Consider the following 72,089-nt stretch of genomic DNA (forward strand, 5'->3'; position numbering starts at 1 on the left):
TGGGTTTATGCGGGTTTTGCCGCCTTTCCCACGTAACGACTTTCACACTTATGTATGCGGTGAAAACCGGCATCAGTGTTGATAGTTCATAAATATAAATGTAAAATCATCAGCGTCGATGTTCTAAGGAGAATCATTTCCATTAGAAGTGGCTCTGGGCCTTTTCTTTACAAATTTGGAATTGATCTACATGCAAACTGTGTAATTGAGCTCCCTTCCATGTTGTTGGGATGGGAGTGCCATCGAGCCGATATGCACCTGGTTCGGGATCTCGTTCTTTACGCAGCATAGTCTCCACGTTGAAGCTGTAATTTTATTCGTGTTTTCCCCAGCTGGGGTTCTACACGCATCAGCCTGCTCAGCGTTCATTGCGCCACGAGGTGCGCGAGCGTCCCATCTCTGACAAATGCTTCGACCATGTCCTTTACGTCTATGCATTCTTCAGTGTTGTGGCCTTTTGTCCTGTGAAAGTCACAATATTTGCTCCGATCAGCATTGTGACGATGTCGGATTATTGGAGCCTTTGGCCATGGGAGCTCCTCAGTGGCGAATATTTCGGTGACGCTTTTGGTGAGCGGCGTCCATCTGTTCTGTTTTGACTGTACGTTATCTCTTCCGCCTAACCGATGTTGCAAGCCGGATGAGGTGTCAAAGTTTACCCTTGACTGCCAAATGCCTAGCTTCCGCTTTTTGTTTAATCGGGCGGTAAGGACGTTGTCTTCTCTTGTTTTCTGGGTGTAGAGGTTTGTGCTCTGTGGGAGATCTCTACCCAGTTGCTTCTCCGTTTCCGCAAAGCGTTTTGCTGCTGTCATGATGGCATCCCATGTGGATGGCATGTCATCTTTACCCGTTAAGGTGCGGATGAGCTCTGGGTCGTTCGCGCCCTGGATGAAAGCAGCGCGAACAAGATCTTCGCTGATATTACCCAGACTTAGCTTCTTTGAGTTGAAGCGAGTGATGAAGTCTAGCAAAGATTCATCTTCCTCTCGAATGCATTTGAGGATTGTCCATTGCTCCTCGGTATACTTTCGCTGTTGGCTGAAGTGTTGGCTAAACTTCTGTTGGAAGTCTGCCCAGTCGTAGATGTGGTTGACCGGTAGACGATCGAACCACGCTCTAGCTGGCCCAACAAGCGTCATTTGGAACATGTAACACCACGTAGGTTCCGTCCAATTGCTGACGGTTGCCCCCGCTATGAATCTGTTCAAATGATCATCTGGGTCAGATATACCATCATATGTGCCTATGTTGGACATCTGTTTGGCACTTTTTGGGGCGATTGCTTCCGCAATGTCCCTTGCAAATTTGGACCTTCCCGCATTTGCAACAGTTGGTCTGAAGGTTTTAGAGAAGTCACGTGGGCTTCCACCTGTGTTTTTTGGTTTGAAGGCTTCTCCAAAACGCCTTCTCGGTTGGGAGTCCGTTTCCTTACGCTTCTCTTTTGCCCTATGGCGAGGGTTCGCGTCGTTGTCGGATTCCTCCGAGTCATCGTCCAAGTATTCTTCGAATTCGTCAGCCTGTTGGACGGAACGCAAGCGTTCGTCCAACTCAGCTTGGAATTCCCTCTGACGTGCCTCCGCCCATGCCTTAACTTCATCGAGTGTTTGGCGGGGGAGTCTTGTTCGTTTCTCTAACTGGGTATCGGTGAGTCCCAGTGAGCGATTATTTACTGCACTTGCCCCAGCTTGGGTAACTGGGGTAGTGTTCGTAAAATTTACTTCACTTGCCCAGGCTTGGGTAACCGGGGTAGTGTTTGTAAAGACTGTGTAGCCGGTATTCCCCCCAGTAGCTGGGGTTGTGGTTACCGGAGTTTCTTTAACCATCTTTCCAGAAGTTTGAAAAAACTGAAAAGAAATAAAGTGCTAGCTTTTATGCACGGATGGCGCCAATGAAGAAACACTAACCGGACCCCAAGCAGATTACGGATAACCTGGGGTTTAGATAGATGTTTCCCACGAGGGGTTAGACCCGGTAAAGATGGTTCTTCTGATAACCTGCAAAACAGACACCGTGAGCTTGTCACTGAGAAGGGGGGGGGTTCCTCCTTGTGACCACCCTCCGGCGTGAGAATCAGACTAGATTGCTCTTTAAATATAAATGTATATTAAGAGATTGCTAGAGCAGATATCAGGTATAATATGATGATAATATGATAAGATGAGATGATCATACCATTTGGGTTATTTATAGCCGAAGGTAGGTTTCCAAGGAGGTGTGGCCGGCTGAATAGTGTTCCTGTTCCACCAACTGTGGCCTACGCACGTGCCCTGCTGGTAGTTGGTGGGTAGGCAGCGGCTGACAGTGACCAGGCCTGCTGTGTACTATTCCTTTTCCACCAACTGCCGGCTATGCACGTGGTATGACAGGAGTTGGTGAGTAGGCAGCGGCTAATAGTGACATACAATACAAGAGCATGCTGCTCGTCATACTGTCGTCAATAAGCTGTCGTATCTTTAGTCAGATCTTTTGCCCATACCTCGTCAGGTACAGTACAGAAGATCTTCCCGTATCGTACGGACTGGCTTAGTTGGGCGGGAGTATTCCCCCTCCCGCCTTTGTGCGGGATTGTTCCCGGCTTTGCTCATTCCTTCAGGTGACACTGAATGATTGAGAGCTAGGTGCCTTGTGCGTGTAGCCTTGCTGCGCGGGTGGCCTTCCCTGATAGCTTGTATCCGCAGCTGCGGGAACAGGCAGAGTACTTCACCATTGGGAGGCATTTCCTGCGGGAACAGCTTGCGTACTGCGCGTAAGGACGTCACGTCTCTGAGCATGGTGGGTCCTGCGGATCCAGTTGGTTTCTGCGCAGACGTCCCTCTTCAAGGTGAGTCTTGCGGGTCCAACTGGGCTCTGCTGGGACCTACCTCTTCAAATATGGAACCCATATGGTGGAATGATGGCTAGAATACCAGAATCATCAATCCCATTTCCTCATAGAGATGGTATACTTTTCAAGATTCAATATGTGAATACTTGGATGAACCCTACAAAAGAAGTGATGAACAAACATGTTGATTGGATGAGGAAGTTTCATAACTACATGACACAATATGTTTCAATGTTTCCAAGACAAGCTTATGTGAACTATAGAGATCTTGATCTTGGAATGAATGATAAAAATGGTGATGATACAAGTTTTGTAATGGCAAGTGCTTGGGGAACAAAGTATTTCAAAGATAATTTTAATAGGTTAGTGAAGATCAAGACTGAGTTTGATCCTGATAACTTCTTCAAGCATGAACAAAGTATTCCGGTTTTACCCTTGAAGAAAGGTCAAAGATTCAAACATGTGACAAAGAGAAAGGGTAAAAATTGTAGTAAGGGTAAAAAAGGTGGAAAGGGTGGAAAGGTAATTCACCATTAATAGGTTTTGTGTTTGTTTATTTTTCTTTAGTGGAGTATGGGAAGCATAAGTTATAATGGACAATATGTATGTCATGTTACTTTTAATGTGTAAGAGTGTTATTTGTTTAATCAACTTATAGGCATAGGGATACCATATATGGGGTGTGATCACCATTGATGCTTGTAATAACTTACTATCTTATTAATACAAGTTTAATTATTGTAATTTAGGATGTTGAGAGGCCTAACCTAATCAAAGTCAAGTCATACTAGGTTTGGTTGCTAAACGAGTCAAAAAAAAAAAGTTGACTCATTTGTAAATGAATAGAAACGAGATCAGCTTAATTCATAAACAATCTATACCAAGTTGGCTCGGTTTAAAAAAAAGTCGATTCCAAGATCATGCTTATAGCAAGTTTTGAGTCACGAGTTATTTAAACCTCTTTAGACTTAGTGTTGACTAATTATAGACATCATTTAGTAGGACTAAAACTAGAAAATAATTTAAATATATTAATATATTATTAATACAAGTGTCAGGTAGACTAGCCAAAAGAACCCAACACAAACAAACAAATATATATATATATATATGTGGAAATATTATTTTGATAACCATTGTGAGTTTTAAGAACTTTAAAAACTCAATTTTGAACCACATATTTAATTAAATGATATGAAATATGTGGCTGAGATTAAATTCAATTAAAAACTGAAGCAGGAGAGAGAATAAGTATTTTTGATAATTACACAAGTTTAAACGTTAGTTACACATGTGTAAAAAGTCGATTCGGTGTGTAAAAAAATACTGTAATTTTTTGTACATCACTTACACTTACGTATTACACATGTGTAAAAAAAATTCGAAAAAAAAAAATTGTTACGTTGAGTTCTTTCGAGTTCTTAAAACTCAAAGTGGTTCTCAAAAGAAATCAATTCTATAAATATGTGTGTGTGTACACACACAGAGAGAGACGTGCCGTAAATTAAATTTTAAAATAAACCATTTGATCCAAGTCGAGTTAGCATGGTGTGTAAACAAGCTTAGCCTAGCTAACTCGGTTAGTAAATGAGATGGCCACACGTTATTTGGTTTGTAAACGAGTCGACTTCAAACAAATTTTTATCTAGCAAGCCTCAAGTTACAAACTATATGAACAACCATATTGAATTGAAATCACATCCAAATATTATCTGTTATAACAAGTTTAATTATATTGAAATTTAGTTGGCAAAATGATTGAAAGTTGATATCCAATTATAACTTTAACTACGGGGTATTTTTGTTTCCCAAAGAAGTAAAACCTTACATAATTGTGATGTAGGAATGAGCATGGCAAATATTATGGATAACCATCTTGTGATTAAAATATTAACTCAATCATGCGTTGTTGAGTAAAATATGAGACTGAGGGGTCACACACCATTTGAAAAATATATCTTTTCTTTAAGTTTTGTTTATCACAATTACATTTTGATATATTTATCTATAAGAGCATTCATGATTTATGAAAAGAATATTAATTGATAAAGACTTATATCTTGTGATGTTTATGAAAGCTTTTCTGTCGATATTGATGTGCCATAAAGCTATTAGATGGCAATAAATAATACATCTAACAAAATTATTTAAATGAATGACCCGTCAAAATTTCACAGCGGTCCAAAGTTCGCAAAATCATTTTAAGGGGTAAACCCATCGAACGTGGATATAAACCAGGGAGACAAATTGCAGATTTCTCTTTAAATAAAGTTATATTTATACAAGAAGTATTATAGTAAACATTTTTAAGTTCACAAATTAAATTAAGACCGGTGTATGAAACTCGGTCTTGAGCTCAGTTAAACTTAGTTGGAGCGTCTATGAAACATGTATGGATTATGTACCTTAAATATTTTTTTTAAAAGATCGACAATAAGGGCCCAATCTGTCACTAATCTATTAGAATTTAGAACAACCCAAATCCATTATTTTGTTTATATATGCACTTTTGGATATATTTTCCCCCTTTATATAAACTCAGACCCTTAAATAAACATATATTTTTTATATATAATTTTTGTTTAAAATTTTGGACCCTCACTGGAAACGGGCCTAACACTGTCGTCAGGCCTCATATGGAGTTAGAGCTTGGCCTGAGGCTTAGCATACCATTCTCGAGCAGATCATGATGGGCTCGTCTTGTTTACACCTCTAGTAAGTAATAACTACACCAATGTCTAATCGACTCTTTATGATAACAAAAGAACAACTTGTGATAACTATATAGCTTTTGTAATATCATCAACCTTTATGCAAATAAATTATTGTGACAAAGTTACTTTAGTACTGTCGGTTAATTTGGGTATACTATCTTTGATAAAAAAAAAGTGTAACAGCCTCTTTAGGTATGATTGCTATCGATTAACATGAGCAAACGTGGCCAGAGTTGTTAAATTTAATGTATGATGATTTCAAAGATCTTTGACTTGAATAGTTGAATCTCAATTATTGTTTCTTAATGATTTAAAGGGACACAATCAGATAAAATTAAACAAAAGTATCAATCATATGATGGTTTTTTTTTTTAATTTTTGATATACGTGAAGAAACATATATTATAAGAAGGTTAAGATTAAATAGTTTTGGTAACATCACATATACATAATATAGGTAGGTCAATATGTTGTGACCCGTGTCGGCAAAATCCTGATTAAGCGCTAGTCTCTACCCCACCAACTTGTTGTCGATTAATTCCGATGTGTCCAAAATCGGTCAAAATTGAAACATATATGTATATTTGGAAATTTACATATAAATTCCAATTCGATTAATCGGTAGTCTCTAACCCATCGTCCGACTAGCGCTGCCGATTTCTACAACACTGGTTGTGACCCTCAGTTAATTAGTGGGTTGCTCACTCGTTTATATTATGTTTCGTTTAGACCTGTTAGGTTGTTTTATGCGAATGGGCTAGATGTTTGTTTGTGTCATAGGCCAACAAACGAACCGATTCAACTGGTTACTCGGAATGAGGATGCCAAGATTTGGCATCCATTCCATAACAAATTAATAAGATTTTGAAGATTATTAGTATTAGACACACATATATATATATACACACACGTACACACATACATGCACCCATGTTTTCACAATAAAAAGGAATATAAGTGTGTTCAAATTTCAACTAAAATTCGAAAAGTCAACAGCCAATATGCATGGAAAGTCAAAATCCCTAGCATGAAGAAAAAAGAGAAGCTGAGAAAATGACTTATACCAGTCCCATAATCAACACCTTTTAATTGTATGTTTTTACTCATATGTAAAGTAATAGGCTACATTTCTAAAAACCATAAACCATAAAACAAATTTAATAATCTAATTTATATTTAATAACAAAGAACTTATTTTTCAAGCCCTCCAACCCGCCCTGTTTGGACCTGAACTAAAAATTCATTGTCAGTCCTAAGCCCGTTTTGACCCATTACCCAAACTACGCTACCCATATGATAATTTTGCTTAAAGAGAGAAAGTTTGACTTGTCAACATTGTTAGGCAATTTCGAGAAGGTCGGTTATTAAAACAATAATTGTATAAAATATTGACTTTTACTTATATTAATCGGCAGGTTTGACAGTTGATAAAACAAAAGTGTGAAACAGACATCAAAATATGGAGTAACATACAAAGCATTTAAGAAATGGAGAATATAGTGGCGTCCAAACTTAATGGTGCGTATATGAATATTGTCATTTTCACCTACCACATAATCTAAATTTAAAGATGGTAATACAACACTTGGATGATTATGGCACATAATTTTACTTCAAGGGTTTCAATCAACAAGCACTTATTTTTATAATCTTTAAAACTCCATCAAGGATTTATTTTATTTCAGGATTTTATGCTTTAAAGATCATTGACTTGTAATATCGTATGACTAGTAATTATTTGATGGACTTAATTACCGTTACTATCACCTACACAATTTCGTGGCCTTCTCTCTCTCAAAAGTTCATGAGTCTGATACTTAAACCTATCATAATCACACACGCTAAACGGAAACTCGATCAGATCAAAAGTTGTGTCTTCTTCCATCCCTACGTTCACAGGATTAACATGTACGCAAATTTAATTATTGTTTTAAGTATCATGTTTAAGGATTGATCAATGTTAATATATATATACACACACACATACATAAATACAAGAACATAAGTAGAGTATAAATGATCATAAATATTTATTACCTTGATTAATAGGGGTGATTTCGTGTTTTTTCATATATAATCCGTAAAATTGCAGCAACATATAGCTAATCGTTTACCATCAATCCATCATTGCCACTGTATGAAGGTAAAAAATTCAACTCGAAAGGACGTAAGCGTTATGACATATAAACGAAGAAAGAGACTGCAATAAATATAAAACATGTTCTATGTTTAAGCATATAAGTATAGATTTAGTCAGTTAAATGTGACACATCATTGTTACCTAAAAAGAATTTTAATGAATATAGATGTATACATGTAACATGATATGATTACCAACCTTAAATCATCACATTTAAATCATCCTTCAATTAGGGGCCCAACATTATATAGACAAAATTATTTTGCGTGAAATAAACATACAAGCTAATTGTAAAAGCTCATGCATTCTTTTTTTAAGGGAATATCTCGTAGAATAGTAACCAACTTTCAAAAGTGTTCCAATTAAGTCACTCATGCATATTTTTCTCAAATCGGGTCACTAAATCTTCAAATCGAGTCTCACCGATTTTTTTGTTTGTTAAGAAAGAAATGGAGGATAAGATGTGGGGGTCGGAATTTGCAGTATATGTAGTTATATTTTTAAAAAATTAAAAAACGTTAATTATATTAAAATTCAAAAATAAAAAATAAAATTTACGTCACCACTCAACGTCAACATCAAAAAAAAAAAGATAAAAAGATTTCCTATGTGAAACAAAAAATAAAAACGTTAAAACCTTTAATTTAATAAAATATGAAAGTTGAGTGACCTAATTAAAACACTTTTTAAAATTGAGTGATCTAACTGGCACACTTTTGAAACTTGGTTACTATTCTATGAAATTGCCCCTTTTCTTAAATAACTTAATTATTATTATTATTATTATTATTATTATTATTATTATTATTATTATTATTAAAATAAAAGAATGTGCAATGTTCCACTGCCAAAGTGGTCTGCAAGAATCAAGACTTCCACAATTGGACATAAAAGATGTCATGACTAATGAGCCATATTGCCGGCCCGCTAAAAAATCACTCGGCCCAAACAAGTTTACGGTCTATAACTGCCTACACTTCACCGAATAGACTTTTAATCTAAGAACTTGGGCCTTGGAAGATTACCGTCAGTTGGTCTAGAACCCACACCCAAATGGCCCAAATCAGAAATCACACGACCAATATTAGGCCTTCAAAATATGATGCTTATAAAAATTTACTGTCTTAAAAGACTTTCTATATCTAAATTTGGAAAACAATCTTGTACATAATCCTAGGGGCAAACGAGCCAAGCCAAACCGATTGTGACTCTAATACTCGAGATTGGATTGTTAAAAGCTTGAATTAAACCGAGCGTGGGGTTCATTTTACGTCTATACACGCGACTTATCAAAGTGTTAATTGGTTTATTTAATCCATGTTTACCAATGATTATTTTGATAATTTTTTTATTAACATATGTCTATTCCATTATTTCCAGTTCAACCAAATCTAATTATCATTTGAAAATAACAAATAATCACAGCAAGAAATATGACGTCAAAATCATATATCCTATTACACCTCATAGCATCTCATTTTGGTGACGTCAGGATAAATGATGTTACGTGGAAAGTCCGATCTTAATTGACATGTGATTAACAATAAAGCAGTTTTAAAAAAATAAATTTCGCATGTGACAAACAATAAAGAAGCTTTAAATATGTAGGGTCAACTGCATTAATCAATTACTCACTTTTGTTGAGAACAAAATAAAGAAGAAGTAGAATCTCTTTCCAGAATATCATCGAACAGGATGACGATATTTTATTATAATATTTAACTTTAAGTTGTTTTTATTACAAATAATGAAAGAACCGAGAAGTAGCTACGAATATTTTATTAACATAAGACCATTTAAATAAAATATGTTGATGGTAACATAGTTGATGTTTTATAAAAACATACAACTTACGCCTTTGCTACACTAATATTATAATTGAATTAAGCAGTATATGACAAAAAAAAATCATTTGTTCTTTTTCAAAAGTTATTATATTTTAAGGGGTTTTTTTAATCTCCAAAGAACACATATAATAGAAGAAATAAAAGCGTTAAAGAGGTTTTTTGGACTTGTGGCCGGTCGAAGGAGTCAGGTGTTCCATGAGAGAAGTGGTGTAGATGCAAGTTTGATTTAACGTATAAGACAAGATATCAACTTGTTATGACGTTGTCTTTATGTTTTAACAAAATTTGATTAGCCGTTAAATAATAGAAAAGGAAAAAACATATATAATTCTTTTTTAGTCACAATCACTTTAAAGTGGTTTTATCGGTATGTAATTATAGCATAATAAATTATGCTTACTTTCACTTTTTAAAGGCAATCCTAAAGTTCTTGATTATCATACCCAATATTCTATACGTGTAATATAAATATATAATATAAATTTTTATGTTGGTAATCTGATAAATTGACAAACTTTTCACTTTCTAGAGAACATTGATTCATAGTCATACACAAAAAAATATATATTTTAAAACTGACGTGACAATGATAATATGAAAGAAATTAATATTAATGCAGGATCAAAATTAATATTAATGTTTATTGCTTTGTTAAAATAAACACAATATATGTCTTTGTATGATTGTAGATTAAAACAGAAAAATACATTAATCTTGCGATTATTATTACAGAACGCCTCAAAAAAAATTTGTTACATACATGAAAAATATATAAGAATATTACTATTTGAACCCGGTACTTCCATGGCTACGATGCAATAAATTATGAGCAATACTGTCTCTAACTTGCACCGCATTTACCGATTTACCCCAAGCATTTTCCCCGACAACAATCTCGTCATCAAACAAATCAAACTTCAACTCGTCGTCCATGGTCTCATTGTACATCTCACAAATGTTGTGCAAAACACAACATGCCCCTAACACCACGGGTAAATCTTGAAGCTTGACTTCGGTTCTTTTTTGTAAGCACGCCCACCTCCCTTTCAATCTCATAAATGCTTCTTTTGCTATTTGTTGTACCTCGTCGATTTTCTCATTAAATGAATGTTGACTCCATGTCTGGTTTTGGTGCGTGTATGGCACCAAAAGCCAGTCTAGTAATGGGTAGCTGGAGCTGCCCACTATTGATATGTTCTTTATGTGACCCATGTTGAACCTTTGTGAAAGAGCCGACTTTTCCAATATTTTATCGTCGGACATTGAGCCAGGGTAGCCAATGCAGACGTCAGTGAATACGCCACGCGAGTCAACCACGCCCTGAATTGTGGTTGAGTATGATGGTTTCTGATTCCGCTCAGTGTGCTTTTTATTAAAGTATGCGGCCGGGGTGGTTTTCGGTGCGATTATCGAGACATGTGTGGTGTAGATCGATCCGGAAACATTGGGTATGCCCGAGATTGACCCAAATTCGGTTTTAATTTGTTCAAGACGATTGTTATCGGGCCATTGTAGGAACTTAGGCATTAAGACAGTCCTGATCGCGGCACTAACTTCAAGGACTAGTTTATGACAAGTGGAAATACCAAGCCCAAACAAATTCGACACGGTTCTCAAGGGTTCCCCAGTAGCTAACCGGTACAAGCAGACAGCGACACGTTGACGAACAGGGATCGCCTGACGAAGCATAGTATCTTTTTTAGTAACCGCCGAATCCAACTCGTCACAAATCATATTAAAAGTCGCTTTACTCATTCGAAACACTTTCTTAAACTCGTCATCCGAACACTCGTTACTAATGTAATACTCCCAAAACGCCTTTGATCTTTCCTTCACCCACAACCGCCTCGGCCCTCCACCGACATGACTAGAACTCGCCTCCTCAACCATAACCGCCTTCCCAGCGGGTGTTTTCCTAACTCTCTCTTCCGAATCCGCCATTTCTGAGACAAAACTCGATCCGGGTACTTTGAATTCGAAATCGAGATTGAGAATTTCCTTCAAAAGACCCTCTTCTTCAACAATCCCATCGAATTTTCGACGTTTGTTATTCGTGTTGTCTCCGGTGTCAATATTATTATTATTATTATTGTTATTATTGTCTAGTTCTTGAAAGAAGGAGTAGAAGTAAGAGTAATCTTCTTGGTTTGGGAATGGAATTGAAGTGATTTCCATGGAATGATTATTATTAATATAAGAAGAATTGGATTAATGTGAAAAGAGTGTTTGAAATTGAGAGTGTGAAAGAGGAAGTAGATGTTTTGTTTCTTGAAGACTAATGTAATGGTGGAAGTGAAGGTGTTGAAGATAGGTTGAATGGTATATATAGTTATATACATATGACATATATATAGATCAACATGGGTTATAAGCATGTGATGATTAATAATTGATTTAAAAACGTGTGAACGCGTAAAAGGAAGTGAGAGGAAGATTCGTTGTCGAGTACTTTGTTTTATTGGAAGAATCTAGTGGAAAAGTACAATTTTAACCTTGGAGAATTAGTACATAAAACTCTTAGTCCTTGATATTTGTTTTTATGTGGAAATTGATAAAATATTAAGATTCGTATTTGGGGGTGGTTTAACATTTGAATATAGCTCGAGAGAAACTCGTTCAAAAGAAGCTCATTTACAATCCGAGCCAACTTGGCTGGAATCATTTATAACGTAGGCCGAGTTTGGCCCTACTCGTTCACAAACTAGTTCGACTCGATTTATTTTGCTTTAAAATTATTTATAACATAAGTCGAGTTTGGTCCTACTCATTCATAAAGTTGCTCAACTCGATGTATTTTGTTTTAAAATTATACTCCCTCCGTCCCAATTTAAATGTCCTAGTTTGACTTTTCAAGTCTTTTTTTTACAACTTTGACCGTAAATATTTTTGTTCGTGTCATATAATTCTTGATGAAAATTATATGAATGGATTGAGTTTTAAATGTATTTTACATTGATATAATTTTCATCAAGTATTATATGACACGAACAAAAATATTTACGGTCAAAGTTGCAAAAAAAATACTTGAAAAGTCAAAATAGGACATTTAAATTGGAACGGAAGGAGTATATAACATAAGTCAAGTTTGTTCCCACTGGACTCGATTTATCCTAAACTTATTTAAATACCCATGAGTAATCGTTTTCCATTTGTCAATACAAAGCAAGGCGTAAATAAATTTAAATTGTTTGTGGCTCGAAACTCGCTGGAAAATCTTGCTCAAAATCGGTTCGTGGGTAGGGTGGTAAACCTAGAGTCCACCGGCCTCCTCTCAAGCATGTCCTTGACAACATGGTGGTTCTTCGGTCTCTGCCTTTGGGGACGGGAGTGCTCAATTGTTGTGCTTTCCTTTTCCCCAAACCAATTCGGTTGCGTCAATCAATCTAACGTCAGAGATAATATTACATTTAATAATTGTTAATTTTATTTTTTATTTTTTATACATTTGGTACTAGCAAGTATTTATCTATTTATAGCTCCATCTGGTTCCGATTCAACCATCCAACTAAATAGACTATTGGTTTGAGCTTCACATTAGGCAGCGCCGCAGCGAACAAGCATGGAGCGAAGTTCGTGGTTGCCAATACATATGAAACAAGAGTGTGCTTAAATTTGAAACTAATATGTTCTCTCAAGGGGTGAAATTGTAGTAAGTGATAGATAGGGTGTATAAAATGGAACTTGAGAGTACATAGTGATTTGTCTTTTATGTATTTAATTAACGACGGATAGCGTATACGCGGTTAGAGGCATGTCAAAAAGAAAGAATAGAATATAAATTGACCATTTGGCCGTTTAGGAAGCTTCAATAAATACAAATGTGACAAATGTCCATTCATAAAAATATATGCCATAACATTGGATAGATAGATAGATAGGTGTTACTACGTATTCATTATATACCCCACATTAAAATTTTCAACACATAACCTTACAACTATATCAGGTCAGGTCAATTTTATACCATGTATGAATAATGGACGCGGCTAGAGAATGAACAAAGTACTCGACGACTTGTCGTGACGCTCACTTATATGGCCTGTCTTGAACAAGTTAAATATTAAGTCGTGACTTAATGTAACAATTATCTACGAGATGGATAAAAATTATAGTTAAATTTGTTAGTGATCTATGCCGATACAGTAAAAAAAATATTCTTAAAAGATGAGAAAGATGTTAAATTATTCATGGCTAAAAACATTTGGTGCCTATAATTTTTATCTAAAATATTATACCTTCATATTCTATTCGTATGTTGTATCTGAAAAAATAATAATGGAATTTATTCACATTATAGTTTAATTAGTAAGTTATTACTTGGTTGTCAATGAGTTGATGGTAAAGTGGTAAAAGAGAGACTCGGTGTTTTATGTTACCCATGCTCGATTATTGTCCCTGCCATTTAGTTTATGCGGCACCTGTTGACCATGCGAGTAAACGGCGATCACTAGTTCAATCAATGAATTGAACGAATTTTATCTCACCGTGCTGTCGTGCATTTGGACGATTATATTCGATGTGATAAATTTTATTAGTAGTTCATTTGAAGGATTCATTGGACATATAACTTTGTTAAACCTTTGGACAATTACCAATCATGGAAAAAAAGTAGTTATTTTTATTGTATATCATGGTGTCATGCAAAACGAATTGAATAGATAATATTGTTATTTTAGACATTTAATTAGTACCAACTCTAAACTAAAAATAATACTTGTTATTACCTCGAGTTTAAGAATAATTTGGAAGAATTGAACAACAGGGTTTCTATAAATAGTATAGTTTTATTTCATACATGAAAAAAATATAAAATCTTGTAACTATCTAAAGCCGGTACTTCCATGGCTACGATGCAATAAATTATGAGCAATACTATCTCTAACTTGAACCGCATTTATGGATTTAACTCTTGCGTTTTCCTCGACCATAATCTCATCGTCAAACAAATCAAACTTCAACTCGTCGTCCATGGTCTCATTGTACATCTCACAAATGTTGTGCAAAACACAACATGCCCCTAACACCACTGGCAAATCTTGAAGCTTGACTTCGGTTCTTTTTTGTAAGCACGCCCATCTCCCTTTTAATCTCATAAATGCGTCCTTTGCTATTTGTTGTATCTCATCGGTTTTCTCATTAAATGAATGCTGACTCCATGTCTGGTTTAGGTGCGTGTATGGCACCAAAAGCCAGTCCAATAGTGGGTAGCTGGAGCTGCCCACTACAAATATGTTTTTCACATGACCCATATTGAATATTTGCGCAAGGGCTGACTTTTCCAAGATTTTGTCGTCAGACAATGAGCCAGGGTAGCCAATGCAGATGTCGGTGAACACGCCTCGTGAGTCAACCACGCCCTGGATGGTGGTCGAGTATGATGGTTTCTGATTCCGCTCGGTGTGCTTTTTGTTAAAGTACGCAGCTGGGGTGGTTTTCGGTGCGATTATCGAGACGTGTGTAGTGTAGATCGATCCAGAAACATTGGGTATGCCCGAAATTGACCCGAAATCGGTTTTAATTTGTTCAAGACGTTCCTTATCAGGCCATTGGAGGAACTTAGGCATTAAGACAGTCTTGATCGCAGCACAAACTTCAAGGACTAGTTTGTGACAAGTGGAAATACCAAGCCCAAACAAATTCGACACGGTTCTCAATGGTTCACCAGTTGCCAACCTGTACAAGCAGACAGCAACACGTTGACGAACAGGGATCGCCTGACGAAGCATAGTATCTTTTTTGGTAACCGCAGAGTCCAACTCGTCACAAATCATATTAAAAGTCGCTTTACTCATTCGAAACACTTTCTTAAACTCGTCGTCCGAACACTCATTACTAATGTAATACTCCCAAAACACCTTCGATCTTTCCTTCACCCACAACCGCCTCGGCCCTCCACTCGCCTCCTCAACCACAACCGCCTTCCCAGCCGGTGTTTTCCTAACTCTTTCTTCCGAATGATCCGACATTTCTGATGGAGCAAAATTCAAATTGGGTGTTTCTTGATCGTCAAGAAATGAGATGGTGTTTAGAATGTCTTTCAAGAAACTGTCTTCTTCATCGAATTTTCGACGTTTGTTATTCGGGTTGTCTTCAATGACAATATTATTATTATTATTATTATTACTGTCTAGTTCTTGAAAGAATGAGTAGAAGTAAGAGTAGTCTTCTTGGTTTGAGAATGGAATGGAAGTGATTTCCATGGATTGATTATTATTAATATATAAAGATGAATGTGAAAAGGTTGTTTGAAATAGAAGATGTGAACAGATGGAAGTGATTGTGGAAGTGAAGGTGTTGAAGATGAATATATACATGTTAGATGAATAATAATAAGCGTGTGAGCATTAATTAATTGAATTGAATAAAGATAACGTATGAACGCGTGGAAGGAGGTGACAGGAAGATTCATAAGACGAGTGAGTAGATAGTAGAAGCTTGTAGTGGAAATGTACTATTTATACCTTGAAGAATTAATAAATAAAGTTAAGAGTCCCTACATTCTTACAACTTGTTTTAATGAACAAATTTTGTAAAACTAGCCTTTTCTGGACGTGTTTTTTTCTGTGTAGTTACGTTCTTTTAAAATGTTTCATGTAAAGTTTCCCCTTCAAAAGTTGGATGTTTTTAAGGCATATTCATTGCGGGGTTGTTTTCCATACATGTCATATCAACCGTCACATTCAAATTTTTTTTATGATGTAACGTTCGCTTTCAAACATCCACTTACTAAAAGAATAGTATATACATATATTTGAAAATTTTAGTTGTGTGTATAGGGGTCTCACTCATCAACCCCTCTTGATGCTCAGAATTTTGGATGATTGCATGGGCGTCCATAAGTGGAAGTCACCTTCAACATTTTAGCGATGGAGATGCTCTTATGTAGCAAATAACCCTCTAGTCAAAATGAATGATCCTAATTCCTCGTGTTATGAACTTTTTTGTGTAGTACAGTATATGTAGTGACTATACAGGTTGTGAACAAGCTTGTAGCAAAGTTATAGATCGGTGTTTCTTCGGGTGTAGTAAATAAGTATGTATAGAAGTTCATAACATTTGACGGGAGTGTAGGTGGCAAATGCGTATGCTATTGCTTTACGCACAAAGAAAAGATACAGATAAGTTGAGCTATTACGCATGAGGTAGTTGAAAACAATTTCTTATGTAAACACATGCTTGTAACAATTATTCTGTAATGTATTTTCTATATATTAGTCATGTCCGATTAAACAAAATTGAAACTATGTTTGGTCGTATATGAAAAAAATATTAGCCATATAGCAAGACAGTTTTTCACAATAACGTACAAAATATTCATTTAACAAATATATAAAGTGAAAGCATAGTTATTTTATCATAAAAAAATATAATTGAAATATAGTTGTAATGCATGTTTGCCTATCCTTTATTGTTGTCAATATAATCAATTATCCATGTTTAAGACACATTACATGGGTTCACTCAAAGTTGTTATGTTTACCAAATGCAACATTTGAACATATTATGTTCATTGAGGGGGTGAAACTGAAATACGTGATAAACAAGGGGTTGAGACTTGAGATGGAACTACATAGAACAGTGACGTGTTTTCTTTTTTGTTTTAATGTAAATAAACAAGGATAGCGTAAACGCGGTTGGGAGCACGTTTAAAAGGAAGAATAACAATTGACCATCTCAGGAAGCTTCATTAAAGTACAAACATGTCCTCTTATAAAAACATAAACCAACAGTGGATATGTGTTGCTACGTCACTCATTATCCCCACATCAATTTTTCAACACTCAACTTTACTAATTCATTATTATTATTCATACCAATAAGGTATTAGGTTTACTCGTATTAAAGTGTTGGAATAAGAATTGTGTTTCTAAACTTCTAAGAGATTAAATTACATTACGTGACAAAAAGTAAAATATAAAAGTCGTTAAAAAAAGAATACGGAATGCATTATACTATTTGTAACATTTCTATCATATATAACCGGCATTGATCATGCAAGAGAGAGAGAAAAAAACTTTACTAATAAATGCTGTAAATAGCATATATAACCTTAAATCCTTAATCTATGTTAATACTGCATTTAACAAATAGTTTATAGTTTTAATCTTTAACTTATGATATACTATGTATGATACAAAAATATTTAGATGTCGTATTCTATTAAGTTTATTTCATTTTTCTTGAAAACTAAGTTGTATCTAACACTTTTTAGTAACGACAATGTTTTGGGGATAGAACCGGACGGGCCTACAATTGGTGGGTGGTTTCGTTGACCCTTTTGAAACCATTTTCAAAAGAAGTGGAGCTTCGGGAGGTCAATGACTGAAAAGCATGACTAATGACTGTGACAGGACCAAATCAACAATTGCATGTGACAATTGGCATTGGAGCGACAAGGGCAACCGAAACATTTATCGACTTATCATACTAATGAAAAACGATGTTTGAGAGAGCGACAAGTGTGATATACGTTTTATGTAAGAGATAGTAACGTTTTTACAAGTTTTAAACTTATATTGTAGTTTTGTATTTTCTTCAAGGGGTGAAAATGAACGATAGAGTGATGTTTGCTTGGTTTAATTATAAACGTGGATAGCGAGTATACGCGGTTGGGGTCACGTTTTAAAAAAACATCATATCCGACTCTTCTAATAAAAGAAAATAATTGTGACACGTGTCATTTTGTGATTAAACCTTATAATTTTTTTCCCTCCAAAACTAAAATCTTAATTGACCTAATTTATGTCATAAATGAATAATTATTCACTTTTCATTTACGCTCTATTTATATTATCTCTATATATTTTTATAAAAATAAATATTAACTTATTATTTAATATATATTCTAAAATATTTGGTGAAATCCAAAAATCAACAAAAAATCATATTCGTTAAAGATTGAAAAGAATATAATTTCCAATGTTATCATTAACGTATTATACTATGTATATTGTTGAAGATTGTAAATAAAAAAAACTCGAATAGCTTTCATTCTACAAAACCATTTTTTAATCATTTAAATTATAATATATGTTTAAAAGTCTATCCATTTTTAAAATCTCCATTTATCTATTATTATTATTATTATTATTATTATTAGTATTAGTATTAGTATTATAAATTGTCATATGATTTATAAATTATAAACATATGTTATAAATCAATCCATTTATTTTTCGGTTAATTTAGTAAACTATATATATGTTAAAATGTAAGGATAGTAAATACCAATCACTTTCATATATAACAAAGTTTATCATATTTAATTTATTGGTTTTTTTTCAAGGATTTTTTTGGGTTTTCTTGTGGAACTTTAATTTGATTTTTACAGGTCAAAAGCTGGTAAATAGATTGTTTGTTACAAGTTAACTACATTTGGTTCAAAATTTGTTACGGGTCAAAAATGGGAGCTTTGAGAATTTTTAAAAGTTTGAGAATGCCAATATATTTTTCATCAAATTTGTTACAGGTTAAAAGTGTTGACTTTTAAAATGTCAAACAGATGAAAATTAGATTTTTAAACATGATTCGGGTTTCAAATTTATTTTCAATGGCATTTTTGGAAATAAATAAAAAGTTCGGGATTTGGCAAATTGACTATTTTTCTCTCGACTATTAGAATTAAAGAAAAGATAGCGAACACTACCAGCATGCAACCCAGGTCTATCAATGCTTCTAACTTTTACCAAATATGAAACATGTGTGTCAGCATTAACGTTTTCTTCATTGGTGATCAGAACGTTGTATAGGAAGCATGTCATGCAAAATTATTCTCAAATGAAACAGAATATTCATAAAACTGAATGAGTTAACATGTTATTTTTTATGTTGTCATTATGACAAAGTCGAGAAGTCCCCTAAAACTTATCAAAATCTTTCTCGTGTTGTAGCTCAGAAAAATAAAGTTCTTGAAAAACATCTATCATTACAGTTTAATGTTCTCATTACCTTCTATGGGTGGTAAGTTGATAAATATACCAATAAAGGTAACTTTCCATCTGTATTTAGGTTGAGTGGTCAGAATTACTATTGTATGGGAAGCCTTCTTTTCCGAAATTAGTTCATAACTAAATTTCTTTCAATTATACATATATGATATTGAGAATGACATTTTCAGTAGAATGTGCGTTCTTGGATATGTTTTTGTATGTGCATTTTATTTAAGTTCATTTAAAAAAAATTCATTATGTGATATAAAAAAATCAATTTATGCACACATAATACATAATATAGATACAAACATAGATGTAATACATTTTTTTTCATATACGCTATGTAATTATTTGCTTACTTGTAATTTTATAATTTGGATCATCCCGTGTGTTACACGGGATCTAAAACTAGTTAAATTATAGTTGACTCTTTGACCATCTCAAGAAGCTTCATGAAATACAAAATGTCCCCAAATAAAACAAAATAAAAACCATTATTCCACGTCGAACTTTTTCAACACACAAGTTTAGAAACATAGCATGTGTTATAATATTTGTAACACCTAGGTCAATTTTATATTTTACTAGTGGTCACAAGACATTAAGCTTTGTCAAAATGCTTGATTAAAAAATACGAACACGCTTTAAACGTATTAGTTGCGAGTGAAAGAAAAGTTTTACATTTAAAAGCGTCCGATTGAAAGATATTCATGATAAGTGACATGCTCAAAAATTAAAAGTGTATTCATGAAGCAAAGGACATATTCGTAAGCTCCTTATCAACTAGGCGTGTATTGTATTTGAAGTTATAATGGAATTTATAAGCGCTTATAACTCAATGGTATATTTAAATTATACAATTTAAAAAGTTATTAAAGAAAAAACCAACAAAATGTAATAAATTATTGCTTAAGAAAGAATTTTCTACTTTTACAAATTACTTTTAAGCTAAGCTACTCCTACTAAAATTTACTTATACGTATTCAATCGTAAACATAGCATGTGGCTAGAACATAAATTTATATATTCTTAGTTATTGTATATTGTGTAATCAAATAAGCTAGTTTTTTTATACTATTTTGTCTACTTTCATACTTCTAGATTGAAAACTAAGTTATACTTAAGACACGTTTATTATTTATTTTATGAATCAAACAAATAATTACTTTTAAACTTAAATTCTGATTCTTCGAGCGAGTAACATAGCATGTGAGAAAGCAATTTATTAGTTTAAAAAATGAATAAGGAAAAGGTAAAAGAAAATAATATATTGAAACGTTACTATCGCAAGGGTATAAATATGATATAAGGTGTCAACAAAATGGTCAACATATAAATAGACTTTACATAAAATGATAAAAAAGGACAATCACTGTTTTGTAAATTCTGTTGTTTCCTGGAACATATGTTTCCAACAACCATAATTAACTTAATTTGACCACATGCTAATTGCTCAATAAGTTATTATTGGCTTTAGAGCACATTGAAGGTGAGTTAGGGTCTAAAAGAACAAGATAAGGCTTAGCTTGTAATTATTATAATTGAAAGATTATATTTCATAGAAACATCCAAACGATTTACAATAAAGTGGCAGGTAAGCGGGCAAAAGTTTTTTATTATTATTTTTTTGAAAAATATAAGAACTACTAAATTTTGTTTGTATTGTTCACTATTCACATCCAACATTTGGTATATCTCGATTGATCTAGTAATTTTTGTTTAGGAGTGTAAATTAATCGAGTTGTTCGTGAGTTATTCGAAACGGGTATTGCTAAAAAAGGTTTTAATCGAAACTAGTTTAAACAAGTTTGCTCCTAAGTTGCAGTTAAATGAGCCCATCTTCTAATACTAATTTTGACTAGACTTGAAAGTTGAAAGTAGATCACTATTTATATCACTTTAATAATATTGTTGTGTATAAAAACACGATTAAAAAAAGTAACTAATGATATTAACTCTGTTATAAATAAAATAGTGACAAACCTACTGTTGCGATTGAGATGCGGGAATTTGGTTGAAATTATAGAGCGATAAGAAAACTCGGTTAAAAAATAAACCTAAAAATTCTAGGAATATATGAAAATTTATAACAAAAGGAAATTAGAAAAAAACGGGGGATACGGGTTGAGCCCGGGACCTGTAGCGTAATTGTTTAAAGAAAAGAATTATATAAGTCTACGAGTCATATAGTAACTATATTAATGTTTAGGGATAAAAACATAAAGTGGTTAAAGGAAAAAAAAAAACAAAATTGTGGCCTACTCAAAGAAAGCCAGTTGCCCAAGTGTGATTTACCATAACCGATAAAGCATGCTAAGCTATTTGGAGGCGACACATGTCTTTGGGACGATGTAGACCTGACAAAATTGTTTCTACACTTTGTAGATTAAAAATTATTCGTATTTAATTTTATTTTTTTCACATATTGCTGTTTCAAGCCCATTATTGGCTAGCACTATCACATAAGTGGTGTTGTTGCCTGTCTTTGCTAAGAAACATCATATTTCGAATAAAACGCCAACCCAAATTGCAATCAGTTATTATGGACTCATAAATATTTTGGTAGCGCTTTTGTTACCGATGGTGATTGATGGGAGTCCACTGGGCCGTATGGTAGTTGATGAAGGGAAGATGATGGGCTCGGTTTTATAATATATTTTGTAACAAAAAGAATAGTCCTTAGATATAGTTAATTACATAAATGGTCCTCATTCTAGAAAATTAAAGGTTATTTTAGTCTATTTACCGTAAACTTACAACGTATTACTTTACCTAATCTAGAGGTGTTCATCGGTTCGGTTATCAATTTGATTTGTTCAGTTATGAGATTTTTTTAAAATCAAACTAGTCTCTTAAAAGTAAAGGCCATGATAAAAAATTGAAGCATAAATTGAATACATAATTCAGTTTTTTATTATAATCAAATCGAAAATCGAATTCTGATTCAGATTCAGTTTTTTCGATTACGAATACAATTCAATTTTTGGTTTTTCTAAACACCCCTAAGTCAAATCTAAAAAATTGACGCAAACTACCCTCAGATTTGGAAGAAATAAGAGATAGGTCTGGTACAAACAAGTGGTGTTGAATCTCTGAAACCGAACATAACAACATAAGACAAACAAACACTTGACACGAGTTCATCATCCGCCATGGCTGTTCACCTTCCTTCATCTTCAACTCTTGTTCCTCACACCAAGGTGACTGCCTTGTTTTATGATACACTGATTTATTTATCTATCATTTGAAATAATATGAATTGATGCGTGGATTATTAAAAAAATATATAATATGAACTGGATTTGAGGTTATTGATATGTCTTAATATAAAACCAAATTGAAAATCTTTACTCACAACTTTAGCTTCATGTATGTATTGTAGCTCAGGCATATGACACTGGTGTGTGCAGTGTTCACTGTTCGGTTTGGTTTTGGGTTAAAACCGAACCAAAAACTAAAAATTCGGGTTTTAAAATTCTAGAGATCGTTCGGTTTCGGTTTTTTCGGCTTCATTTTTTTGGTTTTGCCATTTGAGCATGAAAATAATTTTGCCCCAAAATAATGAATTTGGGTGCAAATCATTTTGTTAGTTAATAACTAGTTGATTATTATACATTTAAGTTTGCACATTTATTAAGTTCTTATAAATAACTTAAAAAATAAAATTAAAAATTAAAAATCTTTAAATTCGGCTCAGTTGGTATTTTTTTTATTTTGTTTTTTACTACATTCAAAACCAAAACCGAACCGTAAGCTCGGTTTGTGCAAAAACATAAAACCAAGCCGTCGGTTTTTGCTTTGGTTCTGTTTGGTCGGTTTGCACACGAGACATTCACTAATGGTTTTTCTGCTACCTAATTATAGTTGAACCGTGCTACTATTTGCCCCATTACTGTAAATATACCAGCAAGGGAGAATATTATCCAAAAGGTACTTGCAAACAGAAGGCATTTTGTGCTTACAAAAGCTAAAACATCGTTAGAGGCAGATATACATGAAAAAGATTCAGTTACCTCTGAAGCCGTTGATAACGAGAATGGTAAATCTTTCAATCTTTGTTGGTTTCAAGCTGTTCTTTTAAATTTTAAGTTTTAACTCTCGTAGCCATCCGTGCAGATTTTGGAGTCGTAAATCTTCACCATGTGGGAATACTATGCGAAAACCTCGAGCGATCACTTCAGTTTTACCAGAACCTATTGGGTATGTTGCATTTTCCTTATATATAATATTTCTGGTTTATAAAAAAAAAATAATCTTTTTTATGTTTTATACAATCAGGTCTGAAGATAAATGAGGCAAGACCTCATGATAAGCTTCCATATAGAGGCGCATGGCTCTGGGTCGGTTCCGAGATGATTCACTTAATGGAACTGCCAAATCCTGACCCTGCAACTGGCAGGCCCGAACATGGAGGGCGAGATCGCCATACTTGCATCGCAATTCGTGACGTCTCAAAGCTAAAAACTATATTAGATAAAGCCGGTAATTATTATTCTTGCATCTCCTATATGTTTTTTTTGTAGGATCAGGTCCAATTTAAGAATTTTGTTTTCAGGTATTCCTTACACCCTTAGCCGCTCGGGAAGACCAGCAATCTTTACCCGAGACCCTGATACAAACGCGCTTGAATTCACACAGATTGATTGAAGGATTATGCAGAATATACATAAAATGTTTATGCGGTTTCTGAAGATATGTATAGTAGCTTAATAAGATCTCCATACAGAACATGTATGTATACAGACCGATGCATTCATAATAATAAAACAATCATATTTATTATGTCCCAAACCCATAATTACAGCTGGATTTAAATATTTGAGAACAAATGATATTCAAGATAAGTCATAACTGCAGAGAAATGAAATGGTTTATAAACACTTGGGTTTTAGAGACATGGAGAACAAATGTCTCATGTTGAACTCTTTGGGGATGCTGACTGTAACCGCCAGTCTTGTATGGCTGACCGCAACGTGTGATTGGGAGTTAACGTCTTATGCTGTAGCCGTTGTTTTGTCATGGGTGATGCGTTTTGTCTTTCAAGCCATATTTTTATAGCTCTATGTTCATATGTAAAACCATCAGCAGCAATGTGAGGGTCATCCATTATTTCCTATATTGACAAAGAAATCGAATTTGTAATAACAATAATCAACATATTATATCCTTTTATATAAGCATATATTATTATAATTTATACCTGAACAATTGGACAATAAAAGTGACTAGGAGCATCACTCTTGTTTTTCCCAATCTTTTTACTCATATCACCAAACTCATGAAGTTTCTTCAAAACCGGGAGTACTTCGGTGTCAAGATCGGGTCTATCCCTGCACCGAAGACTACAGCATTTAAGCCCTAACTGAGTCAACTCGGCCACTTCAGCTACTGGCCAATCGGGTATCGACTCATCCAATATGTCGAACAATGTACCACAACTAACAGCCGATTCAACTTTCGATATAACTGTTTTCGGTGAAAGTAATGTTAACAGTTGCAAAATTATAACTCCGAGAGCATACACATCTGACTTTGGTCTAACCGTGCCAGTCCTATGATACTCGGGGTCAATATAATACATAGTACCCGCAAGAATAGAATCCTTGTACTCTGTTATATAATCAGGGACCACGTCTGTAACTAGTTTTGCCATTCCCACATCTCCAATTTTGCTGACAAAGTTTCGGTCAAGCAAGATATTCCCGGGTTTTAGATCACGGTGTATTATGGGTTCGGGTTTTGAGTTGTGTAAGAATGCAAGGGCACAGGCTACTTCAAAAGCTATACGAAAACGAGTGTACCAAGAAAGATGATATTTAGGGTTTTTTTTGGAGATAAAGTCCTCTAAGCTTCCGTTTTCCATGTATTCATATATTAGACAACCTTTTTCGGGGCACGCTCCAAGAAGTTGAACAATGTGTGGATGGCTTAGTTGACTCAAAACCTCGACCTGCGTAAAACCAATAAAATGATGTAAATGCTAACAAATTAACAAGTTAATTGTGGGGGTGTCTGGATGCATGGTTTTGGGAGTGAATGAGAATTTGACACCGCTATGTGATTGAACTTGCATAGTCGTGTGCATTCAACCAGTATCGATATTATATTAACTAGAAGCATATAAAGAATTCAATTCAAACCTCTCTTAAAAACTCGCGTTTCTTTTCAGATGTATCTGAAGAAAGAACTTTGATTGCAACCATGGTATGATCAAGGCTACATTTGTAGACTTTACCATATGCTCCTTCACCAATCACCTTGCTTTTCGAAAACAATTCTGTAGCCTTTTCAATCTCGCCAATTGCGTATCTTTTGTAGCGTTTGTCGCCAACAAGTAACGCATCAACAATCTGTTGTTTCTCTGAAGATTCCTTTGAAGCTTTTATTTCTGCTATTTCTCTTTCATGTGCCTCTTTTTCGAGATCTCATGCCATTTCAATTTCTTTAATTGCTTCCAGATGCTTTTGTTTTTCTTCAGCAGCAATTTTTCGGTATTTTTCTTCACGTTCTGCTAAAGAATTCATTCTTTTCATTTCTTCATTTCTATCAAAAGAAATCATTTGAACCTGCACATGGTAATGTTTCATCTTTCATAAAAGTCCACATTTTTATTTTGCTTTTTAGTCCGGTTTGGGTCATTTTGTTCAGTTGATGTAAAAAACGTTAGTATTTTATGCAAAAACAACCATTTCTTCCAGTAAATTGTTCTGAATGAAAACAAAATTTAAGATTTCTTGCAGCAACAAAGAGTAATTATGAAATCAATACTTTCATAAATTTTTCCCATGATGAAGAAATTGAAAGATGATCTGATCATTTGATAATTTGGGCTATGTTTTATTTGTTTTAGAGGTGGCCGTTCGGACCCATTCATATACAAATGGGTCAATTTGGGTTATGTTTTATCTGTAACACGCCAAATAGGTTAAGCTAAAAGATTAAACTAAAAAGGAAACAGGCCAAACGGATTAATTAAATGTATAAACCTTCTAAATCTCTTAACTAAAAAAAAGAAAAATTATACGTTTTTATAATCATATTTAACAGATAACCTACTACCATATTTACAAGAAAGTGTTTGCGGGTCAGCTCAGCCGAACCACGACTGTTTGACCCAGAACTGTTTTGACCCATTGACCAACCACCATTTTTTATCCTAGTATGATTCATGGTTCCTGCAAATGTATAAAAACAAAGCAAAACTCCTAACCTTCTTTTGTGTATGGACAAGCTCATCACAAGCCTGATTGTACATACTGACAGCATTTTGTAACTCAAGCCTTAGTTTTTCTACTTCACCCTGTAAGTTTGACTGCAAAAAGATATTTACATGTGTTAACATTAAAATAAGAATGATATAAAGTAACGACAAATTTATAAAGCACCTGATCAGAACGTGTAGAAGACAGAGAACTTCTGTTTGTCACTCCGGACTGCAAAATTGCATCACCCAAGCTCCTCATGGGAGTGCTGGTCATAGTACTAGAATTGATTGAAGCTTTCTCATGGTTTGATATTTGAGAATTTAAACGAGTAATGTCAGTCACAGATGACGGGGCATATGCACTTTCCATATCGTACTCGTTAGAAGAACAGCTTCCACACCATAGGTAACTCATGCCACACGACATCCCAGCCATGGAAACGCTCTCTGTAGTTAACACCAATATGTAATTTTGTCTATTACTTGTTTAATCAATAATTAGTGTTCCATCATATATGATTAACAAATTTATCAGTAACGACGGTGTAGAGTTTACATTTAAGTCAACTGTGATCACCTGAATCAGAGATGAGACCGTCTCTGGACACAACATATACATCTATGGTTCTTGGAGCAAGTTTTAGAAAGGACGAGGGTACTGACTTCCTAAAAGCAAACATTAGAAGTTAAAATTAATAATTCCGATACATAATGGGTTTTGGGTTTTGCCTGTTTAAACAACTTATGTTACGAACAGAAGGAGGTAATCAATTTACGGAAAACAACTTATTTCATGTTAAGGATAGACGTTTATAACAATCAGCAATCTAATCAGCTTATTGAAAACAACTCAGTTCTTTCTAAATTAAGCATATAACCACAATCACGTTTATTTATCCAAACGCTCAAAAATGCTTATCTGCTTTTAGAAAACAATAAGCAAAAAAGTAGTTTAAATAAACGAGCCCAAAAACTCCTTTATTAAAGATAAAAATGAATAGTGATAGTATACCCTTTGAGCCAACTGGAAGAGCATGAACCAAGAACCAAACTATTAATCCCTGACTCAGATGCATATCCTACAAGACCTGATGCAGGGTCATCAGCTTCCAGCACCAAAGTTTCTATCTGCAAAATAGAAGTGTTTAGTTACAACAAGACAACCAGTAAAAGATTAACTAGATTTTTAGCACAAAATATTAATGTGCTTTTACTTTTATTGTGTTTTAGTCGTTTTTTTAGTCCTTTTGTACAATGAGTGATCAAAAATGTTCTTTTGCCTCGTTTGGGTCAGTGTGATTGTGGGCTTGTTATGAAAGTTTTTGTCCGGTTTGAGTCATCAATAAAATATCCTATAAAACTTTGAGAACCCAAATGAGGCAAAAATCCAATCTTTTAGTGACTTGTATGCATAAAAAAGGTATAATGACAAAAAAAGAAGCACCTTTTTGCCTTTGCAGAGTTTCTTGAAAGGTATAAATACTTCTTCAGCTTGTGATTTCATGTCTTTCATATACATGGCCACCACATTAGCATCTAGCTCCATAATAGAGACTTGTTTTCCTGCTGCAGATGATAAATGCTCAAGATTTTAAATACGAAAATCATATATGTTGCTTCTTCGTTGCTAGATAAACACAACTTGTTTTTCAAATGTTACATGGAAGTTAGAATATTTCCTTTCCAAAAGATTTTTAGGTTTGTCATCATTAGAAGTATACTGATGACATTACCTAGGATCTACAAGATCTCTACATTTCTTTCTCGAATGATACTTCGATATCTGGTAAACAATCGAATAATTTTAGCTGTGTCGATTTCATCAAAGGAGAGGGGTAACATACTAACATTCCTCCTTGTGGTAAAAAAGATTCAGAGTACACACCACCCCTAATTTATGTTCTTTATATTCTACAAACTGCACAACTGGTTCAAAAACTTGTATCAAAAGTTGTACAAACATACTTAATGTCTTCTTCAACAACTATAGTCACTTTTATATCAAATTCCTATATACAAATCTAAATTTTTTCCTCCATTACAAAATTACTTGATCCACCGTTATGTAAATCACTACATACCAATTACCACTCAAGTATAAGATTAATTCGCTTAGATTATATTAAACACCATGAACTCAAATTAGGTTTGGGAAATTGCTGATGGGGGTGTACGTGAGTCGGTTCAGATTGAGCTAAAAACAAACTAAAATGTCAGGTTTTGAGTTTTTGATAACCGTTTGGTTTCGGTTTTTTTTCGGTTTTTGGTTTGCATTCGGTTCAGTTTTGGTTTTGCCATTCAGCTTGAAAATTTTGGGCCGAAAAAAAGTAGGCCAAAAATAATGAATTTGGACCTAATTTTTTTTGTTGTTAACAATGAATTGATTATTATACATTTAGGCTAAAATATTTTGGTTAAACTATCATAAATATGAGTTCTTGTCTTTGCCTTTGTCTGTTTATTTTCTCTATTTTGTTTGATATAAACTTACTGATATGATTATGTTGTTCGACTTAGCTTATTGTATCTGATTTATTTCCCATTAAAGATTCATAGCATTGAAAAAAAGTGATGAGTTCACAATCTTTATATTTTGTTCATGATTTTCTCATATGTCACATTATGCTGCCTTTAAATATCGATAAACGAGATTGACGTTACGAGGAAAGAACGAAACTTAGTTTTGTAACGAGATATGATGATCGGTTCTGATATCTAAATAATCGCCTTTGATTTGTTTCCTTTTCTAACACGAGTAACGGCATTTAATAAAGCAAGGGCTTTAGACTCGTACTTCTATGTGAATCCGAATTCAAAACATAATTTTTTTAATTAATTATATGTATGTTTGGTATGGATCGTTCAAAAAAATGTGTCGGGTAAAAAACAAAAATTACGATAAAACAACATAATTCAAAATATTTTTCCATAGGTCCTAATATAAACATACAGTTTTTAGGCATCAAGTGTTTAAAAAATTTGTTTATTATAATTTTTAGTGTTGACTCATCGGATTTAGAAAGTACCTCAATATAGCAAGATATGGGCTAAAATCTATATCTTTTAAGGCTTATTTTACCTTTGTACTTGGGCCAGTACGGTGGATACGTGCCCACTCTCCTTAAGCACTAAATCCGTCACTACATAAACACAGATGATATAGAAATCATAATATAATAAGCAAAATAATTTTCTTGGCGAAAAGTAACTCACTTATATCATTCGTTTCGTGCCCCAAAAACGGTTGAGCCAACCATGATTTGCTTATAGTTTAGAATAACATGTTTATTCACACCACACAAGCAAATGTTCCAATTGTTACACGATAAAGTTAAAGACATGTGTAACAACTATAATAAACAATGATTCGGTGTTTCAAACCAAATATAAGAAATTATTAACACATGCGTGAAAGAAAGCAGAAAGATGACAAAAGAAGAGAGAGCATACACAATTCAAGTACGACATTTCTCATACAAGAACCATGAATGCTCACTCTCTTCTGTCAACTTTTAAAGTATAACACCTATGAGTAAAACATTTTCTTAATCCTTCCCATACTCATTAACCCTTGTATTATGAACATAACTTCTTAATACCAATGCCTAGAGTAGCAGAGTTATATATATGCTTGTCTATTTACTTTCATATTTACCGTAAACCATACATTAGTACTTACAAACTACTTAAAAACCTTGCTATAAAGTTAAAACTCTTACATGAAAGAGAGCCTATATATCAATATCCTATTGAGACAATATGTTGGAGTGGTGCTAAAATACTATTCTTAGCATCTATATCTTAAAAACTAGTTTGGTCTAACAACTTCTATATACTGGACTTACAACTATGGTTGTAAGTTGGTAGTAGCTCACAACTTAAAACTTATCAGAAAACACAATAGTGTTTAGTGTTGATGAAGAAGGAATCGCAAAAGGCTTCTTCTCAGAGTTATTGCTTGTCGTTCGAAAGTAAGATTAGCTAGGAACAATCGTTTATTGGACTTGACATGTGGAGTTCAAGTGTAAAGAAAGAAAGAAAGACTTGTGATGACGGGGGTAGCTCAAGGAAATAATAAAATGGCTGGAACACATTAACGCTAAAAAGGTTAAAAGGTTAAAGGCTTCGTTTCCCGCCCAAATTTATGTAAACAAGTACGTGAAGAGTATCCACGTGCTACAGTACGATGTCAAATCACTGATCAAATCACTGTTCCCTCTGAGCAAAGGACATGCTCAGATAAAGTATTATTATTTTAATCATGGACCAACGGTCCAAAGCTTCCCGCCCACAAAGGTCAACCTTCTAAGCGAACTGGAGGTCAATTAGTTTGTACACCGGACAAAAGGCTCAGTCTCTCCTTCTATATAATGAGAACTTAACCATAAACAAGAACACACCAAAGATCTGGGCAGATATCATACTCTCCCTAATCTTCTCTTCTTCATTGAGAAATATGCTCTTAGCTTATTTCTTTCTTATTTAAATAGCTTCATAGCTTCACCAAGAACATCATTCAAGAACCGATCCCAAACATTATGGTTCTTGATCCTCGGTGAACTATAACAATCAACAACAAACTAGTGAACCTCCTTCTATGTTTCGCAAACGTAAAGGGACATCACGACCTGCGTTAGGTTAACCTGAACCCTTGAAGCTTGTTAGCCTAACCATCTCATTCACTATCATTGGTCTTATCTTTGTTGTAGCAACAAGTTGACGCCCACCGTGGGGCTACGCCGCTTACTTTATCTTAAAGACCAGTAGTGTAGCTCCATTTTCACTAAAATCATCATGTCAGAAGGTGAATCTCCCGAAGAAGTTAACCAAGTGTCAAGAATACCGACACCAAGCGTCGGTCAAGAAACTCCGGCGACAACCTCGATTTTCTCCACTCCGGGAGGAACCTCGACGGGACCTTTGTTCCTCGAGTTTTCACCTTTTCGAACTCCGACTCCTTAACGATCTGGGGTTCCTTCTCCTCATGCAGGAGTCACGAACACCCCGGAACGTGTCGACTTAACGATGGAAGGTGTATCACGACATTTTTTGCAACTAAGACATCTTCTTAACCGACACGTGAGCCAAGAAAGAGAAAAGGGGATAAGACTAAGGCTGGAGTATGACAACGAAGAACCCTCACTGTCACTTGGACGTCCGCCTTCCCCTTTAACCAGCTCAGGACCTACTGCTTCTCGTTTAGAAGCTGGTCCAAGTGTAACCTGTCAACTCTTTAACCCGTCTTTGTACACCTATGGGAGATCAAGCCCAACGGCTTTCCCTTTGTTTACTTCACAACCCCTTGGGCACGAGACCACTCTCGACCAAATATGGCAGTCACCAGCTTCAAGTGTTCCCCCTCCTACAGCCACCACGTGGGAACAGGCCATGTCGGTCCTACCCTTGGCTCGAAATGCAACGATGAGCACTCCCACGAGAACAAGCCAAGCAGCAGCAACCCCTGAAAGTCTTCAAGGCTTCAACCTCGTGTGACATCTGCCCCGATCCGACCCGACCCAGGTACCCGTTTCTCTGACCCGATCTCTTTCTTCTATGATTTAATATTTATTTATACTTATACTTTATTTTTAATAATAATAATATATTTTCCTTCCCGCCTCTTTCTTTCTCTTTCTTTCCGCCGTCCCTCTCCTTCTCTCTTTCCGCCTTCTTTTCCCTCTTGTCGCCGTCCCGCCCTTAAGCCTTGTTTTCCTCTTTTTCTTCTAACTCTTTGCTTGTCCTTTGTTCCTTCCCGCCTAAGGTTGTCTGCGCAGCTCCACGCGCCAGACTCCCTTACAAGGAATCCTGCGTGAAGACCACCTGTTTCAGCGATTCGCGAGACGAACTCTTCTCGCAGCGCGCTTAGGATTTGTAATTCTTCTCGCAGCGCGCTAAGAACGGTAGTTCTTCCCGCGACGCGCTAAGGATTTGTAGTTCTTCTCGCAGCGCGCTAAGAATCGTAGTTCATCCCTCGACGCGCGAAGAATTATAGTTCTTCCCGCGGCGCGCTAGGAATTATAGTTCTTCCCGCGGTGCGCTAGGAAATGTGATTCTTCCCGCGACGCGTTAAGGTTGGTTCTGTCTGCCTTCGCGCTCGCGCACTTTTGCCTTCGCGCTCCAGCCTTCTCGCGCTATGTCTTGAGTCTTTTCTTCTGTTTAATCTAGCCGTTTGCTTTTGTGATGTCTTATCTTTTGAGCTGTTGACCTAATCTGCTTTATGTCTGAAAAGTTACTTTCGGCGCAGCATGCGCGCCAACCCCATTGGTTGGCAGATAAAGTGACTGACATAATCTTTTGAGATCTGCTTTTTCCATGCTTGACCAGTGCCTTTTTCTGAACCGCCCATGCCTTTTTACTGTTCCCTGACAGCTTTATCTTGCCCCCTGCAGCTGCCATATCTTTTGATATCTTTTGTTATCTTTAGTTTTGTCTTGTTCTGTTTGTCTTGGAATCTTTTCCCCTTTTTCTGGATTCATGTCTCCTAGGGTTTCTCTATAAATAATAATCTTATTTTTCTTAACACTACACACACAAAACACTTAATCTCTCCTGTTCTCCTTGCTCTCTCTGCCGCCTCCCTCTCTGCCTCCGTCTTCCTCCCTGTTCTGTCCTGCTTTTCCGGTAATATATATATATATATATAATAATTTACTTATGCAAACTTATAATCAAGACTTAAAGCAAATCATTAAAACAATAATCTTATTTATAGGTTAACTTGTGCTTGTTTAAAGTTGGTTCTTGCTTTATCTTACACCGCACCGTTTATCAAGTGAGTAATCTCGTACCTAATCCCTTTTTGCTTTTAATGTTTTGGGATGTTCATGTGTTCATACAAACTTAGAGTCTTAAACTTGTTTATGAACTTTAGTCGCGCAGTATCCCATGTGTTGAGGACGTTTACTTGGCTGTTTATTTGTATGTGTGTATCATTAACCGCTTTGTTCGGCCTATTCCGCAGTTTTCATGGATCCATTAGATGAACACGGGAGACCTATCGTTTACGGTTTTCTTGTTTTACACTTGCACAGATGTTTTCTCGTTTTTGTGCTCAATTGGGAGCACGGATTGAACTATGAACTATGAGCTATGATCTATCTAGGCTTGATCACAATCTGATTGCACCCTTGTTAAACACCAGACATACACGTGTTGCGCGCAGATTTATTGTTATCTATGTATTGTATTAAACTTGATTTCTCACCAGCACGCAAGTGTTTGACGTTTATTTTAACACATGTTCAGGTTTGCAGTAGCTGTTTTGGAGCTTGTGGACACATAGGACGTTTTTACTTTTGGACCTAGATTAAAATGTATCAAGACAAGTTATTGCTGTTCGAATACTTTGATTTATAATATATTGATTTATGTTGGTTTATTTATATCTTGTGTTTACCCTGCGCCTGCGCGAATGAATGTATTTATTAAATATTGACACCCAATAGTGTCACGAGTAATGAAACAATATGTGGCGCCCCGATGTATAATCCGCCTTTGGTCGGGGTGTTAGAGATTGGTATCAGAGCTCGTTGACTTTAGGATAGGTGGTTAGACGTAACGGCCTAGAATACCTAAGAGTCCCTCCTCGCGCATGAGAGAAATCTCATGTTTGCGCGCTTATTGTTAATTACTCGTTGTTTATGAATATGCTCGCGCTTGCGCAGTATATGATTTTATGTTTTATTCCGCGATATTTCGATTTTTGTTGAATTTCGATTTTTATTGATTTTACTTACATATTCGTTTGTTGGATTTGAAAATCCGAAAAGTCATGGTGATACATGAATAGTTGATTTTCAATTTCCATTTACGATTATGTTCTGAGGTTGGAGACTTGAAAAGTCATGGTGATACATGAATTGTCGACCTCCAATACTCATTTTCTTGTATATTTTGTATTGAAGATTGAAAAGTCATGGTGATACATGAATCGTCAATCCCCAATACTCGTTTGCTCGTATATTTTAAAATTGGGAATTCGGAAAGTCATGGTGATACATGAATTGTCGATTCTTGATTCGAGTTTGTTACCTTTATTAAATCTGCATTTAGGGTCATTTATTTTACTTTAACTTTTGACAGTAACTGACTCCGTGAAACCAAGCTTTTCGAGGTTATACCTTGTGCTAAACCAAGATATTAACTAAAATTAAAACTTTTATAGAATGCCTCCGCTATCTCGCCGATTTCAGAGAAGAGAAGCCTCGCGCATGCGTAGACAGCAACGTTCCCAGGAAATGGCCGCCGCAATAGCCCAAGCTTTGAGCCAAAACAATACCAACACCTCTGGTTACAACATTAAATCCTTCAACGCGGGTAACCCTCCAAAGTTCACAGGTCTTGAAGGAGCCACCGTGATGCTCCAATGGCTCGAAAAGATTGAAAACACTTTCCTCCATACCCAATGCCCCTCAGACAGACGAACCCTGTATGCTTCCAGTGTCCTGGAATCTAGAGCGCTTACATGGTGGAATGGAGTAGCTCATGCGCGTGGCGCAGAGGCTGCTTCTAGCATGACATGGGAGGAATTCAAGGAAATTCTGACGCGAGAATTCTGCCCTCCCAACGAAATTAAGCGCCTAGAGGAGGAATTCTGGAACTTGAAGCAATACAGCGGTGAAGCGCGCGAGTACGCGACGCGCTTCCATGAACTAAGCCTGCTTGTCCCTCACCTTGTTACCCCTTCCCGCCGAGCCATAGAGAAATTCCTTGGGGGTCTCCCCATGGAAATTCAAGATTCTGTATGGGCTAGAAACCCAGTAACCCTCTCTGACGCCATCGAGTTGGCCGCTGTGCTCAGCGACAACCATGTCAGAACAGGAACCCTGTTCCTGCGGGGAGCTGAGAAGACCAAACCCACCAAAACTGTCTCTGAACCCGCAGCAACCAAACCTGAACCCTCAAACCATAACAACCTCAAGCGCAGGCGCAAAGCCTATGCGCTTACCAACCCGCCCATTGTCCAGCAACCCATCTACCAACCTCCAGTTTACGCGCCTAACCCACTGTCAACCTACCCAACACCTCCTGTAATCCATAACTATGCCTTAACTAATCCCGCACTCCCTGCCCTGCCACCTAAGAAACCTTACACAGGAAATCAACCATTTTGCCCAACCTGTAGACTTCACCACCCAACCCAAACCCCGTGTCGACAATGTAACCGATGTGGCCGCGTTGGTCACTCTGCCGAATACTGTAGAGTCCCTCTCGCCAACCCAATTGCGCCAACACCACCAGTCTACCCGCAGAACCCACAACCAACCTACCAAAACCCACGACCCAGGTCGTGCTATAACTGCGGTGATCCCAGTCATTTCCGGAACGCGTGCCCGAGACTACAAGTTCAGATCACACAAGCGAATCCGGTGAACCAGATTTCGAACCAAGTGACGCGTGGACGAGCTTTTAACATAACCGCGCACCAAGCGCAAGCGAATAATGACGTAGTTAATGGTACATTTTTGCTTAACGGATTTTATGCTTCTGTACTTTTTGATACTGGCGCCGATCGAAGTTTTATCTCTCGCGCCTTCGAGCAGAAGCTTGCGCGACCGCGCGATAACTTAGAAGAAAAATTTTCGGTTGAATTGGCTAACGGTGAAACTGTTTTAATTAACTCTGTGATTAAAAATTGCACGCTTAACCTTAACGAAAACGATTTCCTGATCGACCTCATCCCCATGCCTCTTGGGAGCTTTGATGTTATCATTGGTATGGACTGGCTTACGCATAATCGCGCCGAAGTTATTTGCGCCAAGAAGATGATTCGCATACCTCGAGAGAATGGTGATCTTCATATCTACGGCGAAAAACCCTCCCGCGGTCTTAAACTTATGTCTTGCGCCGAAGCCCGAAGGCTCGTGCGGAAAAGGTGTATTGCATTTTTAGCCCATGTGGTTAAACCCGATGCAGGAAAGTTGAAGCTTCGCGATATCCCTGTTGTGCGTGATTTCCCTGAAGTTTTTCCTGATGATCTTCCTGGTATTCCTCCCGCTCGTGAAGTCGAGTTCCGTATTGATCTTGTCCCTGGTGCTTCCCCCGTAGCTAAATCTCCTTACCGTCTTGCGCCCGCTGAGATGCAAGAATTGGCAAGTCAACTTCAAGAGTTGACCGCTAAAGGATTCATTCGCCCTAGCTCTTCGCCCTGGGGTGCTCCGGTGTTGTTCGTTAAAAAGAAAGATGGATCGTTTCGCATGTGTATTGATTACCGCGAGTTGAACAAACTCACCATTAAAAACCGGTATCCCTTACCGCGTATTGACGACCTCTTTGATCAACTCCAAGGTGCCTCTTGTTTCTCGATGATTGATCTCCGCTCTGGCTATCACCAGTTGCGCATCCGCGATGAAGATGTTCCGAAGACTGCTTTTCGAACTCGTTATGGCCATTTTGAATTCTTGGTCATGTCCTTCGGTTTAACCAACGCACCCGCCGTTTTCATGGATCTAATGAATCGGGTGTGTAGGCCTTTCTTGGATAAATTCGTGATTGTGTTTATCGATGATGTTCTGGTGTATTCTAAGACCAAGGCCGAGCATGAGCAACATCTTCGGTTGGTGTTGCAAAAGCTTAGCACCAAGCAGCTCTTTGCCAAGCTTTCCAAGTGTGAATTCTGGTCTGATGAAGTACAGTTTCTTGGCCATGTTGTGAACAAGATGGGTATCCATGTCGACCCATCCAAAATTGAAGCAATCAAGAACTGGATTACGCCGACCACTCCTACCGAGATCCGTTCCTTTCTGGGCTTAGCTGGTTATTACCGGCGCTTCATTTCGAACTTCTCGAAAATCGCTTTGCCTTTAACAGCTCTAACGCACAAAGGTAAACCGTATATTTGGGGCTCGAAGCAAGAAGAAGCCTTTCTAACGCTCAAGCGTTTGTTGTGTGAAGCTCCTGTTCTTGCGCTACCTGAGGGTAATGATGATTTTGTCGTGTACTGCGATGCCTCTAACCAAGGTCTCGGTTGTGTTCTTATGCAACGAGGCAAGGTTATCGCTTACGCATCGAGGCAACTTAAGGTTCATGAAAAGAATTATACAACTCACGACCTCGAACTAGGTGCAGTTGTTTTTGCCTTGAAGATCTGGAGACACTACCTTTATGGTACTAAGTGTATCCTCTACACTGACCATAAAAGCCTTCAGCATATCTTTAATCAAAAGGAACTCAACATGAGGCAACGCCGATGGAACGAACTCATCAGCGATTACGATTGTGAGATCCGGTATCATCCTGGTAAGGCTAATGTGGTAGCCGATGCGCTCAGCCGAAAACCCTGCCAGCTTAACTGTATCTTGCCGCGCACGCAGCTTCACTTTGCGCCGATTCAGAGCAATCTTGAATCACGCATTCGCGACGCGCAGCGCGCATCCATCAGTAATGGTAACCTTCGCGCCGAGTTAGCGTGTGGCGCGGAAGCGCATTTTGTCCCTAATCTGAGTGGAATTCTCTGCTATCTCAATCGCATCTGGATTCCCTTTGATGAGAATCTTCGCGCTGATATCCTGAGTGAAGCGCATAAATCTCGATATTCCGTTCATCCTGGCGCTGATAAGATGTACAAGGATTTGCGCATTACTTATTGGTGGCCCGGTATGAAGAAGGATATTGCTGTGTTCGTAGCTAAATGCCTGACTTGTTCTAAAGTAAAAGCTGAACACCAACGCCCATCTGGTTTGCTCGAACAACCAGAAATTCCTACGTGGAAATGGGAATGTGTAGCGATGGACTTTATTACCAAGTTACCTTTGACAGCAAGCAAACATGATAGCATTTGGGTAATAGTGGATCGATTGACTAAGTCTGCTCACTTTCTGCCCATTCGTGAAAACTACCGTGTTGAGCATCTCGCGCAGCTTTATGTCAAGGAAATTGTCTGCCGCCATGGTACTCCTTTGAGCATCATATCCGATCGCGATGGCCGTTTTATATCTCGCTTTTGGAAATCTCTCCAATCTGCGCTAGGAACTCGCTTGGACATGAGTACGGCATATCATCCTCAGACTGACGGTCAGTCTGAGCGAACTATTCAAACTCTTGAGGATATGCTCCGATCTTGTGTTCTTGATTTTGGAGGTAATTGGGATTCACACCTGCCTTTGATTGAGTTCTCTTATAATAACAGCTATCATTCCAGTATCGGTATGGCCCCATTTGAAGCACTTTACGGTCGTAAGTGCCGCTCCCCGATTTGTTGGAGCGAAGTGGGTGAAACTCAAATCACAGGACCCGAACTTGTTCAAGAGACAACCGATAAAATCGCCAAGATCCGTGATCATCTGCTGACTGCCAGAAGCCGACAGAAGAGTTACGCAGATCGTAGGCGGAAGCCTCTCGAATTTCAAGTTGGTGATCTTGTTCTCCTCAAAGTGTCGCCCTGGAAAGGTGTTGTCCGCTTTGGGAAGAAGGGTAAGCTTGCTCCTCGTTATGTTGGTCCATTTAAGATTCTCGCGCGTGTGGGAAAAGTTGCCTACAGACTTGACCTGCCGCCCGCGCTCAGTAATGTGCATCCAACGTTCCATGTATCCGATCTCAAGAAGTGTTTAGCTGACGAGAACCTTCACATTCCACTTGATGAAGTTCAAGTTGATGAAACTATGCATTTCGTTGAGAAGCCTGTTGAGATTATGGATCGCGAGGTTAAGCAAACCAAGCGCAGTCGTATCCCTATCGTGAAAGTTCGCTGGGAGTCCAAGCGCGGAGCCGAGTTTACATGGGAAAGGGAAGATCAAATGAAGATCAAGTACCCGCACCTGTTCTCTGCGCAACCTACTTCGAGATAAATTTCGGGACGAAATTTCTTAAAGTAGGGGAGACTGTGACATCTGCCCCGATCCGACCCGACCCAGGTACCCGTTTCTCTGACCCGATCTCTTTCTTCTATGATTTAATATTTATTTATACTTATACTTTATTTTTAATAATAATAATATATTTTCCTTCCCGCCTCTTTCTTTCTCTTTCTTTCCGCCGTCCCTCTCCTTCTCTCTTTCCGCCTTCTTTTCCCTCTTGTCGCCGTCCCGCCCTTAAGCCTTGTTTTCCTCTTTTTCTTCTAACTCTTTGCTTGTCCTTTGTTCCTTCCCGCCTAAGGTTGTCTGCGCAGCTCCACGCGCCAGACTCCCTTACAAGGAATCCTGCGTGAAGACCATCTGTTTCAGCGATTCGCGAGACGAACTCTTCTCGCAGCGCGCTTAGGATTTGTAATTCTTCTCGCAGCGCGCTAAGAACGGTAGTTCTTCCCGCGACGCGCTAAGGATTTGTAGTTCTTCTCGCAGCGCGCTAAGAATCGTAGTTCATCCCTCGACGCGCGAAGAATTATAGTTCTTCCCGCGGCGCGCTAGGAATTATAGTTCTTCCCGCGGTGCGCTAGGAAATGTGATTCTTCCCGCGACGCGTTAAGGTTGGTTCTGTCTGCCTTCGCGCTCGCGCACTTTTGCCTTCGCGCTCCAGCCTTCTCGCGCTATGTCTTGAGTCTTTTCTTCTGTTTAATCTAGCCGTTTGCTTTTGTGATGTCTTATCTTTTGAGCTGTTGACCTAATCTGCTTTATGTCTGAAAAGTTACTTTCGGCGCAGCATGCGCGCCAACCCCATTGGTTGGCAGATAAAGTGACTGACATAATCTTTTGAGATCTGCTTTTTCCATGCTTGACCAGTGCCTTTTTCTGAACCGCCCATGCCTTTTTACTGTTCCCTGACAGCTTTATCTTGCCCCCTGCAGCTGCCATATCTTTTGATATCTTTTGTTATCTTTTGTTTTGTCTTGTTCTGTTTGTCTTGGAATCTTTTCCCCTTTTTCTGGATTCATGTCTCCTAGGGTTTCTCTATAAATAATAATCTTATTTTTCTTAACACTACACACACAAAACACTTAATCTCTCCTGTTCTCCTTGCTCTCTCTGCCGCCTCCCTCTCTGCCTCCGTCTTCCTCCCTGTTCTGTCCTGCTTTTCCGGTAATATATATATATATATATATATATAATAATTTACTTATGCAAACTTATAATCAAGACTTAAAGCAAATCATTAAAACAATAATCTTATTTATAGGTTAACTTGTGCTTGTTTAAAGTTGGTTCTTGCTTTATCTTACACCGCACCGTTTATCAAGTGAGTAATCTCGTACCTAATCCCTTTTTGCTTTTAATGTTTTGGGATGTTCATGTGTTCATACAAACTTAGAGTCTTAAACTTGTTTATGAACTTTAGTCGCGCAGTATCCCATGTGTTGAGGACGTTTACTTGGCTGTTTATTTGTATGTGTGTATCATTAACCGCTTTGTTCGGCCTATTCCGCAGTTTTCATGGATCCATTAGATGAACACGGGAGACCTATCATTTACGGTTTTCTTGTTTTACACTTGCACAGATGTTTTCTCGTTTTTGTGCTCAATTGGGAGCACGGATTGAACTATGAACTATGAGCTATGATCTATCTAGGCTTGATCACAATCTGATTGCACCCTTGTTAAACACCAGACATACACGTGTTGCGCGCAGATTTATTGTTATCTATGTATTGTATTAAACTTGATTTCTCACCAGCACGCAAGTGTTTGACGTTTATTTTAACACATGTTCAGGTTTGCAGTAGCTGTTTTGGAGCTTGTGGACACATAGGACGTTTTTACTTTTGGACCTAGATTAAAATGTATCAAGACAAGTTATTGCTGTTCGAATACTTTGATTTATAATATATTGATTTATGTTGGTTTATTTATATCTTGTGTTTACCCTGCGCCTGCGCGAATGAATGTATTTATTAAATATTGACACCCAATAGTGTCACGAGTAATGAAACAATATGTGGCGCCCCGATGTATAATCCGCCTTTGGTCGGGGTGTTACACCTCGTACCTCAAATGATGGCTCAAATGATGGCACACTTCCCTTGGACCCAACTCATCAACCAAGCACTGGGTACTCACCAAGGAACAACGAGTCATAATACAAGGGTAGATGAAGACCTTGCGAAACCTTACAAGCCCGACAACCTTTCTTGTTTCTCCCAACAAATTGCTGATTATGACTCCCAAGCAAAGATCAAGATGCCACCCCATATAAAAACATATGATGGGACCGAGGATCCCGAAGACCACCTCCAGGTCTTCACTGGGGCGGCCAGAATCGAAAAATGGTCCCACGCTGAATGTTGCTTGATGTTCATGCAAACATTAGTCGGATCAGCCAGGATATGGTTCAATGACCTTCCTGCTCAAAGCGTTCGAAGCTTCGATGATCTGAGCAAAGGATTCTTGGCCCACTTCTCACAACAAAGGAGATATGTCAAGGATGCCACGATAATTTTCCAGATAAAACAGAAAGATGATGAAAGCCTTCGAGACTTTATCGAAAGGTAGAAAAAAGAATGGTTACAATATGTGGGGGCTGACGAAAAAATGAGGGTGGCAGGCTTCATGAACGCCATCACCTCCAAGTACCTCACAAGGGACTTCAACAAGTGCCTACCTAAAACCCTTGAAGAAGCTCTCGAACGAGCTGAAACACATATCCGAGGCGAAGAGGCCGTTGATTTCAAAGAACAAAGAAAACGAGCTCCTAGTTGGCAATAAGCTCCCAAGACACTGGAACGGCAAAACGCTTAAAAGGTTCCATGCCTAGTCAAAGTCTTGAAATGTACTACAAGAGATGTATAATTCTCCTTTTTGTGAACAACAACCTCTTGAAATAAATGATAAAGTTTTTGTCATAACTTGTCTTTACTATCCTATAATCAGGTTGAGAACCTAGCAAGAAACTCCATGGCAAGGGCCATGTAAGGGGATGAGCTCCCAGGCCACATCGCTCAATAGGTTCAAGGGTTAAATGGACCTATATAAGGGGTGAGTTCCTATATCAATCCAACTCAATGAGACTTAGAAAATTTTGTCAACTAAAAACTTGTCTCATAGACGGGTCTGAACAGCCTACACCAATTCATTCCTTAAGCTTTGAAAAAGTTTACGAAACAAAAACATACACTAAGTAGTGATACAAAGGATAGTCAACATGTGCTTTTACCTAATGAAGCCATGAAGCTAAAGTGACTGCAGCACTAAAACTTCTTAAGGAAAGTTAGCTAAAAACACATCATACTAACAAGACAAGCAACCAAACACAATACTTAGAAAATTGTGAGTCATAAACAAAGCCTTAAAAGGCTAATATCATCCATGACATGCCATTTAGGCTAAAACAAAGGAAATCACATGGATTCACATGAAAATGTTCTATGGGCAATAAAAACAACCAAAACTGAACAAAGCCTCGAAGCTTACAAGCCTTGAAGCCTTTAAGCAATAAACAAAATGTGTGCAAAAGTCAGAAGCCCTTGAGCTTACCTCTCAAACACCTCTGACTTGGGGGGCTGATGACGGGGGTAGCCCAAGGAAATAATAAAATGGCAGGAACACATTAACGCTAAAAATGTTAAAAGGTTAAAGGCTTCGTTTCCCGCCCAAATTTATGTAAACAAGTACGTGAACAGTACCCACGTGCTACAGTACGATGTCAACTCACTGATCAAACCACTGTTCCCTCTGAGCAAGGGACATGCTCAGATAAAGTATTATTATTTTAATCATGGACCAACGGTCCAAAGCTTCCCGCCCACAAAGGTCAACCCTCTAAGCGAACTGGAGGTCAATTAGTTTGTACACTGGACAAAAGGCTTAGTCTCTCCTTCTATATAATGAGAACTTAACCATAAACAAGAACACACCAAGATCTGGGCAGATATCATACTCTCCCTAATCTTCTCTTATTCCTTGAGAAATATGCTCTTAGCTTATTTATTTCTTATTTCAATAGCTTCATAGCTTCACCAAGAACATCATTTAAGAACTGATCCCAAACATCATGGTTCTTGATCCTCGGTGAACTATAACAATCAATAACAAACTAGTGAACCTCCTTCTACGTTTCACAAACGTAGAGGGACACCACGACCTGCGTTAGGTTAACCTGAACCCTTGAAGCTTGTTAGCCTAACCATCTCATTCACTATCATTGGTCTTATCTTTGTTGTAGCAACAACTTGGTTTATGGGCACAAGTACATTTGTTGTCGAGGTTGATTTATAGACTTGGTAGAAACAAGTATCACGTCTTTAAAACAACAAATATACGCTTCTTGAAGATTGGTGTGTTGTCATTTTATTAAGTTAAACTATGTTGGCTTTTCATATCAAAGTGTTTAGATTCCAACTTTTCATCCACCATGGTCCATGAGCTTAGATTCCAACTTTTCAAGTTATACCATGCATTTCATGGATACATGTACCTTTTTACTCGTGTACTTTGTTATCATTCAAGCTACGTTGGCCAACACAAAAAAACTTATTTTGTTTCATGTGTTTCTATATGGATTATATTTTATAAGCCGTAATATAAAAAATATTTTTCCTCACGTCTAGCTGATACATAAACTAGTGGTAATATAATATGTTTCCAATCAATATCACAATAGATTTTCGTTTACATTCGCTTCAGCTACTCTATCAACGATAATTTGAGGTCTTAAACCATTATTGCTAAAGAATAAACCTTGTGGTGAAACAATAACTTTCAACTTTCATCAAAATATATTTTCTTTTTAATATTCGATTTAACTACTATATATACAAGCAATAAATTGAGATGATATTAGGACATCACATGCTTTTTAACTCTTAAATTATTAGATTGGTATATTTAGTTCTTTTATCTTAAATTATCACTGCCCCCATCGGAGTAAAAAAGCTTGTGATACTCAAATTGTAAATAAAGCTTATGACAATTTCATATATACTCGTACTAATTTGGAAAATATCGTAAATACCAATGTAAAACTAAAAGTAGTTTTGCTAGTTAATCCTCTCCATATCATAGTTATAATTGACTATTATGACTTTAGCATATTATAAGCTACTTCCATAATCAAAGCAAATCGATTGGTTTGAATTTGGAGTTAATTTATTGATATCAAATGTAAAAGCAAATGCATAAAGCATGATCATATAAATTATTGTATTTTCTACAATTTATTACTTTATTAATGTTCCCTAATTAAAGTCAAAAGTGTTCCCAATGGAGGATGACAAATGCCAAATTGTTTTTTGTTTTTTTTTTCTAGATAAAGCATCATTAGTGACAGAGAGCATGTGAACATTTCCTTTTAGGCTGAGGGGTGTGGGGGGCGCGAGTGGGGGCGCCAGCCAATAATATTGTGACGTGTGGCAGAGAGAGAAAGTTGATAAGATGGGTGTTGGTAGTGGTGCTCGCGCCCCGGGACATGGTGTGGAGGGGCGCGAGAGGGGGCGCGAGCGGTTTTTTTTTATTATTTTTTAAATGCGTAAAAAAACTTATTATTAAAAAAACGCAAAAATTATTTAAAAAAACACACATTTTTTTGAAAATTCATATAATAAAAAAAACATACTAAAAATTAAACAAACAATAATATTTAATAATAAAACTAATCTAATACAAGATCCTCTGGTCGCCTCGCCCACAAATGTTCAACCAACTCATGTCGAAGATCCCCGTGTATCTCACGGCTCTTGATATTTGCTATGTTATGAAGTTTTTGTTGATCACTGATTGTGGACGGTTGTGGCGGAATGTCACCTTGGTAGTTTTGGCATATAGCTTTGCCCTCGTCTTCTAACGTCATGTTGTGTAGGATAAGACACGTGTAGACGACGTCCATTATCCTCTCCCGAGTCCAATAACGTATCGGGTTCGCCAGAACATAATATTGTTTTTTTATAGCTCCAAAAGCTCTTTCAATATCTTTTCTAGCAGACTCTTGCTTCTTCGTAAAATACTTCCGTTTGTCGGCGACTGGATCCGTAAAAGCTTGAACTAACACAGCCCATTCGTTGTAAATACCATCGACCAGATAGTACCCGTACTTGAAGAGTTCTTCATTTGCAACAAAAGATTGAGGTGGTTCAACCCCGTCGATAAGGTCGTTGATCAAATGTGACTGATCGATAACATTAAGGTCGTTATTTGACCCAGCAACACCAAAAAAAGCATGCCAAAACCAAAGATCCTGTGACACCGCCGCCTCAAGTATGAGGGTCGGCCCTTCATGATCACCACGGTGGAACTGACATCGCCAGGCCGTTGGACACATAGCCCATCCAACATGCGTACAATCGATGCTACCTAGCATCCCAGGAAAACCATTTTTTTCTGCGTGCACCTCATATATGCGTTGGATGTCATACGTTGTAGGTTTACGCAGATATCTCCGAGCGTAAGTCGATATGACTCCTACGTACAATATATATTAAAAAATGTAATAAATATTTAATAAAAAGTAAAATTAATGTTTTTTACCTTGGCAGAAAAAATGAAGGGATTCACGTGCAACCCTTTTCGACATCTGTAAATACTCGTCCAAAGCGTCCGACGAGATGCCGTACGCTAGTTGACGGATAGCAGCCGTGCATTTTTGAAGAGGGGTAAAACCGGGAAGACCCCTAGCATCCTCCCTTTGTTGGAAAAAGGGATACCGTGCCTCTAAATCACTCGCTATACGCGTGAACAATTGCCTGTTCATTCGAAAACGAGTTCGAAAATCCGACTCCGCGTATACCGGTTGAGGGCTAAAATAATGCCTCATCAAAGTATCGTTAGCACCCGATCGATCGCGATCACGAGGTGGTGCTCTAACCCTCGGGAGTCGGGGTTGATGGGCTTGATTTTGCAAGAGATTTACCACGGCTGCGGTCAAAACTCCCCCTACATGAAGAAGCAAATCATCCTCTTCGGAGGAGTCGGAATCAGACGAGTACGACGACATTATTTTTAAAAAAAAAATGGGACGATGGGTTGTTTGGAGATTGAAGTTGTGTTTGATATGGTAAAAATGGGTTGATTTAGGGGTATTATATAGGATTTTGTAAAGGTTTTTTTTAAAAAAGTTTGAAAGAAATGGGTAATATATAGGAAGTGTTGTATAAAGAAATGGGTAAGTTTGGTGTTTTTTGAAGTTGTGTTAAAGTGTTGTATAAAATGGGTAATATATAGGAGTAGAAATTTTTTTTTTTTAAAAAAATTAAGAGCCAACGGCTCAATTTTATCTTTCAAACGGCTCTTTTCACCACTCCCCATCCCCTCACGCTCAACCTGTCCCGCGAACCCCCTGGCGCCTGCCTCTTTTTCCGCGCTCGCGCCCCTCTCGCGCCTCGGTGGTGTGGTGCTCGCGCCCCGGGGCGCGAGTGGCTGTCCTCTTGCGCCCTTTTATAAGGCTGAGGGGTGTGGGGGGCGCGAGAGGGGGCGCGAGTGGGGGCGCCAGCCAATAATATTGTGACGTGTGGCAGAGAGAGAAAGTTGATAAGATGGGTGTTGGTAGTGGTGCTCGCGCCCCGGGACATGGTGTGGAGGGGCGCGAGAGGGGGCGCGAGCGGTTTTTTTTTTTATTTTTTAAATGTAGTAAAAAAACGTATTGTTAAAAAAACGCAAAAATTATTTAAAAAAACACACATTTTTTTGAAAATTCATATAATAAAAAAAACATACTAAAAATTAAACAAACAATAATATTTAATAATAAAACTAATCTAATACAAGATCCTCTGGTCGCCTCGCCCACAAATGTTCAACCAACTCATGTCGAAGATCCCCGTGTATCTCACGGCTCTTGATATTTGCTATGTTATGAAGTTTTTGTTGATCACTGATTGTGGACGGTTGTGGCGGAATGTCACCTTGGTAGTTTTGGCATATAGCTTTGCCCTCGTCTTCTAACGTCATGTTGTGTAGGATAAGACACGTGTAGACGACGTCCATTATCCTCTCCCGAGTCCAATAACGTATCGGGTTCGCCAGAACATAATATTGTTTTTTTATAGCTCCAAAAGCTCTTTCAATATCTTTTCTAGCAGACTCTTGCTTCTTCGTAAAATACTTCCGTTTGTCGGCGACTGGATCTGTAAAAGCTTGAACTAACACAGCCCATTCGTTGTAAATACCATCGACCAGATAGTACCCGTACTTGAAGAGTTCTTCATTTGCAACAAAAGATTGAGGTGGTTCAACCCCGTCGATAAGGTCGTTGATCAAATGTGACTGATCGATAACATTAAGGTCGTTATTTGACCCAGCAACACCAAAAAAAGCATGCCAAAACCAAAGATCCTGTGACACCGCCGCCTCAAGTATGAGGGTCGGCCATTCATGATCACCACGGTGGAACTGACCTCGCCAGGCCGTTGGACACATAGCCCATCCAACATGCGTACAATCGATGCTACATAGCATCCCAGGAAAACCATGTTTTTCTGCGTGCACCTCATATATGCGTTGGATGTCATACGTTGTAGGTTTACGCAGATATCTCCGAGCGTAAGTCGATATGACTCCTACGTACAATATATATTAAAAAATGTAATAAATATTTAATAAAAAGTAAAATTAATGTTTTTTACCTTGGCAGAAAAAATGAAGGGATTCACGTGCAACCCTTTTCGACATCTGTAAATACTCGTCCAAAGCGTCCGACGAGATGCCGTACGCTAGTTGACGGATAGCAGCCGTGCATTTTTGAAGAGGGGTAAAACCGGGAAGACCCCTAGCATCCTCCCTTTGTTGGAAAAAGGGATACCGTGCCTCTAAATCACTCGCTATACGCGTGAACAATTGCCTGCTCATTCGAAAACGAGTTCGAAAATCCGACTCCGCGTATACCGGTTGAGGGCTAAAATAATGCCTCATCAAAGTATCGTTAGCACCCGATCGATCACGATCACGAGGTGGTGCTCTAACCCTCGGGAGTCGGGGTTGATGGGCTTGATTTTGCAAGAGATTTACCACGGCTGCGGTCAAAACTCCCCCTACATGAAGAAGCAAATCATCCTCTTCGGAGGAGTCGGAATCAGACGAGTACGACGACATTATTTTTTTAAAAAAAAATGGGACGATGGGTTGTTTGGAGATTGAAGTTGTGTTTGATATGGTAAAAATGGGTTGATTTAGGGGTATTATATAGGATTTTGTAAAGGTTTTTTTAAAAAAGTTTGAAAGAAATGGGTAATATATAGGAAGTGTTGTATAAAGAAATGGGTAAGTTTGGTGTTTTTTGAAGTTGTGTTAAAGTGTTGTATAAAATGGGTAATATATAGGAGTAGAATTTTTTTTTTTTTTAAAAATTAAGAGCCAACGGCTCAATTTTATCTTTCAAACGGCTCTTTTCACCACTCCCCATGCCCCTCACGCTCAACCTGTCCCGCGAACCCCCTGGCGCCTGCCTCTTTTTCCGCGCTCGCGCCCCTCTCGCGCCCCTCTCGCGCCTCGATGGTGTGGTGCTCGCGCCCCGGGGCGCGAGTGGCTGTCCTCTTGCGCCCTTTCTCACGCTCCACACCCCTCAGCCTAAGGAGGAGAAAAGAACATTCTTGAAAAGTATCCTAAACATCAACTCAAATATGTTCATATAATTTTTGGCATGACCTAAATACCATGATTAAGTGGTGTTATTGTTTAAGGCTAGATTTGTACCTAGGCAATAATTGAAAAAAAAAGTGTTTTTAAATCAAACTAGAGAATAACACAAGACTTCAAAACATTCATAATCAAGTATTTCTATACGCGTTATCGCGGAGCGCATTATAAACATTACATGTTTAAAAGAGAGTGCGCGTTGCAACGGGGACATGATGAGAACTTAGTCAACATTGGTTCAATTCATTTGCGGTGAAAATTATGTGGCCAAAGTTAATATTTTCAAAGTTTTGTGACAAAAGCTAGAAGTCTAAAAGTTGTATTGTAATAGGGTAAGTGTAAAAGTTTTATAGCCAAAATTTATGTTAACAAAGTTGATGGGCAAATAGATATATATTTATTGGTCCATCAACTTTGTATATGTGTGAAGCTTTAATAACAAAAGTTCCAAAAAACCAAAGTTCGAAGGATCAACATGGCAACATGCAATGTTGTAAATTTTGGTGGTCAAAGTTTAAAGAATACAACTTTACAAGATGATTTTTAATCTTGCTAAGGTAGCGTTTGGTATGCAGTAATCACAGAGGGAATGTAATGATTCATTGCGTAGGAATGAAAAAATTGATGTTTGGTTGCCCAATGGAATGAAATCATCCATTACATATGGAATCTCATTCCATCAAAACCATTCCTTCCCACCCTCTTTTTTTTCATTCTATTCCTCCTTCACCCTACTTTATCAACAACAACATCACCTAACAAAAGCAAACACCACCACTACCATCGCCACCACCACCAGGCCCACCACCACCACTGTCACCGTCTCCACGACCACCGATGTCGCCTCCAACACCACCACCTTACCACCAGCGCTACCACTGCCATCGCCGCTGATGCCACCATTGTCATCGTAAGCACCTCAACCATTATCACTGTAACAACCACAACCATTGTTACCGTCGCCGCCTAACCATCACCGCCACCACCATTGTCGCTGCTTGACCACCACCACCGTCGCCGCCACCCTACCGTCGCCATCACTACCAACGCTTGACCATCGTCACCCCTCCCACCACCACAACCACCGCCCTTGCCGCCTGACCGCCACCGCCACCATTTTCATCGTCAGAGGCGGTGTCACCATCGGAGTTATTATTTTTTCGATAAAAAAATTTATTTTGAGATAAAAGTGTTTTTATTATTTCTATTTTCATTCTTACAATTTTTTTGGATACCATACAACATTAACTAATAATTCATATCATTCCCATTGGTTCACCAAACAAGACAAATGAATGGTAATAATCCATTTCATTCCTTTGTCCATTCCATTCCTTCTCCCATTTCATTCCCCCTTCATTCCATTATCTTCAACCAAACATACCCTAATAGTATTGTTAAACTATGGGAATAATTAAGTTAGAAGTTCTTAACTCTAACATTTATCATCTTTTTAGATCGGCTCTAACGATAACAACCCTAAAATATAGAATCAAATAAATAAATAAAAGGATGGGATTCAATGAGTATGACTAACCTGTCTACTTTATAATTTTGAATTAGAGTAAAAATATATATAAAAATAGGTATATTAATAATACTTATCGTAGTTTAGAAACTATAGACTAATAAAACTTACTACATTATTAACATAATTGTTCTAGTTATTTATTTATTTGTATGTTACTAATATTAACATATGCTATTTGTATTCATACTAAGACCATTTGTAGAATCGTAGTGGTAGAGTTGTGCGTGGCGTTTTAACCCAAAACTCTTTCCTTACAACCCCCTCCCCCATCTCAAAGTCGTGGGGTTTAAATGTTTTTACTACGTGATTACTTTTTGCAAAACTCTTGATTGCTAATTGGGACATCACGTGACGTAAAAACGCTCGAGTTTTGACTGTGCGTGATCTAAAACACAGATATACGAAATGAAACTACAAGGGTGGATTTAGCCAATTATGAAAGCTACACATATTATTCCCAAATGTCGATTTTACCCTTGCTGTATCATCATCATCATCGTCTCCGATATAGGGTTTAGGTTTAACCCTAATTAATATAATAATTCAGGCGGCGGCGATGGGAAATCCAAAGCAGAAATGGACGCAGGAGGAAGAAGAAGCTCTACGCGCCGGCATCGCAAAACACGGCACCGGTAAATGGAAGAATATCCAGAAGGATCCTGAGTTTAATCACCTCCTTTATTCCAGATCCAATATCGACCTTAAGGTCAGATTAGTTATATATATATATATATATGTTTTGTTATTATATTGATTGAGTGTTAGCTTGTGATTGTAATGTATACAATGTTACGAGCCCAAATTTTGGCGAATGTATTAAATAGGCATAACCTTTATGTAATTTGTTTATGTTTAGTTATTAAATTGATTGTGTGTTAGTTTGTGATTGTAATGTAAACATAGTGTTACAAGCCCTAATTTTGGATTTGAAATTGATATTTGTTTTTTGAAGTTGTGAGGAAAGTTTGACAAATGTATGGAATAGGCATAACTTTAGTGGTGTTAACGAGTCCATCCGCCTTGTTTTGGTTCACGAGAGCTCGAGCTTGGCTCATGAGTTGTTTTTTCAAGTTTGAGCTCGCTTTTTTTATTATTTAATCTATATATGGGCTTAATAAGTATTTTACATATTTTGAGGAAACCTTATATGAGCTTAAGCTTGGCTCGAGCTCGTGTAGTACCTTAAACGAGCCAAAGCTCTGCTCGAGGTCAGCTGTGCAGAGTGAAATTAATACAAAGAATTTTAGAAGCAATAAAAACTTAAAAATACACAAGGCTCGTGAAGGCTCAACAAGCCTAAACAAGCTTTCAATACAAGGCTCTAGCTCGGGCTCGATATCTAAACGAGATTTATTTGAGGCTCGGGCTAAAAAGCCTTGCTTGTTTTTAGTTTTTTTTATCTATCTGAGCTCGAATAGCTCACGAGCGGCTCGGCTTGTTTGTATCCCTCGGCATAACCTAGGGTTGTATGTTGAAATTTCAAACTTGTAATTTGTTATTGTTAGATTTAGAAGTTAACTAGAGAGTGATTTTGGTTTCTTTTCTTATTGATATACGATTATAACTTGAGATAAAACATTTGTGTTCAGTTTATCATAATTTTCGTTCATATCAAGTATCAACTGCCTGATGAATGATGATGTCATATAATTGTAGGATAAATGGAGGAATATGAGTGTGAGTGCAAATGGTCAGGGTCCAAGGGAAAAATCAAGAACACCAAAACCAAAAAGTAACACCGATTCTCCTGTGGCTGCCACACCATCGCCCACTGTTCAGACTCCTGGACCATCAGCTATGGCTGTAGCTGTAGCTGATCCAGTATCTGCAGACATCAATATGGATGATGGTTCAAAATGCTTGCTAGATGGGAAAACCGCTTCAAAGTTTGTTACATGCTTTCTGCTGGTCACTTGTTATTAAATAAAGTTGAATGGTATTTAACATTCTTGCTTTCATTATTAAGGTATAATGCAATGATCTATGAAGCACTATCATCTCTAAAGGATCCAAATGGATCAAGTACCAGTGAAATTGTTTGTTTCATTGAGGTAATCATCAATCCGATCACTATATGATTCTTGAAAATCATGGGTTGCTATATTTCTAACTGGTTCTATTGTGATATTTGTAATATGCAGAAAAGGCACGAGGTGCAACCAAATTTCAGGCGGTTGTTAACTGCAAGGTTACGAAGGCTCGTTGCGCAAGAGAAACTTGAAAAGGTGATTTTTTTTGGTTTTTGGTATATCTTTTTAGGATTTGTTGGGATTCAGTTTTTGATAAGGAACAGCTGTGTGAGTGATTAGGTTCAGAATTGTTATCGGCTTAGAAGTGGGGCGGTGAATGGGACCCAGGGTCCGATTCCAAAGCCCAAAGAGACTTGGCCCAGATTGTCCACCACTTACAACAGTCATCTTGGTGAAACCCTTGAAGAAGCAGCGGTTGCAGCCGCCTATAAAGTGGCTGAAGCAGAAAACAAATCGTTTGTGGCGGCTGAAGCCGTTAAAGAAGCTGAACGGGTCTCCAAATTGGCTGAAGAAGCTGAAGCTTTCCTACAGTTGGCTAAAGAGATTTATGAAAGATGTAATATATCTTCTCCCTTTTTCTGTTAGTATTACCCAACCGTAAATTAGGCTTAAAATGTCGAGAGTATTTCACTTATTTTCACCTGATAGTAACCTAGTTTCTTCTGTGTTTTACTAAAGTCACTCACTATATTTTAACTATAAAAAACACTATCGCTCTATTGTTGTGAAAATTTGTAACTTTCAAAATAAAGTGACTTAAAATAGAACAGATATGTAACTTGGTTACTGTTTAGTGAATACTAAATAATGAAACCACTCAAATTGGTTACTATTATCAAACTGCGTTTCATAATTTGTTCATTCAAGTCAACCTGAAAAAAATGATCACTGAATACTAACAAAGTTTTATATATGTTTCATTAAGTCGTTTAATTTAAGAAACAAACCTTTATAGAACCATTTTACAAAATAATGAAACTTGAGTGGTTTTATTGTTAGAAAAAATTCTGAGTAAATGTATTGAGACTTACGATAAATGATTTTTTTTAAACAGTATTCAGGAATAACTGTTAATGTCATTTCAGATGCCACACGGCTTGTACATAGGGGTTGGCATAAAACTGAATTAACCGACCCATAACTGAATAAACTGAACCTAGCTAAAAGTGATGGGTCTGTTTCGACTTTTTATGAAAACTTAAGTTAGCAGGTCAGTTACGGTTATTCTTATATCCATAGCAGGCATAACCGAACCTAGCCATGATTTAGTAAGTTAAGTAGTTAACCGATCGTGTCCTACCAGGCATTACCGAACCTAGCTATCGTTTTAGTAAGTTAACCGACCGTGACCTACTACTTTAAACTGATCCGTAACCAAAGATTCTATAAGTTTTACAAGTGCCAAATGGTACAGCTCAAATTTTAAGAAAAACAGCAAATAGAAAATACGTTTAATTCGTATTAAGATGTCTACGTCTTTGTTTTATATTCCTAAACTAGTTTATTTGGTTTACAATCTTGCTTTGGGTGGAACTAAACTGATTTAGTTCGATCCTTATCTTGGTTTGTTATTCTTAATATTCTTCTTTTGTTCTCGACTAGTAATAATTACTGACTGGTTTTTCAACTTATATGGCAGGCTCGCGTGGTGAAAGGGTGATGGTGGCATAAAACCATGAAGTTTTTGCGATCAACTGGTCATGAGCTTTCGTGAATCTGTTTTTCCAATCGTCAGTTAACTTGTTACATATCATCATCTGTACAAATGGTAGTTCGATCCAGTTTTCGGTTCATGTGGTTTTTTCATGAAAAATTGTCAAGACTTTGAGATCTGAAATGTTTTTAGCTTTTCGGTGCCAATTTGATAAATATGTTGTGAAAATGATTTCTTCAAGGTAGCAAGTGGTTAGTTTTATTTATGGGTAACCATATCAATCAATCAATCAATCATACCCAATAAAAATCTCATTAATAGTATAGCTATTAGCATGGTCCGGAGAGAGTGAGACGTAAACAAATCGTAGCCATAATAGCTAGAAAGTCTGAAATGAAGGTTGAAGAAGATGATATTCTAAACCTTTTTTTTAAAAATTTTTTATGATACCCTCGTTGAAGTGAACCATTTGAAGCAATTGCTTGGGGCCTTGGGCTAGCCTGTCTGCCGCAACGCGTGAATAAACATAGATAGGTTTTAACAAGTTGTACAAGTACTTCTACATTTTAGCTTGTATATATATAGATTTTGAAATCTTATGATCAAGGATTCGGTTTAAAAGGTCAAATGTGTTAAAAGAGCTGGGTGGAGGGTTTGGTACAATGGGCAAAGCCATTGGAGTTGCTCCCCTTAAGTTCAAGGGTTCGAGTATCATTAACGTCGGATTTAATGTAATTTAGCCGTTAAAAAAATGTTAAAAGGGTTGTGTAATTTTACATCAAGATCCCTAATGACGTATGAAAAACATAAGTGAAGAAGACAGTCATGAAAACTACTTGACGATACAATTCCAGCTCAATGACTCTTCATTAACATTCACCACCGCCCCTAACATGAACCCACTAGCACCGTCCTCACTGCCAAATCCTTCGAACTCTCAATCATAACATAAACTAAACATTATTAGACTCCCTCATAATCAATTATTTATTAGTGTTTGAATTAAATATACATAAATTTAATATACTAAACATACAAATAACAAGAACTTGGACGGAAAATCATCAACAAAAAAACATACACAAAGGGTAAAGTCGTCAAGTAAAAACAAAGGCAGGGGCAAGATGGTCATAAAAATAAAAGAAGCAAACGTAGGGTACCAATCCAATCCAACCAATAAAGTATATCGTAAAGACGCAGACAAGCTTTTCTTTTTCATTCACTCCTCCACGGCCACACCAAGAGAGGAGTTTGTGAAAACCCTAATATTATTATCTCTAATTTTCTTCAACCAATCAATCACAGGTACTATAGATCATCCCTAACTTTACTCTAATATTATATTATCTTCTGCTACTTACTCGATATCAATTTGTGTTTGTTTTGTTGGATCTGAGTTTACGTGTGTAGATCGGTGTTGTAACGTAGCTTTAATTAGCTTTTTGAATCGACAGTTGATATAGATCGATGTAGATGTATAGTATATATGAACTCTAGAACCTACAATCTGTTATCTAGATTTTATTAGATGCCATCTGTGTTGTTAACTTACACTGAGTTTCAGCTCGGCTTGTTTCGTTTCGAGCTCTATTTTAATAGGAGCTTGGCTTGTTAGTAGTTTATTAATTAATTGAGTTTGAGCTTATTAATTAATTTTTATTTTTGTGATTTTGTAAATATATTTGTATATTTTTTTAATTTTATATTTATATATACGATATATATTTTGATTAGTTAATTTTATCATAATTTTATACATAAAATTAAATTAAACAAGTAACAGGCTTGTTTAGGCTCGTGAGCTGGCTTGAGCTTGTTTACTAAACAAGCTTAATTTTTGGCTTGAGCTTGTTTAGGTTTTTTTTACAAAAGACGGAAGCTTTTTTGCAAGCGAATTTCAAGTAGCTTGCGAGCGGCTTGGTTTGTGTACACCCCTAGTTGTTAAAACCTGATGAATTAATGTGTTGAGTACTTTAATAATATTTTTATGAACGTGGATTAGTGTTTTTTATTTTTTAAGCTAATTTGTTTATGGAAGCCAGGGTGTTTGTGTCTGTATGATAAGAATTTTGTTCTGGTAGTTAAAAAAATTGTTGCTATAGTGGTTTGCTGGACTAACTGCTGTGATGACTATCTTTTAAAGATTTTGGATGGGTGAACTGAGTATGGTCAAGTCCTATTTTGTTTTTGATGACTGATTCTATAGAAATTCATATGTGTTATTATTTTGAGTATGTGCTCGATTATTTTAGGATCAGTGTATAACTGTTTTGGTATAATTTATCCATCTAGACATCAAATTGCTGGAACAGTTGTGCATTGAGAATACGATTAATATCAGATACTTGAAATATAAACACATATGCCCTGTACAAGTATATGTGTTTATAACGAAAGGTCATTGAAAAAAATAGGTGTGATTTACTTGGTACATGTATATGTGCTTATGAAGTAAAGATCATTGTAAAAAATAGGTCTTCATCATACTCAGTTCACCCTTCTACAATCTTAGAAGATCTTCATAACAGCAGTTAGTCCAGTCTAACTTAGATTGGAAGGCTTTTTATACAACTTAATCGGTACTGGACTGATTTTTTCTTTTTGTTTTTTTGCAGTCATGGCAGGCGTTGCACCAGAAGCTTCCCAGTTTGACACTCGTCACTTTGATTCGAAAATGAATGAGCTGTAAGTTTATTTTATTATACGATGGTTACTGCAAATGTTGTTCAAGTGTTTAAAAAAGTTTCTTTCAATTGTTGGTGACATGCTTTTATTGTTGTTACAGGCTTTCAACCGATGGACAAGACTTTTTTACATCATATGATGAGGTGTATGATAGCTTTGATGCTATGGGTTTGCAAGAAAATCTTTTAAGAGGCATCTATGCATATGGTTAGTACATATTTTTTTTCAGAGAGTATATAAAATTTTGTGATAATTTTTTAACTTGTTTTTTCTTCAGGTTTTGAAAAGCCATCGGCAATTCAGCAAAGGGGAATTGTTCCATTCACCAAGGGTCTTGATGTCATCCAACAAGCTCAATCTGGAACAGGAAAAACTGCAACTTTTTGCTCTGGTATTCTTCAACAACTTGACTACAGTGTGGTCGAGTGTCAGGCTTTGGTTTTAGCTCCAACTCGTGAACTTGCACAACAAATTGAGAAAGTTATGCGAGCCCTTGGTGACTACCTTGGTGTTAAGGTTCATGCTTGTGTTGGTGGAACCAGTGTTCGTGAGGACCAGCGTATTCTCTCAGCCGGGGTCCACGTTGTTGTCGGTACACCTGGACGTGTCTTTGACATGCTTAGGAGACAATCGTTACGTTCTGATTATATCAAAATGTTTGTGTTGGATGAAGCTGATGAAATGCTTTCAAGAGGTTTCAAAGATCAGGTTATTTTTTTTCTTTATATTAATAAAGATTGCGTTTCTTTAATCTTTTTGAACGCTGAAACTTCTTTTTTTAGATCTATGATATCTTCCAGCTGTTACCATCAAAGGTCCAGGTAGGCGTGTTCTCTGCAACCATGCCACCCGAAGCTCTTGAAATAACCAGAAAGTTCATGAACAAACCCGTAAGAATCCTTGTGAAACGTGACGAGTTAACCTTAGAAGGTATTAAACAATTTTATGTCAATGTGGAAAAAGAAGAGTGGAAACTTGAAACCCTGTGTGATCTTTACGAGACCTTAGCAATCACTCAAAGTGTCATTTTCATCAACACACGACGAAAGGTCGACTGGTTGACCGACAAAATGCGTAGCCGGGACCACACAGTTTCCGCCACACACGGGGACATGGACCAGAACACCCGTGACATCATCATGCGTGAGTTTCGATCAGGCTCTTCTCGTGTTCTGATCACCACCGATCTTCTGGCACGTGGGATTGATGTGCAACAAGTGTCGCTCGTGATTAATTATGATCTTCCCACGCAACCTGAAAACTATCTTCATCGTATTGGACGAAGTGGTCGGTTTGGGAGAAAGGGTGTTGCTATTAACTTTGTGACGTTGGATGATGAACGGATGCTTGCGGATATCCAGAAGTTTTATAACGTGGTGGTCGAGGAATTGCCGTCTAATGTTGCTGATCTTATTTAGGAAAAGATTTTGGGATGTTTGGTTTGGTTGGTTTGTTTTGTTAAAAAGTAAGCAAGAACAAAAGTTAGAACCTGTTTTTTGAAGTCTACTACTATCGGTTTTGGTTGTTTTTAAGTTATTTGATATTGTTATGACTTGTGGTGTTATAAGATTATCCTGAACTTATTATGTTTGTACTCTTCTGGCTTAGAAGTGTATGGATTTCTTTATTATTTAATATTTATCTTTCTTGTGTAATTGCATTTGTATGTTTTTTTTGCTTAGAAGCTTAGAATGTTATAAATATGTCATGTTATTGTGTTTGCCAAAAGATTTTAAGCTCTTTATTGTTTGATAAAGTTATTTTCATGAAGTTATAGTAATAGATTCTTTCCAAAAAGTGTAGTTTTCACATGGTAATAGATTCAAAGTGCAGTTTTTAAAAAGCAATATATTCTCTTTTAAGTAATGGTTGCTAATATCTTATAGGTCCGTGTTCGTTTTTATGAACCGTTCGTTTAGAATACTAAGAAATGAATATATATAAACACGAATACGAAACACGCTCATATTTTTAATGCACGAACACGCACAGATGATTCGTTTGCTTTACTTGTTTGTGTCTAGTTAAAGTTAACCTAACAACCAAAGTGCATACTCTGGTTGTTCGTTCATTTAGTTGGTTTAAATGTTTAATAACGTATTATTTTGACGTCATTTTTTTTGAAGGGGTGCTAATGTTTTGGCATCATGTTTTTCTTTAACAACAAACACCATTCAAACCCTTGTAAAACTCTCAAGGTGGTTTGATATCGTGAGGTCTAATTCACTTAGTGATGCTTTGCCTGGCTTAAACCAGGATATATGGCACATAAGTGGTTTCAAACCTGCAACGTCAAACAAAAAAACCCTAAGGCAAGCCTAAAGTAAAACTTCCGACCATCCCACCAAAATGGTGATCGCGTTTTTGGCTTCAAGTTAATTTACGGTTTTTAACTTTTTAACATAAAGAATAAATAAATTTGAAATACGTATAATAGACATACATCAAAAGTAGTTGCTGAAATAGATAATTAACTTGAAAGTAAGTGATCGTAAATGAAACTGTCAATGTGTTATGACTTAAATTCCACATTAATTTAACTTGAAAGTTCACCTAAGGCCATGAGGTATACACTAACCCATCTTAATTTCACATAAGCTTCACATCATCATTTTTTTCTCTTTCACTCTATGTCATTTAAAGGAAATGGTTTAACCCATTTAACACATAATTAATATAACAAATCAATTAGTAATTAATACATAATTAATACATATTGTTCCTTTTAACCCGTTAAAAGCATAACCTATGAGCCTTTTTAACACACTTAACACAAGTGGGGAGTTGTTTAATCCATCTTTAAAGTGTCATGTCACTTTAACCTATGTAGGGGTTAGAGTATACCACATGGCCTAAGACATATGCTATCATCATCATTATTATTACCGACTATCGTACTTATAATATTTTGACATAAGTTAGGTTATTGTGCCCATTTTACTCATACATACACTTATCTTATAAAAACTTTGACAAACATTCCATGTAAACATGTAGTAAAAACGGGTGACGTGCCCAAGCCCAACGAGTATAAAGCTGTATCCGAAACCCGAAACATAGGTGACGGTATACCCGAACCAACGGGTATGAGCCGGATATACAATTAAGATTTAAAATTTTCGTGAGTATGGACCGTATATGTGATTAGATGATACCCAACCCGAATACTTAAAACCACATATCCATATACCCGAAATTTTTTTAATTTTAAATTAATTTCCCTTAGCTTTTGTCTATTAACGCTTCGTTTTAGTAAATTCATATAAAAAATATTCATTTTTGTATAGAATATGTAATTATTGATTTATATATATTATATAAATTATAATTGTTATGAATCACCACCGACAACCTTGCCGACAATATTGCATGACACCAAATTTCAAAGGCCAATTATATGACATTGTCTACCAATTATACAATCTTGTCTTCTAAATAGTATAATTGGTTGTAATATATATATCATGTAAATGTAAGGGCAAAGATCATCCGAGACACATTCTCATATTTGCTATTATCATCTTTCTTTCATAATCATATTCAATATTCTTATAATTGTGGTGATATTATAACACGTTATCAGCACGAGCCGCTTATATCCTAACCAAGAAAGGTAATAGACACAAAGGTATCTACATAAGCATCATAAACACTTCTTTAATTATGTACATTAGATATATATCTATGCATTTATATATACTAACTAATATACTGAGTAATAGCAATAATGTGTATAAACATTGTTATTAAAATTTGATAACTATTCTAACTTTTATTTATATATGCACACTAATATCTCATTTAGAAGTTAGATTTATTTACACTAACAATTCTATTCTTATTATTGTGCATACTAATTATATATATTTTATAAAATAAACTGTATTTAATATCTTATTTATTATCTTACTTTAAAATAATTAATATTATATATTATATATATACACACACACAAACGGTAATGTTACCGTTATAAACGGTAATATAACCGTTATAAAAGGGTTATAAATTTTCACTATAAATAACCAATCAATAACCCCATTTCATTTACAACAAACATTCTTCTTATTAAATTTATCCAAGATAAAATTCTCAAAATGATTCACCCGGTTTTGATGTTGGTCACTATAATGCTTATACTACTTCTCATTCTAATTTTTAATCTCCCATCTGAAGATTTCGGCATTTTCTTTTTCTTTTATATGTTTATAGCTCTACCAATGTATTGTATCTCATTGTTGATTGATATATATGGATTCTAATATTTATCTTATTATTTGCTCTATTATGTTTAGCAACAAAATGTCAAATATAGCAAAACTCGAATTCCCTGCACTCAACATTTCTGGAGAAAATTATATGTCTTGGACAGCAAATGTCAAAAGACATTTAAAATCTATGGATGTGTTAGACGCAATCCAAGAATACAATGATTGCTCTGACCAGGATAAAGCAAGAGCTGATGTTTTCATCCATAAACATATTGATGAATTACTACAGCATGAGTATTTTAATTATGATAACCCATATATGATATGGGAAGATTTGAAAAGCAGATTCGGTCATCTAAAGGAAGTTTTACTTCCTACTTCTAGAGATGAATGGAACAGTCTTAGGTTCCAAGATTTTAAGAGGGTAAATGATTACACCTCTGCTTTATACCGAATTTGTTCAAATCTAGAATTTTGTGGGTATCCCGTAACAGAGGAAGAAAAGTTAGAGAAAACTTTCTTCACGTTTCATGCATCAAATATAAACTTGCAAACACATTATCGTTTGCAGAATTTTAAGAGATACTCTGATCTAAATGCATTACTCCTTGTAGCAGAGAAAAATAATGAATTATTGATGAAAAATCATCAATCTCGTCCCACGGGTTCATTAGCAATACCAGAAGCACATGTTGCTCACAAAAGTTCTCATAAAAATTCTGATCATAAATGGGAACAAAGTCGAGGACGAGGCCGTGGACGTGGGCGTGGTCATTTTGACAAAAGGCATTTTAATGATCGTAAGCATCCATTCAAATGGAACAATAACTCTTACGGTCGTGGTCGTGGCCGTGGGCGTGGTCATTTTGACAAAAGGCATTTTAATGATCGTAAGCATCCATTCAAATGGAACAATAACTCTTACGATCGTGGTCGTGGCCGTGGTCGTGGTCGTAACCAGAGAGCCAATAATTATCATGTCCCACACAATACCAATTCCAACCACCAAAATAAATGGAATGAAGCTGGTAGGTCCGAAAACAATGGCACTTCATGTTTTAGATGTGGAAGTACAAACCACTGGGCAAAGGCTTGTCGCACAGCTCCACATCTGTGTGAACTGTACCAAGCCTCTCTAAAAGGAAAAGAGAAAGAAGTGAACCATGTTGATAACTTTAATAATATCAATGCTGAGCTGAGCGTTGAAGACTTTGGGGTAGAAATTTGAAACAAAGTTGCTTGACCACTATAATTAGATGCAGTTATTAAGTGTGTTTTCATTATCTTTAATTATGTAGTTCCTCTTTCATGTACTACTTGTGTTTCAATTAAATAAAGTTCTTATTAAAATATCATATGTCTTCGTTATACACTTATTTTTTTTCTTAATATTTTTCAAGATTTAAAATGAAAATCACCGGAGCACAAGATCAAACAAATGAAGAAGATATATGTATAGCGGATAGTGGAGCCACGCATACTATACTTAGATCTAAAAAATATTTTTATAAACTGAAACCAACAAAAGGGATCATCAATACAATATCAGGTCCTACAAACTTGATAGAAGGAGTGGGAAAAACTAATTTAGCATTACCAAATGGTACAAAGCTCAAAATAGAAAATGCTTTATTTTCCCCAAAATCACCAAGAAATTTGTTGAGTTTCAGAAACATATATCATAATGGATATGATACTCAGTCAAGGACTGTTAGTAATGAAAAATATTTGCATATCATAAGCAAAGATCAAATATTGGAAAAATTGCCAATGATCCATTCTGGTTTGCATTATACATATATAAATGTGCCTCAAGCACATATGGCAGTCAAAGAAAATTGTTGCGATTCTGGTATCATAAACTTATGGCATGACAGATTAGGCCATCCAGGATCCACAATGATGAAAAGGATCATTGAAAATACACATGGGCATCCACTGAAAGGTCAAAAGATCCATAAAATAGATAAAATGCCTCAATGTACATCTTGTTCTCTTGGAAAATTAATTACAAGGCCTTCGCCATTAAAAGTCGATAAAGAAACACCAATGTTTCTTGAAAGAATTCAAGGTGACATATGTGGACCAATTCATCCACCATGTGGACCATTTAGATACTTCATGGTCTTAATAGACGCATCCAGCAGATGGTCTAATATCTCTTTATTATCGACTCGTAATGTTGCTTTTGCAAAATTTCTTGCTCAAATTATCAAATTACGTGCACATTTTCCGGATTATACCATTAAAAGAGTAAGGCTTGATAATGCGGGAGAATTTACATCACATGCTTTTGATGATTATTGCATGTCTGTGGGGATTGTTGTAGAACACCCTGTTGCTCATGTACACACACAAAATGGCTTAGCCAAGTCGTTGATCAAACGCCTACAGCTAATAGCTAGACCATTAATAATGAGGACAAAACTCCCTGTTTCTATTTGGGGTCATGCAATTATGCATGCTTGATCATTAATCCGCGTGAGACCAAGTGCAAATCATAAATACTCTCCCACATAACTTGTTTATGGAAATGAGCCAAATATCTCTCATCTTAGAATTTTTGGTTGTGCTGTGTATGTTCTTATTGCACCCCCACAACGCACAAAAATGGGTCCCCAAAGAAGGTTAGGAATATATGTTGGATATGAAACATCTTCCATCATAAGATACCTTGAACCTTTAACAGGTGATGTATTTACAGCACGTTTTGCTGATTGTCATTTTAACGAGACAATGTTCCCGACATTAGGGGGAGAAATGAAAAAGCAAGAAAGAGATATATCAAGGTGTGTGCCATCATTGTTACACCTAGACCCAAGATCAAAACAAAGTGAGACAGAGGTTCAAAAAATAATACATCTACAAGAAATTGCAAATCAGTTACCTGATGCATTTACTGATATAAACAGGGTCACTAAATCTCATATACCAGCTGCTAATGCTCCAGCTCGAGTTGAGATTCCAAGCAAGCAAAACTATAATAATGCACCTCATGAATCTCAAAAACGTTTAAAACGTGGAAGGCCAATCGGTTCAAAGGATAAAAATCCTCGAAAAAGAAAGGGTTCTGAGAAGGATACTGACCCTAAGGAAGGAATGATTGACAAAACCTTCCCTCAGGAAAGAATAAATGATATAACATTTCCTCAGAAGAAATAAATGATTCCAATAAAGAATTGTCAATAAACTATGGTAAATCACATATAATGTGGGATCGAGATGAAATGGAAAATATTGATGATATATTTTCTTATTCTGTGGCAAGCGATATCATGGAAGAAAATGATGACCCTGAACCAAAATCTGTAGATGATTGTAAAAATCGACAAGATTGGAACAAATGGAAAGATGCTATGCAAGCTGAATTAAACTCACTAAACAATCGAAAGGTTTTTGGACCTATTGTCATTACACCAAAGTCAATGAAACCTGTAGGATATAAATGGGTTTTTGTGAGAAAACGAAATGAGAAAAATGAAGTTACAAGATATAAAGCAAGACTTGTAGCTCAAGGTTTTTCTCAGAGGCCAGGAATTGACTATGAAGAAACGTATTCTCCTGTCATGGATGCTATTACGTTTAGATATTTAATCAGCTTAGCAGTCTCTAAAAATTTAGAGATGCGCCTTATGGATGTTGTCACAGCTTACTTGTATGGATCACTAGATAGTGACATCTATATGAAAATTCCCGAAGGATTTAAACTCCCCGATGCAATAAGCTCAAAGCCTAAGGAAATGTATTCCATCAAATTACAAAGATCCTTGTATGGACTGAAACAATCTGGAAGGATGTGGTACAATCGTTTGAGTGATTATTTGATAAGCAAAGGATACACAAATAATCTTATTTGTCCATGTGTCTTCATCAAGAAGACAACATCAGGATATATGATCATAGCTGTGTATGTTGACGATCTAAATTTAATTGGGACACAAAAAGAAATTAATGAAGCAATTGCTCTTTTAAAGAAATAATTCGAAATGAAAGATCTTGGAAAAACCAAATATTGTCTTGGTTTACAAATTGAGCATATGCATAATGGGATACTTGTGCATCAGTCAACTTATACTGAGAAACTCTTAAAACGTTTCAATATGGACAAAGCAAATCCTTTAAGCACACCAATGGTTGTTAGATCACTCAATGTTGACAATGATCCATTTCGTCCTTGCGAAGATAATGAAGAGATTCTTGGTCCCGAAGTACCATACCTCAGTGCAATTGGAGCACTTATGTATCTTACTAACTGTACAAGACCTGACATTTCTTTTGCAGTTAATTTATTGGCAAGATTCAGTTCATCCCCTACTAAAAGACATTGGAATGGCATTAAACATATTTTTCGGTATTTAAAAGGAACTGTTGATTTAGGTTTATTTTATCCTAACGATTCAAAAGAAGGGTTAGTTGGTTATGCAGATGCAGGTTATTTATCTGACCCCCATAAAGCAAAATCTCAAACTGGATATGTATTTAAGAATGGAGGAACTGCGATTTCATGGCGTTCTCAGAAACAAACACTCATTGCAACATCTTCAAATCATGCTGAAGTCATTGCATTGCATGAAGCTTCAAGAGAATGTGTATGGTTAAGATCTATGTAACGACACATATTGATTTCTTGTGGACTAGAGAAAGATCGAAATCCAACTCCTATCTATGAAGATAATGCAGCTTGTGTCTCGCAAATGAAGGAAGGATATATCAAAAGTGACAGAACAAAGCATATACCACCAAGATACTTTGAGTATACTCGAGACTTTATTAAAGACAATCAGGTTGAAATGAGATATGTCCAGTCCAGCAACAACTCAGCTGATCTTTTCACAAAAGCACTTCCCACAGCAACATTCAGGAAACATGTTCATGATATTGGCATGCGCCATGTATGAACAATGTAACGACCTGCAATTTGAGGGGGAGCTATATACTGCACTCTTTTTCCCTTAGCTAAAGTTTTTTCCCATTGGGTTTTCCTTTAGCAAGGTTTTTAATGAGGCAGTACTTCAAGACCCCGAAGTTTTGAAATGGTGTCATCCAAGGGGGAGTGTTATGAATCACCACCGACAACCTTGCCGACAATATTGTATGACACCAAATTTCAAAGGCCAATTATATGACCTTGTCTACCAATTATACAATCTTGTCTTCTAAATAGTATAGTTGGTTGTAATATATATATATCATGTAAATGTAAGGGCAAAGATCATCCGAGACACATTCTCATATTTGCTATTATCATCTTTCTTTCATAATCATATTCAATATTCTTATAATTGTGGTGATATTATAACAATAATGATATTATTTATTTATTTATTGTAACACTTATATGCTTGTAGTGTATCATATTTTAATTTGTGATAATTGTTAATATTTTATATGAATAAAATATATATGAAAGAATTGGTAAAAGAAAATGTATATGAAAATCCTAACAGGTATACCCGATACCCGCATATATGCCTGAGACTTGACGAATAATTACCTGACAAGTAATGAGCCATGTATGAGACACGATTTTACAAATAGGTATAAGATTGAGATTATCAATACCTTACCCGTCCATTCCATCCTTAGATGTACACAACTACACCGCTACGGTTAACTTCAAATTTGGACACTCTTTTTTTATTTTTATTCTATTATTTTCAAATTTGGACACTCTATTATTGTTTTCAAATTTGGACACTCCTTTTATTTTTTATTTAATTTAATTGACAAGAATTTTTGTTTTAGAAGGATGAAAACAAAGTCTCAACCTAAGATAAGAAGAATATATTCCAAAGTCGGCGATTTACTTAATATATCTATAATATATATAAACGAAGACATAAAAATCCTACGTGTCGCGATGTGGTCGCTCCCCCAATTTTTGGGGTCGCCAGATTTGCTTGATTTTTAAATGAAGGCTTCTCATGCATTTGACCCGAATTCATGGGTATGGGTCTTACCAAACTCAGATATTCCTTAAACGAGTTATAACATCTCATTAAATTAAAAATTATTCTCACCAAATTATTTATGTAAAATCTTATAAAATAGAATATAATAAAAAAATAATATCTTATTTATTTTAAAAAAGATATATATATATATATATATATATATATATATATATTATTTAAATTAAAAAACCAATTTGATACTAAAAAAATAAACGGGTCTTGGGTCTAATCAAACCATAAGTATATTATTAACTTTCATAAAACCAATTTCATAGTAAAAAAAATAAACGGGTCTTGGGTCTCATCAAAACCATATAGCTTTTAAACCGAGTTATAACATCTCATTCATTTGTGAAACAATTTATCATCAAACCATAAGTATATTAATAACTTTCATACATTAAAAAAATATAAATTAAAAAAATAAATAAATATTAGAACAAACAATATAAAACAACCCCCGTAATACGGGGGGATAAAAACTAGTAAAACAATAAAACGTAATTGTGAAGCAATCCGCAACACCTTAACTTACAATATAAAACAGAATGTAACTTCGAGTAACTGATTTATAAGTATTCTAATAAAATAATAAATATTATCTTAAGTTACTATAATGTTGGTGTCACAACCTAGTTCACCAAAGAAAACGATTTGCCCCAAGTTGGTTGAACCCGACATAACCCGTTAATTCATTGTCTCATTCCTTGAAACCAGTTTAGACCTAACCCAATACTAAAAATAACATGAAAAAGAGAAAAAAAAACGGTTTCTTGTCCAAACTGGTCCCGATATAGTTAAACATTATTGTCTTCAAACCGTTGTCTTCAAACTGATTCTCAATCTGGTTCGGTTTGGACCAAAGTCACCAAACCAACATTGACCCTCCCAGATTGGTTTATAACCAGAACCGGTTTGTGATTACAAACCTATTTGTACATGTCTCGTTGTGGCGGAGCCACACCAACGTTTTTATAGGAATATGTCAGTACTGTAATTATATTCAAAATTCACATCAGTTCGTTGCATCAAGTTTTTCATTTTGTTGTATATATGTTATTTATTATATTTGGACGTTAACGAATTTATGTTTAGGTTTTGTTCCAGTGTCGTAACCCGATGCCATTCAATTTCGTATCAACTCGTAGCTTCACACAATGGAAATTATCAACCGACCACACGTAATTCTAAACATACTCTTATTTTAATTATAAGCTATTCATTTTGCTAATTTTGATTTTTGAGTGTGTATACTAATTTTGGTGAGCATAACTTCCATACAATATTTTATGACCCTACGAAAAAATCAGATCAATAATTGTGCCCTGATGCCACCCCCGTGGCCCGTTTGAAATTTTGCCAGGATTGCCAAAGTTATATGTTCACGAGCCGGAGAAAAATATGAGTATGGGTCGAACCACTGAATCGGATCAGAAATTCGGTCTTGGTGACTTCCATACAATATTTTCTGACCCTGCGAAAGAATCATATCAATAATTATACCGCTACACCACCCCGCGGCCCGTTCGAAATTTTTCCAGTATAGCCAAAGGGGTATGTTTACGAGCCGGAGAGAAAACTGAGTATGGGTCGAACCACTGAATCGGATCATAAATTCGATCTTGGTGACCTCCATACAATATTTTATAACCATACGAAAGAATCGGATCAATAACTATGCCCTGACGCCACCCCGCGACCCGTTCGAAATTTTGTCAGTATTGCCAAATGGGTATGTTCACTTATCCGGAGAAAAAACTGAGTACGGGTCGAACCACTGAATCGGATCAGAAATTCGGTCTTGGTGACCTCCATACAATATTTTTGACCTTACGAAAGAATCGGATCAATAAGTACGCCCTGACGCCACCTCGCGGTCCGTTCGAAATTTTGCCGGTATTGCCAAAGGTGTATGTTCACTGATCCGGAGAAAAAACTGAGTATGGGTCGAAACGCTGAATCGGATCAGAAATTCGGTCTTGGTGACCTCCATACAGTATTTTTTGAACCTACGAAAGAATCGGATCAATAACTATGCCTTGACGCTACCACGCGGCCCGTTCGAAATTTTGCCAGTATTGCTAATGGAGAACGTTCACTGATCCAGAGAAAAACTGAGTATGAGTCGAACCGCTGAATCGGATCAGAAATTCGGTCTTGGTGACCTCCATACAATATTTTTGACCTTACGAAAGAATCGGATCAATAAGTACGCCCTGACGCCACCTCGCGGTCCGTTCGAAATTTTGCCGGTATTGCCAAAGGTGTATGTTCACTGATCCGGAGAAAAAACTGAGTATGGGTCGAACCGCTGAATCGGATCAGAAATTGTAGGTTCCCAGCCGGATCTACACGGAATATCTCGTTCTACGTAGGTGCGGAATCCCTACGTAAGACGTTACGAGCGTAGAAGACGATATACGTTAACACGATTAAACAAACGTTACAATAAACAAAGACACGTTGTATTGCAACTGGAAACACGTGATATCAATCACCGATTACACAAACACGTAAACTGAATACAACTCGATCAGCTTAATAACTATGAATTCAGCCGTAACCTAATGGCTTATAAACACGACAACTTCGCCTGGCATGTTCAGGCGAAGTTGTCACTAACTTCGCTTACTCTACAAGTTCGCCTATATCAGCGAACTTGTTAGCTAACTTCGCTTACATACATAACACAAATCCAACTAACTCGATTACAGACACTTGACACTGAACTACTGACATCATGCACCAACAGACTCCCCCTTGGCAGTAGCTTCATATCTCTATTTTCAAGCACGTGTCTCGTAATCTTCAACAATCTTGTATCTTCATCTTTAAGCATGAACTCCTTTGCGTACACATACCGAAACAACTCTTTGATATTTCTTCGCTTCGTCTTTCCAAGCAGGAATATAAAATATCTTATTCTCATTCAGCACCTGCAGATCAGCTTGAGACAAGTTCACTAGATTCATCGGATCATACACTCTCAGCAGCTCTTGTTCATCTTCGTCCTCCATTACTGCCTCAGCTGTTTCACAATCTACATACCACCACTTCAGATCTTTCAGCATATCCTTGGGCATTTGTTTCATCGGCACTTCTTTTAAACACCGGATCGGCTTATACTTCATGATCATCCAAGGCTTGCCATCTGCTCTCAATCCTCTATCTTTGTCTTCAATAAGTTTTCCCTTTTGTGGTTTCAACAGCTCGAACTTATTCTCTTTTATACTTTCCTTCCAAACAATCTTCCCAATGACTCTAGCCATATTATCATCACTCCTGTTTATTAACCCCAATCTGGCTAAGTCTTTCACTTCACACTCTGGCAATGTATTCAACGATCTCAACAGCCTTTTGAAGTACTGAACACCATCATACCTCTTAATCACAAAGAGCCTCAACTGCTCATCATATATCCAGCATATAATCCCCTTTCTCGATTCAGCATAACCTCTAATGTTGTAACTCTTCTTGAACATAGTAGGGACCACCGGTTTCTTCGTTTTTACAAACCATTGAGCGTAGCCTTCTTTCCATCTTGGCTGCTCTTCCCATTTCGTCTCATCACTTCCCATATCTTTACTCATATATGCTTTATCAACATCCGGAATTTCATGCTCAACATTATCTTCTACAATCTCTCCCTCTTCAATATCATTATCAATAACAATCTCTGCACCAATCTTCTCTATCTCATCAACTGGTAATACATCATCATCACCTACAAACTCATCATCCATCTCCTCAACTTCCACGACCACCACCTCATCACCTGTACCGCCCGCTGCACTTGTTGACTCCCCCTGAGATGTGGAAGTCCCAAGAGCTTGTTCAGTTCTTGGCAACTCTACACCTGCACCTTTCGATGCATTGGGATCATCGTCTCGATAGCGTAGCCTTCTTTCCATCTTGGCTGCTCTTCCCATTCCGTCTCATCACTTCCCATATCTTTACTCATATCTGCTTTATCAACATCCGGAATTTCATGCTCAACATTATCTTCTACAATCTCTCCCTCTTCAATATCATTATCAATAACAATCTCTGCACCAATCTTCTCTATCTCATCAACTGGTAATACATCATCATCACCTACAAACTCATCATCCATCTCCTCAACTTCCACGACCACCACCTCATCACCTGTACCGCCCGCTGCACTTGTTGACTCCCCCTGAGATGTGGAAGTCCCAAGAGCTTGTTCAGTTCTTGGCAACTCTCCACCTGCACCTTTCGATGCATTGGGATCATCGTCTCGATCATTTCGCTTCTTCGTCCTCAGCTCATCGCCTTTACAGCTCGTCTCCCCCCTGAGATGCCAAGAACTCCTTCAAAGCATCAATGATTTTGCCATGTTCTATCAGCAGGGACGACTGTATCTGATTCTCTGCAACGAGGAGCTGAATAGCATGGGTCTGGATAAGATTTACCCTTGATTGTTCTGCCACGACCCGTTCAAGCGCTGCTATTCGTTCTGAGTCTGATAAGGTTGCATCGAAATCAAACCTCAGATGTGATATATCTTGAGTGTACTAAGGAGGGATTTCCAATGTAACCGGGACCTCAGAAGTAGGCGTAAACGTAACCGCAGGTGGCAACGTAACCGATAACCCTGCAGTCGCTACAACCGTCGACTCAATAAATCTTGCCACGACCTCCGTTGGAGTAAGAGTTGGAGGCGGCAAGGATACGATCTCCGGAGTCGATAGGTGAAATGTAGTGGGTGGGAGGCCGAATGAGGATGAGGTAGCCACCACGGGAACGTCCATGGCGCTTGGCCTTGTAACTGGTAATGATGAAGGTACAATAGTCATACCGGACAGTGCGGGTGGAGTGAAACGTACCACCCTTGAGCTCTCACCAGCTCCCGAACCGGCACCTGTCCTCTCCCTTCTTGATCTGCGGATCAACTGATGTACTTCTTCCTCATAGT

General features: G+C 36.8%; 3 protein-coding genes and 2 pseudogenes across 4 annotated transcripts; 4 read left to right on the top strand and 1 right to left on the bottom strand.

Annotated features, from left to right (window-relative positions):
• Window positions 1-2,893: 2,893 nt before the first annotated feature.
• LOC143596839 (berberine bridge enzyme-like 25 pseudogene) lies at window positions 2,894-3,488 on the top strand (annotated as a pseudogene).
• Window positions 3,489-22,472: 18,984 nt separating this feature from the next.
• LOC143596842 (uncharacterized) lies at window positions 22,473-24,240 on the top strand. Its single transcript, XM_077075510.1, has 5 exons — window positions 22,473-22,657; window positions 23,322-23,496; window positions 23,574-23,657; window positions 23,736-23,939; window positions 24,013-24,240. The coding sequence occupies exons 1-5, from the start codon at window positions 22,610-22,612 to the stop codon at window positions 24,102-24,104; spliced, it is 603 nt and encodes a 200-aa protein (XP_076931625.1). The 5' UTR covers window positions 22,473-22,609; the 3' UTR covers window positions 24,105-24,240.
• A 31-nt stretch (window positions 24,241-24,271) lies between these two features.
• Window positions 24,272-27,802, bottom strand: LOC143596841 (U-box domain-containing protein 34-like; annotated as a pseudogene). The gene is made up of 7 exons (XR_013146790.1): window positions 27,674-27,802; window positions 27,239-27,327; window positions 26,843-27,108; window positions 26,668-26,769; window positions 25,598-26,023; window positions 24,658-25,407; window positions 24,272-24,570 (listed from the first exon to the last, which is right to left on the bottom strand). The product of XR_013146790.1 is annotated as a U-box domain-containing protein 34-like (transcript).
• Window positions 27,803-51,030: 23,228 nt separating this feature from the next.
• LOC143596838 (telomere repeat-binding factor 4-like) lies at window positions 51,031-54,444 on the top strand. The gene is made up of 6 exons (XM_077075509.1): window positions 51,031-51,325; window positions 52,276-52,505; window positions 52,586-52,670; window positions 52,761-52,844; window positions 52,929-53,205; window positions 54,289-54,444. The coding sequence occupies exons 1-6, from the start codon at window positions 51,176-51,178 to the stop codon at window positions 54,318-54,320; spliced, it is 858 nt and encodes a 285-aa protein (XP_076931624.1). The 5' UTR covers window positions 51,031-51,175; the 3' UTR covers window positions 54,321-54,444.
• A 2,457-nt stretch (window positions 54,445-56,901) lies between these two features.
• Window positions 56,902-58,582, top strand: LOC143596843 (eukaryotic initiation factor 4A-15-like). The gene is made up of 4 exons (XM_077075511.1): window positions 56,902-56,988; window positions 57,089-57,195; window positions 57,266-57,696; window positions 57,771-58,582. Exons 1-4 carry the CDS (start codon window positions 56,921-56,923, stop codon window positions 58,404-58,406), a joined length of 1,242 nt encoding a protein of 413 aa, XP_076931626.1. The 5' UTR covers window positions 56,902-56,920; the 3' UTR covers window positions 58,407-58,582.
• Window positions 58,583-72,089: the final 13,507 nt, after the last annotated feature.

Source organism: Bidens hawaiensis, unplaced genomic scaffold (genome assembly GCF_021521415.1).
Source record: "Bidens hawaiensis isolate Kalapana, Puna unplaced genomic scaffold, B.hawaiensis_p1.1 tig00047074_1, whole genome shotgun sequence".
NCBI classification, from domain to species: Eukaryota; Viridiplantae; Streptophyta; class Magnoliopsida; order Asterales; family Asteraceae; genus Bidens; species Bidens hawaiensis.

Bases quoted from the DNA above. Each gene is read 5' to 3' on its own strand.
- LOC143596842 (XM_077075510.1), top strand. From the start codon at position 22,610: ATGGCTGTTCACCTTCCTTCATCTTCAACTCTTGTTCCTCACACCAAG. The intron at 23,658-23,735 runs GTATGTTGCATT...TTATACAATCAG, and splicing joins GTTTTACCAGAACCTATTGG to GTCTGAAGATAAATGAGGCA. The intron at 23,940-24,012 runs GTAATTATTATT...TTTTGTTTTCAG, and splicing joins AACTATATTAGATAAAGCCG to GTATTCCTTACACCCTTAGC.
- LOC143596843 (XM_077075511.1), top strand. From the start codon at position 56,921: ATGGCAGGCGTTGCACCAGAAGCTTCCCAGTTTGACACTCGTCACTTT. The intron at 56,989-57,088 runs GTAAGTTTATTT...TTGTTGTTACAG, and splicing joins GATTCGAAAATGAATGAGCT to GCTTTCAACCGATGGACAAG. The intron at 57,196-57,265 runs GTTAGTACATAT...TTTTTTCTTCAG, and splicing joins AAGAGGCATCTATGCATATG to GTTTTGAAAAGCCATCGGCA.
- LOC143596838 (XM_077075509.1), top strand. From the start codon at position 51,176: ATGGGAAATCCAAAGCAGAAATGGACGCAGGAGGAAGAAGAAGCTCTA. The intron at 51,326-52,275 runs GTCAGATTAGTT...ATATAATTGTAG, and splicing joins GATCCAATATCGACCTTAAG to GATAAATGGAGGAATATGAG. The intron at 52,506-52,585 runs GTTTGTTACATG...TTCATTATTAAG, and splicing joins GATGGGAAAACCGCTTCAAA to GTATAATGCAATGATCTATG.